The sequence below is a fragment of the Ornithorhynchus anatinus genome, chromosome 7, assembly GCF_004115215.2.
Source record: "Ornithorhynchus anatinus isolate Pmale09 chromosome 7, mOrnAna1.pri.v4, whole genome shotgun sequence".
In the NCBI taxonomy this organism is placed as follows: domain Eukaryota; kingdom Metazoa; phylum Chordata; class Mammalia; order Monotremata; family Ornithorhynchidae; genus Ornithorhynchus; species Ornithorhynchus anatinus.
This window is the reverse complement of record NC_041734.1, coordinates 80360074-80427291: the sequence shown is the minus strand read 5'-3', so window position 1 is coordinate 80427291 and position 67218 is coordinate 80360074. Positions and strand designations below refer to the sequence as shown.

Sequence of the window (67218 nt, the reverse complement as noted above, 5' to 3'; positions counted from 1 at the left end):
AAGTGACTCGCCCCAAGTCACCCAGCTGCCAAGCAGCGGAGGTGGGATTAATAACGTCGGTATCTGTCAAGCGCTCACTACGTGCCGAGCACCGTTCTAAGCGCTGGGGTAGACGCGGGGGAATCAGGTCGTCCCACGTGGGGCTCACGGTCTTCATCCCCATTTTACAGATGAGGTAGCCGAGGCACCGAGAAGTGAAGCGACTCGCCCAAAGTCACCCAGCTGCCGAGTGGCCGAGCCGGGATTCGAACCCAGGACCTCCGACTCCCAAGCCCGGCCTCTTTCCCCTGAGCCACGCCCCTTCTCTAGCGCTTACTACGTGCCAGGCACTGCATTAAGCACCGGGGTGGATAGAAGGTGATCGGGTCGGACACCGTCCCTGTCCCCCGTGGGGCTCACGGTCTCCATCCCCATTTTCCAGATGAGGAAACCGAGGCCCAGAGAAGCGAAGGGACTCGCCGAAGGCCCCGCGGCAGACGAGCGGCTGAGCGGGGATTAGAACCCAGGTCCTCCCGCCTCCCCGGCCCAGCCTCTAGCCACTGGACCACGCCGCTTCCCCGCGATGAACCCGTGAACTCTTCCCCGCCACCGTCTGTATGGGATCCAGGGATCGGTCTTCCCGCCCCGGAGGCCGGACGGGAAATTCGATGAAACCCAAGTGGTTTTCCAACGGCCACGGGCCCCTCCCCGGGAAACGCGGCCCGACGTCCAAAAATGCCCCGATGACTCGACGACGGCGCCGGAGCCTCACGAACCGGCCCCCGAGCGACCACCGTCCCACCCTCTCTTCCCGGAGAAATGCTGCAAAATAACAATAATTAATAATAATTCCTAGAGAAGCCGCGGGGCTCAGCGGCAAGAGGCCGGGCTTGGGAGTCAGAGGTCTCAGCGCTTAGTACAGGGTCTACACTGCACAGAAGTCAAGCGCTTAGTACGGCGCTCTGCACATAGTAAGCGCTCCATAAATACTATTGAATGAAAGGTCTTGGGTTCTGATCCCGCCTCCGCCGCCTAGCAGCTGTGTGACCTTGGGCCGGTCACTTCACCGCTCTGGGCCTCAGTGACCTCATCCGGAAATAATAATGATAATGGCGGTATTTGTGAAGCGCTTACTATGTGCAAAGCACTGTTCTAAGCGCTGGAGGAGATACAAGGTGATCGGACTGTCCCACGTGGGGCTCGCGGTCTTCATCCCCATTTGACAGATGAGGGCACTGAGGCCCAGAGAAGGGAATTGACTTGCCCACGGTCACCCAGCTGACAAGTGGCGGAGCCGGGATTCGCACCCACGACCTCTGACTCCCAAGCCCGGCCTCTTGCCACTGAGCCACACAGAGAAGTGAAGCGACTCGCCCAAAGTCACCCAGCTGACAAGCGGCGGAGCCGGGATTAGAACCCACGACCTCCGACTCCCCGGCCCGCGCTCTTTCCGCTGAGCCCCGCTGGAGAAGGGAGATGAAGACTGGGAGCCCCACGGGAGACAACCTGATGACTCTGTATCTACGCCCCGCGCTTAGAACAGCGCTTGGCACATAGTAAGCGCTTAACAGATGCTTTTTTTCTGTTACATTTTTTCATAATAGCGTTATTACGCGCTTCACGAATACCATTTAAAAAAAGGAGAGAGAGTGGGAACGATCAAACCGCGCTGAGGCATTAGATCACTCGACCGTTTTATTGGGCGTCTACTGGGTGCGGAGGATCGGGAATGAGATCACCTCATCCCCGCCCTCAGGGAGGTGAGGGCCTGGGAGCGCTTAGTACAGTGTTCTGCACGGGGTAAGCGCTCCATAAATACGACCGACTGCGAGGAGACCATTCACTCGTTCATTCAATCGTATTTACGGAGCGCTTACCGTGTGCGGATTGCCGTCCTGTCCTTTCCCAAGCGCTCAGCGCAGCGCTCCGCGCACGGGGACGGAAGAAATGCAGGGCAACCGGAGTCCCGGGCAACTGGGAGAACTGGGGGCATTTCTCAAGCGCTCACCGCGTGCCGAGCACTGCCCTAAGCGCTGGGGTCGACACCGGACCACCAGGTCCCGCCGTCTAAACGACGAGGGGGCCGGGGATCGAAGCCCCCTCCGGTCCCTCGGCCGGAAAATGGGGATTCAGACGGTGGGTCCCACGGATCGTCCATTCCCAGCGCTTAGTACAGCGCGCTGCACATAGTGAGCGCTCAATAAATACTGTTGGTTCATTCGGTAGTACTTATTGAGCGCTCACTATGTGCAGCGCGCCGTACTCAGCGCTTGGAATGACCAAGTCGGCTGTTGAATGAATGTACGTGGGGCAGGGACTGGGTCGCACCTGACTGGCTTGCAGTGGGGCTCAGCGGGTAGAGCTCGGGCCTGGGAGGCGGAAGGACCTGGGTTCTAATCCCGCCCCTGCCGCCGCTCCGCTGGGCGACCTGGGCCGAGCCTCTTCGCTCCTCCGGGCCTCGGTTCCCTCCTCCGTAAAACGGGGACGAAGAGCGTGAGCCCCGTGCGGGGCAGGGACCGTGTCCGACCCGATGACCTCGTATCTCCCCCAGCGCTCAGAACGGTGCTCAGCACATCGGAAGCGCTTAGCAAGTACCGTGATAACGATCCCCCCTTTTAGGCGGTGAGCCCGGGGTTGGGCCGGGATGGTGTCCGAAGAAAGTTCTAGCCCAGATCTCTTCAGTCGGTCAGTTCAGCGGTATCTATTGAGCACTTATTTTAATAATAATTGTGGTGTTTGTTAAGTTCTTACTCTGTACTGAGCGCCAAATCACATTGGACCCAGTCCCTGTCCCACGGAGGGGCCCCAGTCTTCATCCCCGTTTGACAGAGGAGAGAACTGAGGCCCAGAAGTCAAGCGACTTGTCCAAGGTCCGCAGCAGACAATACTAATAATAGTGACGGCATCTGTTCATTCATTCAATAGTGTTTACTGAGCGCTTCCTATGTGCAGAGCACCGTACTGAGCGCTTGGAATGGACAAATCGGTAACAGATAAAGACAGTCCCCGCCCTTTGACGGGCGCACGGTCTCATCTGTTAAGCGCTTACTATGTGCAAAACACCGTTCTAAGCGCCGGGGGGGACGCAAGGCGATCAGGTGGTCCCCCGTGGGGCTCCCGGTCTTCATCCCCATTTGACAGAGGAGGGAACTGAGGCCCAGAGAAGTCAAGCGGCTCGCCCAAGGCCACGCAGCGGACAAGCGGCGGAGCCGGGGTTAGAACCCGCGTCCTCCGCCGCCCAAGCCCGGCCTCTCGCCGCTGGGCCGCGCCGCTTCTCACGCGGCGGCTGGGATCCGCCCCGGCGCTCAGTACAGAGCCTGGCCCACGGTAAGCCCTTGACGAACGCCGTCGTCATCACCATTATTATTATTACTAATATTAGCCCGGCAAACCGGCCGCGGGCCGGGAGTCCAGCCGGGGCCCACAATCCCCGGGCCTCGCGGAAGGCGCCCGGAGCCGCCCGGTCGAGGGGCGGGAGGAGGCGGGCGAGGCGCGGGCCCAGCCTTCCTATTAATAACCTCGACCGGGACGTTCATTAGCTCCATCCCTCAGCTTGTCGGCCGTGTGACTGTGGGCGAGTCACTTCGCTTCTCTGGGCCTCAGTTCCCTCATCTGGAAAATGGGGATGAAGACCGGGAGCCTCACGGGGGACGACCCGACGACCCCGGGTCTCCCCCGGCGCTCGGAACGGTGCTCGGCACATAGGAAGCGCTTAACAGATACCAACATTATTATCCCTCTACGCTCCGGAAGGGCAGGGAAGCCGGGGGTCTGCCCTATTGCCCTCCTGTAATAATAATAATATTAATAATGGCGTTGGTTAAGCGCTTACTCTGTGCCGAGCACCGTTCTAAGCGCCGGGGGGAGATACGGGGTCATCGGGTCGTCCCGCGTGGGGCTCACGGGCTTCATCCCCATTTGACAGGTGCGGTCACTGAGGCTCAGGGAAGTGAAGTGACTCGCCCACCGTCCCACAGCTGACAAGCGGCAGAGCCGGGATTAGAACCCATGACCTCTGACTCCCAAGCCCGGGCTCTCGCCGCTGAGCCGCGCTGCTTCTTCTTAATCAGAAGCGGCGGGGCCTCGGGAACAGAGCCCGGGCCTAGCGGTCTGGAGGGGCTGGGTTCGAATCCCAACACCCGCCACTCGTCTGCTGACTGTTCATCCGTTCCTTCGTGGCTTAGCGGCAAGAGGCCGGGCCCGGGGGCCCGAGGTCATGGGTTCTAATCCCGGCTCCACCACGGGTCGGCAGGGTGACTTGGGGCGAGTCACCTCAGGTCTCACCGCCTCAGTTCCCTCATCTGGAAAACGGGGCTGAAGCCCGTGAGCCCCACGCGGGACAACCCGATGACCTCGTATCTCCCCCAGCGCTTAGAACAGTGCTTGGCACATACTAAGCACTTAACGACTATCATCATCATCATCATCATCATCATTATCATTATCATCATTCTTCGTTCATTCAATCGCATCAAGTGAACTGAAGCAGCGGGGCTCAGCGGCAAGAGGCCGGGCGTGGGAGTCCGAGGTCGTGGGTTCTCATCCCGGCACCACCACATCAGCTGGGTGACCTTGGGCAGGTCACTTCCCTTCCCTGGGCCTCAGTGACCTCATCTGTCAAACGGGGATGAAGACCGGGACCCCCGCGTGGCACAACCTCCTTACCCTGCATCTACCTCAACGCTTAGAACAGTGCTCGGCACATAGTAAGCGCTTAACCGTGGCTCAGTGGAAAGGGCACGGGCTTTGGAGTCAGGGCTCATGAGTTCGAATCCCAGCTCTGCCGCTTGTCGGCTGTGCGGCCGTGGGCGAGTCGCTTCACTTCTCGGTGCCTCAGTTCCCTCATCTGTAAAATGGGGACGAAGACCGTGAGCCCCACGTGGGACGACCCGATTCTCCTACGTCTACCCCGGCGCTCAGAACAGTGCTCGGCACACAGTAAGCGCTTAACAGATACCGACATTATTCTTCTTCTTCTTCTTCTTAACCAGTTATCATCATTATTCACTCCCATTTTACAGGGAGGCACCGAGAAGAGAAGTGACTCCCCCGAGGTCGCTCAGCCGACGAGGAGCAGAACCGGGATGAGAACCCATCCCTCCGTCCCGTCGTATTTCTTGAGCGCTCACCGTGGGCGGGGAGCGCTCGGGGGAGGTCAGTCGAACAAGAAGCGGGCCCGCTCCCCGCCGGCAGCCAGCTCACAGACACCAACGGGAATAAAACGACGACAGACGGGGACGCGGGCGCCGCGGGGCCGGGAGAGGGGATGAATGGCAGAGCTCCTCAGCTTCCCGCCCAGACCCCGTCCTCTCCCCGATTCTCCCGCCCATCCCTCCGGCCTCCCGGGCCCGCGTCCTCCTCGACGCCGCTCTCTCGCTCACCGCGCGCATCCGCCGCGTCCCCCAAACCCGCCGGCCTCACCTTCACGACGTCGCCGGGATCCCCTCTCCTCTCCATCCGGGCCGCTCCCTCGTCGGTACAGTCCCTCACCCTCTCCCCTCTGGATTATTGCATCAGCCTCCTCTCCGCTCTCCCATCCTCCCGCCTCTCCCCGCTCCGGTCTATATTTCGCTCCGCCGCCCGGATCATCTCTCCGCGGAAAGGCCTTGGGCCCGTCGCTCCCCTCCCCGAAGACCCCCGGCGGTGGCCCGTCCACCTCCGGGTCGGACAGAGACCGGTCACCTTTGGCGTCCGAGCCGTCCGTCCCCCGGCCCCCTCCGACCTCCCCTCCCTCCCGTCCTCCTCCGTCGCGGCCCGCACGCCCCGCTCCTCCTCCCCGGGCCTCCTCCTCGCCCGTCCCGCCGTCGACCCCCGGCCCGCGTCCTCCCGCTGACCCGGAACGCCCTCCTCACGTCCATCACGCTCACTCTCTTCCCCCTTTCTGAGCGCTCACCTCCTCCGGGAGGCCTTCCCGGACCGAGCCCTCCCTTTCCCTCCGCTGCCCTTCCCCACCCCGTCGCCCCGATTCCCTCCCTCTGCTCCGCTTTCTCATCTATCTATAATTCCATTTCTTTCTACTGACGCCCGTAGCAGCGTGGCTCAGCGGGAAGAGCCTGGGCCTCGGAGTCAGAGGTCATGGGTTCGACTCCCCGCTCCGCCGCTCGTCAGCTGGGTGACCGTGGGCGAGTCGCTTCGCTTCTCCGGGCCTCAGTTCCCTCATCTGGAAAATGGGGATTTGACTGTGAGCCTCCCGTGGGACGACCCGACGACCCCGTATCTCCCCCCCAGCGCTTAGAACGGCGCGCGGCACATAGTGAGCGCTTAACAAATACCAATATTATTATATTATTATTGCGTTCCCCCCCCCTCCCCACACCGTGAGCCCGCTGTGGGCACGGATTGTCTCTCTTCACTGCTCCAAGCGCTCAGTCCAGCGCTCCGCACCCGGTAAGCGCTCGATCGATACGATCGAATGAAGGAATGGATAAAGGGAGCAAGTCACTTCACTTCTCTGGGCCTCAGTTCCCTCATCCGTAAGATGGGGATTAACCGTGAGCCTCACGTGGGACGACCTCATTCCCCCGTGTCTCCCCCAGCGCTTAGAACAGTGCTCTGCACGTAGTAAGCGCTTAACAAATACCAACAGAGTAGTAATAGTAAGTCAGGGAGTGGGAGAAGAGGACGCGAGGTGAAGGAAAGGCGATTCCTAAATGAGGCCAGGAGATCCCCCCGGCCCGGCTTCCCACGCAGCGGGGGGGATGGTTCCGGACCCACACGCTTCATCGTGGGGGTAGGGAGGGCTGCGGCGTGGCCTGGTGGTTAGACCCCGGGCCCGGGAGTCAGAAGACCTGGGTTCTACTCCCGGCTCTGTCACTTCTCCGCTGGGTGACCTAAAAATAATACTGAAGGGATTTGCGAAGCGCTTACTACGTGCCAAGCGCTGGGGTAGATACAGGGTCGTCAGGCGGTCCCCCGAGGGGCTCCCGGGCTTCATCCCCATTTGACAGATGAGGGAACGGAGGCCCGGAGAGGTGAAGCGGCTCGCCCGAGGTCACACAGCAGACGAGTGGCGGAGGCGGGATTAGAACCCGCGTCCTCTCACTCCCGAGCCCGGGCTCTTTTTCTACGCTGCTTCTCGCCTGGGGAGCTGGGGCAAGTCGCTTCCCCAGGCGGCTACAGCCCGGGCGTCGCGAGGTCATGAGTTCTAATCCTGCCACTAGTCAGCTGTGTGACCTTGGGCAAGTCACTTCACCTCTCTGTGCCTCAGTTGCCTCATCTGTCAAATGGGGATTAAAACTGCGAGCCCCACGTGGGACGACCTGATCCCCTTGTATCGCCCAGCGCTTAGAACAGTGCTTGGCACGTAGTAAGCGCTTCACAAATACCACAGTTTTTTCATTTATTTATTCTCTGGGCCTCGGTTCCCTCTTCTGGGAAAATGGGCAACGAGACGGTGGGCCCCGTGCGGGACGGGGACGGCGTCCGCCCCGATCTGCTTGGATCCACCCCGGCGCTACACACGGTGCCTGGCACGTAGTAAGCGCTTAACCACAATAAATACCACAATTTATTATTATGATTATTCCCTTTTCTGAGCCTCAGTTTCCCCATCTGTCAAATGGGGATTCAATCCCTGTTCTCCCTCCTCTTCAGACCGCGAGCCCTTAGGACCCGATCCTGGGAGCTAGAGGGACCCGGGTCCTCGTCCCGGCTCGGCCACCGGCCCGCTGGGTGAGACCTTGGGCGAGTCCCTTCGCTTCTGCGGGCCTCAGTCGCCTCATCTGTAAACTGGGGAAGAAGACGGTGAGCCCCACGTGGGACACGGACCGTGGCCAACCTGACTAGCTCATATCTACCCCGGCGCTTAGGACAGCGCCTGGCACGTAGTAAGCACTTGAACGCCATAAAAATAAAAACCCCAAAAGCAACCCCTCGCCCGGCACAACGTTCCCCCCAAAGTTGCAGCCTCCTGAGACGCCGCCAAGCGATGGGCACGCTGCCAATTCCTTGAGGACAAGGACGGTGCCCACGACCTCTCCGGGACTCGCCCAAGCGCGCCGTACCGCGCTCTAAGCCGTACTCTGCGCTTCCCGACAAGCGGCGCGGCTCGGTGGCAAGAGGCCGGGCCTTGGGCGTCAGAGGTCGTGGGTTCTAATCCCGGCTCCGCCGCTGATCAGCCGTGTGACTTTGGGCCAGTCACTTCACTTCTCTGGGCCTCAGTGACCTCATGTGTCAAACGGGAATAACGACCGGGAGCCCCACGGGGGACAACCTGATCACCTTGGATCTCCCCCAGCGCTTGGCACATAGTAAGCGCTTAACAAATACCAGCATTATTATCACCACGTGCTGTATCGCAATTACTAAATCGTCTGTTCTCTCCCAAGCGTTCGGTCCAGCGCTCCGCACAGAGTAGCCCGGAAGCTCCTCGAGGACAGGGATCCCCGCTGCTGTGGCCACTGTCCTCGCCCAAGCGCTCAGTACACTGCTCCGCACACACACCGGGCTCCTCCGCCGCCGACCTCGGCCCCCCGGGCCTCCACCTCGTCGCCGACCCCCGGCCCGCGTCCCGCCTCCGGCCGGGAAGGCCCTCCCTCCTCCAATCCCACGGACGATCCCTCTCCCCCGCCTTGGAAGCCCTGCGGAAGGCCCGCCTCCTCCCGGGGGGGGGGGGGCCTTCCCGGATTAAGCCCCCCTTTTCCTCAGCTCCCGCTCCCTTCCGCGTCCCCCGCCCCCCACCACTGAGGTCTATATGTACCGATCTATAATTCTATTTATTTCCATCGATGCCCGTTTACTCGTTTCGATGTCTGCCTCCCCCCCTTCTAGACTGTCTGGGCCGGGATGGTCTCTCTCTATTGTAATAATAATAATAATAACGTCGGTATTTGTTAAGCGCTTACTCTGTGCCGAGCACCGTTCTAAGCGCCGGGGTAGACACAGGGGAATCGGGTGGTCCCACGTGGGGCTCCCAGTCTTCATCCCCATTTGACAGATGAGGGAACTGAGGCACCGAGAAGTTAAGTGACTGGCCCAAAGTCACCCAGCTGATGAGTGGCCGAGCCGGGATTCGAACCCATGACCTCTGACCCCAAAGCCCGCGCTCTTTCCACTGAGCCACGCTGCATTGTCCTTTCCAAACGTTTTGTAATAATGATGTCGGTATTCGTTAAGCGCTGACTCTGTGCAGGGCACCGATCTAAGCGCTGCGGGAGATACAGGGTCAACAGGTTGCCCCACGTGGGGTTCACGGTCTTAATCCCCATTTTCCAGACGAGGTCACCGCGGCATAGAGGAAGTGAAATGACTCGCCCACAGTCACACAGCCGCCAAGTGGCGGAGACAGGATTCGAACCCGCGACCTGTGACTCCCAAGCCCGGGCTCTTTCCACTGAGCTATGCTGTTTAGTACAGTATTCTGCACACGGCAGGCTGGAAGATCCTCGGGAGCAGAGATCACGTCTACTACATCCATCGTCTTCTCCCAGGCGCCCGGCGGAGTAAGGTCCTCGAACGTTATCGGCGGATCGAAACCGTCTGTCCGCGGATCGATAATGATAATAATAATGATTGTGGCGCTTAATAATAACGATAAGCACGTCGGGGTCTGTGAAGCGTTTACTAGGTGCCGTTCTGAGCGCCGGGGCAGAGGCAAGGTCGTCGGGTCGTCCCACTGAGGGCTCCCAGTCTTCATCCCCGTTTTACAGACGAGGGCACCGAGAAGTAGAGCGACTTACCCAAGGTCACACTGCTGACAAGCGGCAGAGCGGGGATTCGAACCCGTGACCTCTGACTCCCAAGCCCGGGCTCTTTCCACTGAGCCACGCTACCATGGTTCAGGTACTCGTTAAGGGCTTCCTACGGGGCAGATTCGAGTCAGGACGGACCCAGTCCCTTGTCCTCACGGGGCTCAGGCTCTTTAAACCCCCATTTCATTCAATCGTATTTATCGAGCGCTTACTGTGTGCAGGGCGCCGTACTAAGCGCTTGGAATGGACGATTCGGCAACAGGGAGAGACTTTCCCTGCCCGGTGACGGGCCCACCGTCGACCGATGAGGGAACCGAGGCCCAGAGAAGCGCAGTGGTTCGCCCCAGGTCACACAGCAGGCCGGTGGGGGCGGCGGGATCGGAACCCATCGGCCTCCTGACTCCCAGGCCCGGGCTCTAGCTCCTCGCCGTCCTCAATTTCGCTCCCGGGCTCGGCCCCTCAGCGGGGCTCGGTGGAAAGGGCCCGGGCTTGGGAGTCAGAGGTCACGGGTTCGAATCCCGGCTCCGCCCCTTGTCGGCTGGGTGACCGTGGGCGAGTCGCTTCACTTCTCTGTCCCTCGGTGACCTCATCTGTCAAATGGGGATGAAGACCGTGAGCCTCCCGCGGGACGACCCGACGACCCCGGATCTCCCCCGGCGCCTGGAACGGTGCTCGGCACGTAGTAAGCGCTTAACAAATAGCAAAGTTGGTATTTGTTAAGCGCTTACTACGTGCCGAGCACCGTTCCAAGCGCCGGGGGAGATACAGGGCATCCACCCTAGCGCTTAGTATGGAGCCCGGGGTAGAGCCTCCCTTTAGACCCTAAGCTTGTAGAGGCAGGGAATGTGTCTGTTACACTGTCCTCTCCCAGGCACTTAGCACGGTGCCTCAGTTCCCTCATCTGGAAAATGGGGATGAAGACTGGGAGCCCCACGTGGGCCAACCTGATTCCCCCGTGTCCACCCCGGCGCTCAGAACGGTGCTCTGCACGTCGTAAGCGCTTAACAGATACCAACGGTGTTATCAAGCGCTTGGTCCAGTGCTCTGCACATAGTAAGCGCTCACTAAATACGACGGAATGGCACCGAAGCTCGGAGGTCCGCCCGGCGACCTCTTCGACCTCGGGGCCGCCGAAACCGCTCAACCTCTACGGGGTCGCCCGGTTCCGGCGCGGCCCGACACACGAGATTTCTAAAAATGCCCAAGATGGGGGGAACGGTCGCCTTCCCCTCGGGGGCGGGGGGGCACCCAACGGCCCCGGGCCCGACAGCCTCCCCCACGAAACCGACGCGCTCACCCCCAACCCCAACCCGCCTCCCCCTCACCCAGGGAAGGCCCGGCCGGTCACCCCGGTCGCCCCGCTCTCGCCTCCGATCATCGACGGTGTTTACCGAGCGCCCGCCGGGGGCCCGAGCGCCCGGGAGGGGACGGCTCAACCGAGTCGGCGGACGCCCCGTTCCCCGGCCCTCTGCCCGCGTGCCCCCAACCCCGCCGAGGCCCACGGCCCCCAGACCCCCCCCCACGGGCCCCCTATAGCCCCCACAGGCCCCAGCCTTCGACGACACCGAAGCCTTCTTCACGGGGGAGGGAGGCGGGAGGACCTCTCGCCATCTGCTTAGGGGAGATTGATGAAATTACGTCGGGGGGAGCGGGCGGAGGGGACGGAGGCGGGGGGAGATGGGGGGGACGTGGAGGAGGTAGAGACGGGGGGGTGGGGGAGGCGGAGAGGGGTGGGTGGGAGGGACAGAGGGGAGGACGGAGACGGGGACAGGTGATGGGGAGATGGGGGGAGACGGGGAAAGAAATAGGGGAGAAGACACAGAGGGAGGGACGGGGGGGGGGGACAGGAGATGGGGAGATGGGGGAGAAAGGGAAAGAAATAGGGAAGAAGACACAGAGGGAGGGACGGGGGGGACAGAAGGGGGGACGGGGGGATGGGGGAGACGGAGAGGGGTCGGGGGAAGGGAAGGGGGAGAAGAGAAGGAGGGTAAGAGAAAGGGGGGAAGAGACAGAGGGAGGGACAGAGGGGGGGACAGAAGGGGGGACGGAGGGGGGATGGGGGAGACGGAGAGGGGTCGGGGGAAGGGAAGGGGGAGAAGAGGAGGAGGGAAAGAGAAAGGGGGAAAGAGATGGGGGGGACGGGGGAGAAAGGGAAAGAAATAGGGAAGAAGACACAGAGGGAGGGACGGGGGGGGACAGAAAGGGGGACGGAGGGATGGGGGAGACGGAGAGGGGTCGGGGGAAGGGAAGGGGGAGAAGAGGAGGAGGAAAAGAGAAAGGGGGAAAGAGATGGGGGGGACGGAGGGGGGGATGGAGGAGGGGGACAGAAGGGGGGAAGGAGAGGGGATGGGAGAGACGGAGAGGGGTCGGGGGAAGGGAAAGGGGAGAAGAGGAGGAGGGAAAGAGAAAGGGGGAAAGAGACAGAGGGAGGGACGGGGGGGGGGACAGAGGGGGATGGGAGAGACAGAGAGAGATGGGGGAAGATAGGGGAAAGAGAAGGGGGGACAGACGGGGGACAGGGATGGGGACAGAGATGAGGAGGTGGGAGATGGGAGAGACAGAGTAGGAGTCGGGGGGGAGGAGGAGGAGGAAAGAGGGGGGGGGGAGAGAAAGAGGACAGACAGAGGGAGGGACAGAGATGGGGACAGGGGACGAGAGATGGGAGAGACAGAGAGAGGTGGGGGAGAGATAGGGGAAAGAGAAGGGGGGGACAGGGATGGGGACAGGGATGGGGACAGGGATGGGGAGGTGGGAGATGGGAGAGACAGAGTAGGAGTCGGGGGGGAGAGGAGGAGGAAAGAGAAGGGGGGGGGAGAGAAAGAGGACAGACAGAGGGAGGGACAGAGATGGGGACAGGGGACGAGAGATGGGAGAGACAGAGAGAGGTGGGAGAGACGGGAGGAAAAGGGGGGCAAGAGAAGGGGGGCAGAGAAGGAGGTCGGAGGCGGGGGACAGAGACGGGGACAGAGATGGGGACGGGGGATGAGAGGTGGGAGAGACAGAGGGAGGTGGGGGAGAGAGGGGGGCAGAGAAGGGGGGCAGGGAAGGAGGTCAGAGGCGGGGGGAGGGACAGAGAAGGGGGGACGGGGACACAGGGAGGGACAGAGGTGGGGACGGAGGGGGCGAGGAGGAGGAAAGAGAAGGGGGACAGGGGAGGACAGAGACGGCCGGGGGGGGGGGGGCGGAGGGGGGGAGGATGTGGGAGATGGGACGAGACAGGGAGGGGTGGGGGGAGAGGAGGAGGAGGAGGAGGAGGAGGAGGACAGAGAAGGGGGACGGAGAAGGGGGACGGAGAAGGGGGACGGAGAAGGAGGTCAGAGGCGGGGGACGGAGGCGCAGGGAGGGACAGAGGTCGGGGAGACGGGGGAGACAGAGAGGGGTCAGTGGGGGGAAGAGCAGGGGGACGGAGAAGGGGGGAAGGGGACAGAGATGGGGAGACGGGGGGGGGCCAGAGAGGGGTCAGAGGGGGGAGAAGAGAAGAGAAGAGGGGGGGACCCCGGGGGGCCCCGACATCCCCCCTCCCCCGCTTAACCCTTCCCGCTCCGGCGCCCCGCCCGGGCCGGGAGGAGAAGGGGGAGGGGCTGGCGGGGGGGCCGCGGGGCGCGGCGACGGCCGCATCCCCCCCCCTCCCCGCCCCCCCGGGCGTCCACTACAGTCCCCTCCGGTCCCCTCCGGTCCCGGCACTCACCGGCGGGGCCGAGCGGCCGCAGACACCCCCGACGCCTCCGGAGCCGGGCGATGCGGCCGGGACGGACCGAAGGAGGGAAGGACGGACGGAGGGAAGGACGGACGGAGGGAGGGAGGGAGGGCGGGGGCGCGCGCGCGGGCACGCGCTCCGGGGAGCGGGCGCGCGGCTGGGGGCGCGGGGGCGCGCGCGCGGCACCTCTGCAGTGGCGGCCGCGAGACCGGGGAGGCCCCGCCCCCTCCTCCTCTCCCTCCCCCCCTCCTCCCCGCCCCCCTCCCCTCCCTCCTTAGCCCCTCCCCTCCTCTCCCTCCTCCCTTCCCCTCCTCTCCTCCCCTCTTCCCCCCGCCCCCTCCCTCCTCTCCCTCTCCCCCTCCTCCCTTCCCCCTCCTTCCCCTCAGCCCCCCTCTCCCTCCTCCCCCCGCCCCCCTCCCCTCCCCCTCCTTCCCTTTCCCCTCCTCCTCCTCCTCCTCCTCCTCCTCCCCCTCCTGAGCCCCCCCCCGTCTGCCCCCTCCCCCTCCTCCTCTCCCTCCTCCCTCTTCTGCCTCTCCCCTCCTCCCCTCAGCCCCTCCTCCTTCCCCTCCTCCTCCCCCTGCCCTCCCCCTCCCCCCCTCCTCCTCCTCCCCCTCCTCCTCTCCCTCCTCCTTTCCCTCCTCCCCTTTCCCTCCACCTCCTTCCCTTTCCCCTGCTCCTCCGCCTCGTCCTCTCCCTCCTCCCCTCCCCCTCCTCCCCTTTCCCCTGCTCCTCCCCCTCAGCCCCTCCCTCGGGCCCCGCCCCCGCCCCCTCCTCCACGACGCCTTCCGAGATTCAGCCCTCCCCTCCCCCCCACCTTCCTTCCTTCCTTCCTTCCTTCCTTCCTTCCTTCCTTCCTTCCTTCCTTCCTTCCTTCCTTCCTTCCTTCCTTCCTTCCTTCCTTCCTTCCTTCCTTCCCTCATCTTTATGGAGCGCTGACTCTGTGCGGAGCCCTGGGCTAAGCGCTCGGCACGGCCGGCGGGGCGACGGAGAGGGCTCCCGGGCTACGAGGTGGCCGGGCCACCGACAGAAAAACCAAACGACGAGGCGGGCATCACCGCCATCAAAGTAGATCGCTGGGATCGTAGATGTGATAACGATGTTGGGATCCGTTAAGCGCCTACCATGTGCCGAGCACCGTTCTGAGCGCCGGGGGAGACACAGGGAAATCGGGTCGTCCCACGTGGGGCTCACAGACTTAATCCCCCGTTTGACAGAGGAGGTCACTGAGGCCCAGAGAAGCGAAGTGACCGGCCCACGGTCACACAGCCGACGAGGGGCGGAGCAGGGATTGGAACCCGTGACCTCTGACTCCAAAGCCCGGGCTCTTTCCATCGTTAGCGGAATAAATCGAGCGATCGGTCGACCGCACACATAGAGACGAGCGCCGCGGGGAGGGAGAGGGCGAGCGACGCCTCCGCTTCCCCCTCCGGCCCGCTGCCCCGCGGAGAAGCCCTCGGCCCAAGCCCTTATCCTCTCCCGAGCGCTCTGCGCAGTGCCGCGCGCGCCGTGAGAGCCCGGGGAAGGCCGCGAAACGATGGAAAAGAGGGAGGCCCCTCTCCCGGGCGAGGGAAAAAGCGGGGTCACGGGTCACGCGGCGGGAAGGCCACGGGCCTTCTCGTTCTGGAAATCGTTTAAAACCATCACAGACGCATCGCAGACCCATCGACCGGTCGATCGATCCGTCCATCCGCCGATCCGTCCATCGAGTCTATTCCTCGAGGGCCTACTGGGCTCGGACCTCGAGGGAGCCCGGCGAGGAAGCACGTAAAGAATAAATAAATGTTGGTATTCGTTAAGCGCTTACTATGTGCCGAGCGCCGTTCTGAGCGCCGGGGGAGATGCGAGGTGGTCCCCCGTAGGGCTCGCCGTCTTCGTCGCCGTTTGACAGACGAGGGGACCGAGGCCCGGAGAAGTGAGGCGACTGGCCCCAAGTCCCACAGCTGACGAGCGGCGGAGCCGGGATTAGAACCCACGACCCCTGACTCCCGAAGCCCGGCCTCTTTCCACGAAGCCGTTCATTCATTCGATCGTATTTATGGAGGGCTTACTAGGTGCAGAGCACTGGACTAAGCGCTTGGAATGGACAATTCGACAACAGATGGAGACCGCCCCCGCCCGACGACGGGCTCGCGGTCTAATCGGGCGAGACGCACGGTCGAAAACGAGACAACTTAATCGCGATGAATAGAATCGAGGGGATGGACACCTCGGTAACAAAATAAATAGGGTGATAATCTATCCAAATGAGCACGGTGCTGAGGGGAGGGGAAGGGGGAGGAGCAGAGGGAAAGGGGGCTTAGCTGAGGGAAGGGGAAAGGGGGGCAGAGAGGGAGCAGAGGGAAAAGGGGAAGCTCAGTCTGGGAAGGCCTCTCGGAGGAGGTGAGCTGTAAGTAGGGCTTGGAAGAGGGGAAGAGAGTGAGTCTGGCGGAGGCGAGGAGGGAGGGCCTTCCGGGACGGCGGGAGGACGTGGGTTGGGGGTCGACGGCGGGACGGGCGAGACCGAGGGACGGCGAGGAGGCGGGCGGCGGAGGAGCGGAGCGGGCGGGGGGGCAGGAGAAAGAGAGAAGGGAGGAGAGGTAGGAGGGGGCGAGGGGATGGACAGCCTCGAAGCCCAGAGGGAGAAGTTTTTGTATCGTGCGGAGGTCGATGGGCAACCACCGGAGGGTTTTAAGGAGGGGAGTGACGGGCCCAGAGCGTTTCTGCGGGAAGATGAGCCGGGCGGCGGAATGAAGAATGGACCGGAGCCGGGAGAGGCGGGAGGAAGGGAGATCGGAGGGAAGGCCGACACGATGATCCAGCCGGGGTATTACGAGAGCCCGTAGCGGTAAGGTAGCCGTCCGGGTGGAGAGGAGAGGGCGGATCTCGGCGATATCATAAAGGTGAGACCGGCGGGCGTCGGTGACGGATCGGATGTGTGGGGCGAACGAGAGAGCCGAGTCAAGGATGACACCGAGGTCGCGGGCCCGAGAGACGGGAAGGACGGCCGCGCCGTCCACGGTGGCGGGGAAGTCGGGAAGAGGACAGGGGTCGGGAGGGAGGATGAGGAGCTCGGTTTTGGACGTGTCGAGTTTTAGGTGGCGGGCAGACATCCGGGTGGAGGCGTCCCGGAGGCGGGAGGAGATACGAGCCCGAAGGGAGGGGGAGAGGCCAGGAGCGGAGATGGAGATCTGCGTGTCATCTGCATAGAGGTGATAGTCGAAGCCGTGCGAGCGGATGAGTTCGCCGAGGGAGCGAGTGTAGATGGAGAACGGAAGAGGGCCGAGAACCGACCCTCGAGGAACCCCCACGGTTAGGGGATGGGAGGGGGAGGAGGAGCCCGCGAAGGAGACCGAGAACGACCGGCCGGAGAGATGAGAGGAGAACCGGGAGAGGACCGGGTCCGTGAAGCCGAGGTGAGATGAGGTGTGGAGGAGGAGGGGACGGTGGACAGGGTCAGAGGCCGCCGAGAGGTCGAGGAGGATCGGGATAGAGTAGGAGCCGTTGGATCCGGCAAGAAGGAGGTCGCGGGTGACCTTCGAGAGAGCGGTCTCGGTAGAGCCGGGGGGACGGAAGCCGGATCGGAGGGGGTCCGGGAGAGAATCGGAGTTGAGGAATTCGAGGCAGCGAGTGTAGACGACTCGGTCTAGGAGCTTGGAGAGGAAGGGCAGGAGGGAGATGGGGCGATAACTGGAAGGGGAAGTGAGGTCGAGAGAGGGGTTTTTTAGGATGGTTTTTTTAGGATGAAGCCACGCTGGCGAGAAGGAGCTCATCGGTGAGCCCGGCACTTAGAACAGTACTTGGCTCATAGTAGGCGCTTAATAAATCCCATCATCATCATCATCATCATCACGGAGAGGCCGGTTCTGTGGAGTGAAGGGGACGGAAGTCAGATGGGAGGGCGTCCAGGAGAGGGTTGGAGGAGAGGAACTTGAGACAGCCGGTATAGACGAATCGCTCCAGGAGTCTGAAGGAGAACGGTGGGCCTCCAAGAAGCCTTCCCTGACTGCGCCCTCCTCTCCTCTTCTCCCGCTCCCTTCCGGGTCGCCCCGACTGGCTCCCTCTCTTCATCCCCCCCCCTTTCCCGGCCCCGCACCGCTTACGTCCACATCCCTCATTTATTTCTTTTTACATCGACATCCATCTCAACCCCCTCTAGACCCGTCAGCTCGACGTGGGCAGGGAATGTGTCCGTTCCTCGTTCTATCGCCCTCTCCCAAGCGCTCGGTCCAGTGTTCCGCACACAGTCGGCGCTCGATATATACGACCGAAGGACTATCCAAAACCCTCCGGAACTTGCTGCTTGCCCCTGGGCCGGACGCTCACCCGTGGGCAGAGTTTGTGTCTGTTTCTTGTTGTGCTGTCCTCTCCCAAGCGCCTAGCCCAGTGCTCCGCACATAGTAGGTGCTCGGTAGCTAGATATGAACGAATATCCGGGCCCCGCTGCCGGTCCCGGAGTCCCAGCTTTCCTGTGAGAAGGGAGTTCGGCCGAGTGACGGAGTGCTTCCCGTTACTTGTTTTGAGATTTCCCCGGGAATCCGGGGGAGAGGATGTGGGTTCACAAAGGCTCTTCCTTTCCGGGCATAGTTCTGGGCAGGGCTCGAGGGGCAGGAAGGGGCGGGAGGAGCGGTGCGGCCTAGCGGGTAGAGCCCGGGGCCCGCGACTCAGGAGGACCTGGGTTCTCGGCCCGGTTCCGCCCCCGGTCTTCTGTGTGACCTTGAGCCAGTCGCTTCCCTTCCCGGTGCCTCAGTTCCCTCCTCTGTCAAATGGAGATGAAGACCGTGAGCCCCACGCGGGACAACCTGATGACCTGTATCTCCCCCACAGCGTGGCTCAGTGGAAAGAGCATGGGCTTTGGAGTCAGAGATCATGGGTTCGAATCCCAGCTCTGCCACTTGTCAGCTGTGTGACTGTGGGCGAGTCACTTCACTTCTCGGTGCCTCAGTTACCTCATCTGTAAAATGGGGATGAAGACCGTGAGCCCCACGTGGGACAACCTGATTCCCCTGTGTCTACCCCAGCGCTTAGAACGGTGCTCTGCACATAGTAAGCGCTTAACAAATACCAACATTATTATTAGAACGGTGCTTGGCACAGAGTAGGCGCTTAACAGGTATCTTCATTATTATTATTACTGCACTTCTCGGGGCCTCAGTTCCCTCATCTGTAAAATGGGGATGAAGACCTTGAGCCCCACGTGAGACAACCTGATCACCTTGTATCTCCCCCCAGCGCTTAGAACAGCGCTCGGCACATAGGAAGCGCTTAGCAAATGCCCTCGTTGTTATTATTATTATTACTTGGCTTCTCGGGGCCTCGGTTCTCTCCTCCGTAAAACGGAGATGAGGAGTAGGAGTCCCTCTGTGGGACGAGGGACTGTGTCCAACTGGTTGATCTTGCATCTCCCCCAGCGCTTAGTACAGTCCCTGCCACATAGTAAGTGCTTTACAAATACCACAAAAAGAAGGAGAAATCCCAAGGCCGCTCTGCCCTCAAAGGAAAGGAAGGGCCCCAAACCCCATCCGATTCCTTTCACTCACTCAATCGTCTTTATTGAGCGCTTACTGTGTGCCGAGCACTGTGCTAAGCGCCTGGAAAGTATAATTCGGCAACGGATAGGGACAATCCCTGCCCCACAGCGGGCTCACGGTGTAGAAGCGGGGAGACAGCAAAACAAAATAAAAACGAGTAGACAGGCACCGACAGCACCGATATAAATGAATAGAATTAGAGATACGGACACATCATTAATAACATAAATAAAATAATGAATATGTCCAAATAGACACAAGTGCTGCGGGGAGGGGAGGCGGGTAGAGCAGAGGGAGAGAGTCGGGGCGCTTGGCATAACCCGCTCGTGCCTCAAATAACAAACCTGGGCCGCGGCGCGGCCGAGTGGGTAGAGCCCGGGCCCGGGAGTCAGAAGGTCATGGGTTCTAATCCCGGCTCCGCCGCCCGTCTGCTGGGCGACCTCGGGCCAGTCGCTTCACTTCTCTGGACCTCGGGTCCCTCATCTGGAAAAGGGGGATGGGAGACCGTGAGCCCCACGGGGGACGGGGACTGCGTCCAACCCGGTTGGCTTGGGGATCCACCCCGGCGCTTAGTACGGTGCCTGGCACAGAGGAAGCGCTTAACAGATCCCATCGTCATTATTATATCATTAGTAGGAGCAAACCCGCAACCACCGCCCCTGCCCTCGTCTCCATCAGCGGCCTCCAGTCATCCTATTGAAATCTCCGGGAAGCAGCTGCATCCTCCCTAGCAACAGTCGCTAGGGCACGGATCGTTTAAAAGGGAGCAAATTGTCTCCATATTTTCTCACCAAACTTCCCGGGGAGATTGTTCTAAAGAATAGAGCGTCCCCGCCCCTCCTTATTTTCACGGTCTAGTCGGCAAGCTCGCCTCTGCTAGCTGGTCTCTAGACGGAAAACCCGTGGTGGGCGGGGAACGTGTCCGTTCCTTGTCCCGTCGTCCTCTTCCAAACGCTTATTCCAGTGCTCTGCCCGCATTAGGCCCTCAATAAAATCCAGTGGAATGATTCTTTTTCTGGAGTTAGGAGCTCAGGTTCGGGCTCTAGATCCTGCCCCTGCTTGACCCGCGATATTTTCCCAGCTAGGCCGTAAGGTAGAGAAGCGGCGTGGCGCAGCGGCTCGAATCGGGGCCTGGAAGTCAGAAGGCCGTGGGTTCTAATCCCTGCTCCGTCACTTGTCTGCTGGGTGACCTTGGGCAAGTCCCCCCCTTCTGGACTGTGAGCCCGTTGTTGGGCAGGGGTCGTCTCTATTTGTTGCCGAAGTGTACTTTCCAATTGTAACTGTAAGGTGCTCTGCACACAGTGAGCGCTCAGTAAGTACGATTGAATGAATCAATGCGTAAACCACAAATATTATTGAAGGATTCATTTTTCTAATCTACTCCTGACCCCTTAATAATAACAATGTTGGTATTTGTTAAGCGCTTACTATGTGCCAAGCACCGTTCTAAGCAGTGGGGTAGATACAAGGTCATCAGGGTGTCCCACCTGAGGCTCACGGTCATAATCCCCCTTTTCCAGATGAGACAACTGAGGCACAGAGAAGTGAAGTGACTTGCCCAAAGTCACACAGCTAAGTGGCGGAGCCGGAATTAGAACCCGAGCCCGGCCTCTTGCCACTGAGCCCCGCTGCTTCTCATTGCCCTCAAGGGGGTTACGGTCTAATAAAACCAATAATATTTGGGGTGTGTTAAGCGCTATGTGCCAAGCACCGTAGGAAGCACCGGGGTGGATACAAGCAAATTGGATTGAACAGAGTCCCTGCCCCACATTAGGCTCAGAGTCTCAATCCTCATTTTCCAGAGGAGGGAACTGAGGCCCGGAGAAGTGAAGCGAATCCCCCAAGGTCACACAGCAGACAAGGGGCAGAGCCGGGATCAGAACCCACGACCTCTGACTCCCAAGCCCGGCCTCTCTCCATTAATAATAAAAATGATGATATTTTTTAAGCGCTTCCCATGTGCCAAGCACCGTTCTGAGTACCAGGGCAGACACAAGGTCATCAGGTTGTCCCACGTGGGACTCACAGTCTTCATCCCCATTTTCCAGAGAAGGGAACTGAGGCACAGAGAAGTGAAGCGACTCGCCCAAGTCGCGTGGCGGACAAGCGGCCGAGCCCGGATCAGAACCCATGACCTCTGGCCCCCAAGCCCGGCCTCCTGCCACCGAGCCACGCTGCTTCTATTCAGGTTGGACACCGTCCCTGTCCCCCGTGGGGCTCCCGGTCTTCACCCCCATTTTCCAGATGAGGTCACCGAGGCCCAGAGAAGTGAAGCGACTCGCCCGCGGTCACACGGCCGCCAAGCGGCGGAGCCGGGATTAGAGCCCCAGCTCTTGCCGCTGAACCAAGCTGTAGTAGACAGGATCCCTGCCCTCAAGGACCTTCCAGTCTTCCGGGTGCAGAGCAGCGTACTGAGCGCCTGGGGGAGGACAGCGGAGTCACTACGCTGCTACCAGCTGCCCTCGAAGCGCTTGCGGTTTTGCAGGGGAAACGGACGCTAAAGAATTTTCAGAGAGAAGAGGAAGAAAAACAGGATATACAGATGAGTAAGTGTTTAAAAAGGGTCTCTATGTATAGACATCTCCTGGGTGGGTGTGAATGCCTAAATTTTGAGGTTGCAGTGGGGAGGGTTTGATGTGGGAGAGAAGAAAACCGCCGAAAGCCGGGATTGGGAAGGGCTTCGATGACGGGGACTGGTGTTTATTCCTTTGTTGGCTTTTGTTTATTATATCTGTTAAAGCACTCTACTAAACGGAACGAGTGGAAAGGGTACAGACTTAATAATAATAATAATAATAATTATGCTATTTGTTAAGCGCTCACTATGTTCCCAGCACCGTTCCCAGACCCGGGTTCTGATCCCGGCCCCGCCACTCGTCGGCGGGGTGACCTTGGGCCGGTCGCATCCCTTCTCTGGGCCTCGGTTCCCTCGTCTGTGAAATGGGGATCGAGGCTGTGGGCCCCCGTGTGCGAGAGGGACTGGGTCCAATCCGATCACCTGGCATCTACCCCGGCGCTTAGAACAGCGCCTGGCACGTAGTAAGCGTTTCAAAATCACCGTTAAATAAGCGGCCACGAGGCCGGAAGTGTTTCGGGTTTTTCTGTGAATGACAGTCGGGCGGTGACCAAATCGGGGGTCAATATCTTTGACCTCCAAAGCGGTCGATGAAGAGATGCTTTAGAAAGCTCCGGGTTTCCGTTTCCAAGTCGGCTTTCTACGGAACGATTAGTTTTGTCTGTCTTCAATGAGATGGAAAATCCATATTTTCAGGGCTTCTTTCTTCAGCTCTTTCATTCAGTCGCAGTTATCGAGCACTCGGCGTTTAGTCCAGCGCTCTTCCGCGCCGCTCGGACTTGCTCCTTCCCTCATCCTCTCTCCCTTCCCCACGGCACGTGTGGATAGATCTGTAACGCATTTCTTTCTTTCTTCATTTATCTATTCGTTCATTTATATTAACGTCCTTCTTCCCCTCTAAACCGTGAGCTCGTTGTGGGCGGGGAACGAGTCCGACGTTCTATTCTCCTCTCCCAATCGGCTTAGTTCAGTGCTTTGCACACAGTAAGTGCTCATTAAGTATGATTATCTTATTATCAATAAGTATCTGTTGCCGAATCGTCCATTCCAAGCGCTTAGTACAGGGCTCTGCACATAGTAAGCGCTCAATAAGTATGATTATCTTATTATCGATGAGTATCTGTTGCCGAATCATCCATTCCAAGCGCTTTTTAGAGTGTTCTGCACGTGGTAAGCGCTCGATAAATACTATTGAATGAATGAATGATTATTATTAGTAATAATACTGTGCTCAGCGGACAGCACGGACCGAGTGATTCAAGTCACCCTCCAAGCACTTGTCCTTCCAGCCTCGGGCTCGCCAGTTCGGCGCCCGGAGGAGATGACGGGAGCCAACGGCCAGGTGGCGTCGGGCAGACCGGGAGGCGTCGGCGGCCGAGAGCAGTTGGGGAGGAAGCACGAGGTCCCGGTGCCGTGCGGGACCGGCCACAGGGCTCCGTCCGGACGCGGAAAACCGAGGCCTCCCGAGCCCGCGGGCCTCAGGTACCGGACCGGGAGGAGGCCCCGGGCCCTCCCCGGGACCGCTCTGACCTCCGTGACGCGTTCCGGACGGCCCCGGAGCTCGCCTGGAGGAGAAGCCGTGCGGCCCGGAGGATAGGCTCGGGGACGTGTCTGCTTATTGACCTTGTATCCTCCCCAGCGCTTAGGACGGTGCTTTGCACACAGTAAGTGCTTAACAAATGCCAACATTATTATTAGTAGTATTGGTGTGGGAGATGAGGGAAAGGGAGGGGTTAGGGAAGGCCTCTGGGAGGAGGTGGGCCCGCGATAAGGCTTTGAAGGCGGGGAGAGTCACCGTCTGTCGGACACGAAGAAGGAGAGCGTCCCGGGCCAGAGGCGGCACCCCCCCCCCCCCCCCCTTCTAGACCGTGAGCCCGTCGTTGGGCAGGGGTCGTCTCTATCTGTTGCCCAGTTGTACCTTCCAAGCGCTCAGTACAGTGCTCTGCACACAGGAAGCGCTCGATTAATACGATTGAACTGAATGAATAAATGAATGAATGAGATTGATGAGGACGAGGTTCGGGCCCTGAGACCCTTAGACTAGAAAAGGGCCGAGGGGCTGCCCGGAGTGGATTGAGGGGAGCTGGGGTGGGCGAAGGCTGCTGTTGGTCACCGGAAGGTTCCGAGGGGGCCCCCCCGGTTACCGAGGAGGCCAACGGTGACCTCATAGAACCCCCGGCTACCGTCTAGGTCCGCTTGGTGGGCCCGGTTGAGCCGGGCAGGCCGGTGCCGGGGCTGGACCGTGCCCCCGTCCCCCGCCCGGGTACACCCTGCCCGTCGGACGCAGGGGGTCGGGGCCGGGGGCCAGCGGGAGGCATCGGCTTGGCCTCCCGGCAGGCGGCCTACCGAGGTCCGGCTTGGTTTTGCCCCTGGAGACACGTCCTCCTCCTCCTCGCTCCCTTTCCTCCTCCTCCTCCACCTCCTCATCCTTCCCCCATTCCGTCCTCCTTCCTCCCGGCGGTCCCCCTCCCGGGCCCCCACGTCCGCCCGGAGGCCGCCCCCCTGAGGGTCTCCTTTCAGGCCGGGCCCCCGACCTCCGGACCATGGTCCTGCCGTCGAGAAGGAGGAGGAGCTCCGAGTGGGCGGCGGGTCCCCCCCACAGCGGGGGCGGCCGGCCGCCCGGCGGGACCCCCGCGGCCCGGAGAGGGGGAGGCTCGGCGCCCGGCCTGCCCTCGGTGGCCAGGACCCTGGCCGAGCCGGGGGGCGACGCCGCCCAGGTGTCCCTGAGGACGCTGCTGACCGCCATCCAGACCATGGAGGGGAGGCTGGAGGGCAAGATCGAGACCCTGGCCTTCAGGCCGCCGCCCCCCGGGAGAGGGGCCTCCCCCGACACCCCGCACGAGGGGCCCCGGGTGAGTGGTGGCCAGGCTGGCCGAGGCCGCGGGAGGGCCCCTCACCCCCCGGACCCCCGTTCTGGCCAAGGACCCCGGGGCCCGCTTCCTTCCGACCTGGGCAGGGAGCGCGTCCTCTAAATCTACGGTAAGGGACTCCCCCGGGCGCTCAGCCCAGTGCTCCGCCCCCAGTCAGTGCTCGATAAATCCCACCGACGGATGGAGCGACGTGACCCATAGAGCAAGGAGGGCTTTGGCTTTCAAGTAAGGGAGGCCGGATGGTGCTTCGGCCAAGAGGGGGAGGGCCGAACGAAGAAAGAAAGAGAGCGAGGGAGAGGGAGAGGAAGGGAGAGAAAGAGGGAGAGCTGGGGTAGATACAAGCTGATCAGGTTGGACACAGAAGTCCCTGACCCACGGGCCCAGAGCCAGGCGTCCTGAAGGAAGAGAGAGACAGAGACAGGCGGAGAGATGGAGAAAAAGAGAGAGACAGTGAGTGTCCACACTGGGGAGGATACAAGGTAATCAGGTTGGACACAAAGTCCCTGACCCACAGGCCCAGGCCCAGCCTCCCTGAAGGGAGACAGAGAGACAGAGAGAGACAGAGAGAGTCAGAGAAAGAGACGAGAAAGATAGCGTACCCGCACAAGGGGGGATACAAGGTAATCAGGTTGGACACACAGTCCCTGACCCACTGGCCCAGAGCCAGGTGCCCTGAAGGAAGAGAGAGACAGAGACGGAGAGACGGAGAGAGGGAGAAAAAGAGAGACAGTGAGTACCCACATTGGGGAGGATACAAGGCAATCAGGTTGGGCACAAAGTCCCCGACCCACAGGCCCAGGCCCAGCCTCCCTGAACGAAGAGACAGAGACAGAGAGACAGAGAGGGAGAAAAAGAGACAGCGAGTGCCCACATTGGGGGGGATACAAGGTAATCAGGTTGGACACAAAGTCCCTGACCCACAGGCCCAGGCCCAGCCTCCCTGAAGGAAGACAGAGACAGAGAGAAAGAGACAAGAGAGAGAGCATACCCACACAAGGGGGTTTACAAGATAATCAGGTTAGACACACAGTCCCTGACCCACCGGCCCAGAGCCAGGTGCCCTGAAGGAAGAAAGACACAGAGAGAGAGAGAGCGAGGGAGAAAAAGAGAGAGACAGTGAGTGCCCACACCGGGGAAGATAAAAGGCAATCGGGTTGGACACAAAGTCCCTGACTCACAGGCCCCGGCCCAGGCTCCCCGAAGAGAGACAGAGACAGAGACAGAGACAGAGAGAGGGAGCAAAAGAGAGAGACAGCGAGTGCCCACACTGGGGGGGATACAAGGTAATCAGGTTGGACACAAACTCCCTGACCCACAGGCCCCGGCCCAGCCTCCCTGAAGGAAGAGAGAGACAGAGAGAGAAGGAGAGATTGTGTGCCCACACGAGGCGGGGATACAAGGTAATCAGGTTGGACACAAAGTCCCTGACCCACAGGCCCAGGCCCAGCCTCCCTGAAGGAAGACAGAGAGACAGAGACAGAGAAAGAGACAAGAGAGATAGCGTACCCACACAAGGGGGTTTACAAGGTAATCAGGTTAGACACACAGTCTCTGACCCACCGGCCCAGAGCCAGGTGCCCTGAAGGAAGAGAGAAAGACAGAGAGAGAGAGAGCGAGGGAGAAAAAGAGAGAGACAGTGAGTGCCCACACCGGGGAAGATAAAAGGCAATCGGGTTGGACACAAAGTCCCTGACTCACAGGCCCCGGCCCAGGCTCCCCGAAGAGAGACAGAGACAGAGAGAGGGAGAAAAAGAGAGAGACAGCGAGTGCCCACATTTGGGGGGGATACAAGGTAATCAGGTTGGACACAAAGTCCCTGACCCACAGGCCCCGGCCCAGCCTCCCTGAAGGAAGACAGAGACAGAGAGAGGGAGAAAAAGAGAGACAGCGAGTGCCCACATTGGGGGGGGAATACAAGGTAATCAGGTTGGACACAAAGTCCCTGACCCACTGGCCCACAGCCAGGCACCCTGAAGGAAGAGAGAGACAGACACAGAGAGAGAAAGGCAGAGACAGAGAGACAGAGAGAAAGACAGAGACAGAGAGAGACAGAGAGACAGAGAGCACAAGCACCCTCACGGGGGTGGATACAAAGTAATCAGGTTGGATGCTGTCCCTGTCCCATGTGGCGCTCCCAATTTTAATTCCCATTTTCTGGATGAGGGAACTAAAACCCAGAGAAGTAAAGGGACTTGCCCAAGGTCACCCGGCAGACAAGTGGCGGAGTGTCTCCTGCGTTTCCCCGCTCTGTCGGAGGGAGGGAGGGCAGGTCCGGGCCCGGGGTGAAGCCCGGGAGCTCCTCGTGGGCAGGGAATGTGTCTGTTGATCGTTCTAGTGTCCTCTCCCAAGCGCTGAGCGCAGTGCTTTGCGTACAGTAAGCGCTCAATAAATGGGATTGAATGAATGAATGAATGAACGAAGCCACCTCGGAGGACGAAGGTGGAGGGTCCCAGGTGGCAAATGTGACCTCCCTGGCTTCCCCCGGGCGCCGGTCGGGGCCCGAAACGCTTCTTCCCGGGAAAGGCCTCACGCTTAGGGCAGCAGCGCGGCTCGGGGGCGAGAGGCCGGGCTGGGGAGTCAGAGGGCGTGGGTTCTAGTCCCGGCTCCGCCACCCGTCCGCCGTGTGACCTCGGGCGAGCCGCTTCGCTTCCCTGGGCCTCAGTGACCTCATCTGGAAAATGGGGATTAGGACTGTGAGTGAGCCCCACGTGGGACCACCTCATGACCTCGTGCCAACCCCGGGTCTTAGAACGGTGCTCGGCACAGAGTGAGCGCTTAACCGATGCCGTCGTTCTAATCGTCGCTTCGCGGCTTCCGGGAAGGACGGGAGCGAAGGCGGCCGGGCCCGGGGGCCTTCGTCTCCCGCGGCCCGCCGGCCCACCCCCAGGCTCCCACCCCGTCCCCGGCCTCGTCCGACGCCCGGCGGGCCGCGTTTCAGGCGGGCTCGTTGCAGCGGCGGCTGACGGAGGCCGAGGAGGACAACGGCAAGGTGACGGCCATGCTGGAGAGCGTGCTGGCATCGCACGGCAAGATGCAGGGGGCCCTGGAACGGGTGCGCGCCGAGCTGGGAGGACGAGACCTGGAGATCGCCGGCCTGCGCCGAGAGAGGTGCCCCCCGTCCCCCGCCCCCCAGCCGCCTTCCTTCCCGGAACTCCGAAACTCCGGCCGGCCGGGGCCGCCTCGGGCGGGTTCCTGTCCCTCGGGCCCGGCCCGGCCAGGAGGGGTCACCCCGGGCGGGCCCCGGCCTCCCGGAGGGCCGCGGGAGCGGCCCGGGCTCCGGGGGAGCGGTGAGGGGCGGCGGAGGTCCGGGCCCGCGACGCCCCCGAGGCCTTCCCCGTCCCTCCCCGGTCGCCCACCCCCGCCCCCCTCTCGCCCAGGGCTCAGAGCCTGCAGAAGGTCCAGAAGCTGGAGGCGGAAGTGGAGCAGTGGCAGGCCCGGCTGGCCGTAGCCGAAGCCCAGCACGCCAAAGAGGTCAGGGCCCGGGCGGGCGGCCGGGGGGCCGGGCCGGGGACCCGCGCCGAGCGGCGTCCGGGACGCCGGGCGGCGGGGCGGAAGGATCCTGACGGGCGCGGGACGTGGCGCTGTCACCCGGCACGAGGTCACCCCCGTCTGACCTCCCCACCCCGATGCCACGCTGCTCACCCGGGGCCAGAGGTGGAGAATAACAACGTTGGTATTTGTTAAGCGCTCACTATGTGCCGAGCACCGTTCTAAGCGCTGGGGGAGATACGGGGTCATCGGGTTGGCCCACGCGGGGCTCACAGTCTTCATCCCCATTTGACAGATGAGGGAACTGAGGCCCAGAGAAGTGAAGTGGCTCACCCGAAGTCACCCGGCCGACAGTTGCGAAGCCGGGATTAGAACCCATGACTTCTGACCCCTAAGCCTGGGCTCCTTCCACTGAGCCACAGGAGAAGCAGCACGGCCTAAGGGGTAGAGCCCGGGCCCGGGAGTCAGAAGGACGTGGGTTCTCATCCCGGCCCTGCGACTCGCCTGCTGCGTGACCTTGGGCCAGTCACTTCACTTCTCCGGGCCTCAGTTCCCTCATCTGTAAAAAATGGGCATGAAGACTGGGAGCCCCAAGTGGGACAAGGGACTGTATCGAACCCGATGAGCACGTAACCACCCCAGTGCTCAGAACAGCGCTTAGAAGCATCATAGCGTAGTGGTTAGAGCAGAGCCCTGGGAGTCAGAAGGTTGGGGGTTCCAATCCCAGCCCTGCCACTTGTCTGCGATGTGACCTTGGGCAAGTCACTTCGCTTCGCTGAGCCTGAGTTCCCTCATCTATAAAATGGGGAAAGAGACCGTGAGCCCCACGGGGGACAGGGACTGTGTCCAGCCCGATTTACTTGTCTCCACCCCAGTAATTAGAACAGTGCCTTCCACATAAAAAGCGCTTAACAGACTACCACAATTATTCTTATTAATAATAATAACAGTGCCTAGCACATAGAAGAGCTTAACAAGTACCATTATAGTTATTATTATTAATGTCATTATCCCGGCTCCACCAGTTGCCGCTGTGTAACTCTGGGCAAGTCACTTCACTTCTCTGGGCCTCGGTTCCCTCATCTGCAAAATGGGGATTGACTTGTTTTTTTATGATACTTGTTAAGCTCCTACTAAGTGCCAGGCACTGTACTAAGCACTGCGGTAGATATCAGCCTGACCCTAACCCTATCTTCTATCCACCCCAGCGTCTAGTAAAGTGCTCGGCACGCAGTGAACGCTTTACAAAGCACCATATAAGAAAACAGAGAGAGGGAGGGGGTCGGAGGCTCTCTCGGGGCGGCGTTCTAGAGGGCTGCTTCTTCACGCCCCCTGAACCGAGCTCACTGGGGGGGGGGACAGGGAGGGGGTAGAGAGGCAGGGTGGGTCAGTGGAGAGAGCCCGGGCTTGGGAGTCAGAGGTCGTGAGTTCTAATCCCGGCTCTGCCGCTTGTCGGCTGTGTGACTTTGGGCCGGTCGCTTCGCTTCTCTGGGCCTCAGTTCCCTCATCTGGAAAATGGGGATCAAGACTATGAGCCCCAAGCGGGGCAACCTAATAACCTTGCATCTATCCCAGCACTTACAACAGTGCTTGGCACATAGTAAGCGCTTAACGGATACCAAAATTATTAATAATAATAATAATAATGTTGGTATTTGTTAAGCGCTTACTATGTGCCGAGCACTGTTCTAAGCGCTGGGGTAGACATAGGGGAATCAGGTTGTCCCACGTGGGGCTCACAGTCTTAATCCCCATTTTACAGATGAGGGAACTGAGGCACGGAGAAGTTAAGTGACTTGCCCACAGTCACACAGCCGACAAGTGGCAGAGCTGGGATTCGAACTCATGAGCCCTGACTCCAAAGCCCGTGCTCTTTCCACTGAGCCACGCTGCTTCTCCAGATATTAAATTATTATCTGCTGTGTGACTTTGGGCCAGTCGCTTCACTTCTCTGGGCCTCAGTTCCCTCATCTGGAAAATGGGGATGCAGACTGTGAGCCCCTCGGGGGACGACCTGATCACCTTGTATCCTCCCCAGCGCCTAGAACAGTGCTCGGCACATAGTAAGCGCTTAACAGACGCCGTCGTCATCATCAGCACGCATCTCCCTCCAGACTGACGGTGCTCGGCCCGGGGGTCCACACGGGCTAACCGTTCTTGGCTTGGGGGGAGGGGTTCATTCATTCATTCACTCGTTCAATCATACTTACTGAGCGCTTACTGTGTGCAGAGCCCTGCACTAAGCGCTTGGGAGAGGACGACACAACAAAAAACACATACCTCGAGACTGTGAACTTGTGGGCAGGGATTGTCTCTCTTTATTGCTGTATTGTACTTTCTAAGCGCTTAGTACAGTGCTCTGCACACAGTAAGCGCTCAACAAAGATGATTGAATGAACGAACATTCCCTGCTCGCAATGAGCTGACGGTCTGGGTAGGAGACTTAGGGTTAATAATAATAATAACAATAATAATTGTACTTGTTAAATCGTTACCTATGCGGCAAGCACTGTTCTAAGCGCTGGGGTAGGCGCAAGTTAATCGGGTCGGACACAGTCCCCGTCCCACGTGGGGCTCCCGCTCTTAAGCCCCATCTTACAGATGAGGGAACTGAGGCCCAGAGAGGTTAAAAGAGAAGAATTACAGACCCATCCGGACCTAAGCGGTGCGGGGCTGAGAGAGGGGGATGAAGAAAGGGAGCGAGTCGGGGCGACGCGGAAGGGAGCGGGAGAAGAGGAGAGGAGGGCGCAGTCGGGGAAGGCCCCCGGGAGGAGGGGGGCCTGCGATGAGGCTTCGAAAGGGGGGAGGGTCGTCGTCTGTGGGATTTGAGGAGGGAGGGCGTCCCGGGACAGAGGCGGGACGCGGGCCAGGGGTCGGCGGCGAGAGGGGGGGCCGGGCTGACGGTCGGAGGGCGGCCCCCCTCAGGTGGAGCCGCTCCGCCAGTTCCTGGAAGCGAGCGGGTCGGACAACAGGAAGCTGGCCCTGAGCCTGGAGCAGGCCCTCCAGACCAACGCCGGCCTGCAGAGCAGGCTGGACCGCCTCCAGGACAAGCTGGACCGCAGCCAGGCCGACCTGCGCCGCCTCGAAGCCCACCGGTACGAGGACTTGCCCGGCGCGGGTGGAGGGTCATGTTCGCCTGGGGTGAATAATAATAATAATGGTGGTATTTGTTAAGCGCTGACTATGTGCAGAGCACCGTTCTAAGCGCTGGGGGAGATACAGGGTAATAATGTTGGTATTTGTTAAGCGCTGACTACGTGCAGTGCACCGTTCTAAGCGCTGGGGGAGATACAAGGATCATCAGGTTGTCCCACATGAGGCTCGCGGTCTTAATCCCCATTTTGCAGATGAGGTCACTGAGGCAGAGAGAAGTTGAGTGACTCGCCCACAGTCACACAGCTGACAAGTGGCAGAGCCGGGATTCAAACCCATGACCTCTGACTCCCAAGCCCGGGCTCTTTCCACTGAGCCACGCTGATCGGGTTGTCCCACGTGAGGCTCACAGTTAATCCCCATTTGACAGATGGGGTCACTGAGGCCCAGAGAAGTGAAGTGACTTGCCCACAGTCACACGGCTGACAAGGGGCAGACCCAGGATGGCTCCTTCCCCGTGCCTTCAAACGTGCCCACGTCTCCCCCATCCAAAAAAAACCCGCCCTCGACCCCACTTCCCCCTCCAGCTATCGCCCTATCTCCCTACTACCCTTCCTTTCCAAATCCTAGAACGAGTCGTCTACGATCGATGCTTAGAATTCCTTAACTCCCATTCTCTCCCGGACGCCCTCCGATCCGGCTTCCGTCCCCTCCGCTCTACCGAGACCGCTCTCTCTAAGGTCACCCGTGACCTCCTTCTTGCCAGATCCGACGGCTCCTACTCCATTCTGATCCTCCTCGACCTCTCCGCTGCCTTTGACACCGTCGACCGTCCCCTGCTCCTCCATACCTCATCTCACCTCGGCTTCACGGACTCCGTCCTCTCCCGGTTCTCCTCTCGCCTCTCCGGCCGGTCCTTCTCGGTCTCCTTCGCCGGCGCCTCCTCCCCCTCCCATCCTTTAACTGGTTCCTCGAGGGTCGGTTCTCGGCCCTCTTCCGTTCTCCATCTACACTCGCTCCCTGGGCGAACTCATCCGCTCTCACGGCTTCGACTGCCATCTCTACGCGGACGACACGCGGATCTCCGTCTCCGCCCCCGTCCTCTCCCCCTCCCTTCGGGCTCGCGTCACCTCCCGCCTCCGGGACGTCTCCGCCCGGACGTCGGCCCGCCGCCTGAAACTCGACGCGAGCGAGACCGAGCTCCTCGTCTTCCCTCCCGAGCCCGGTCCTCTCCCGGACTTCCCTATCGCCGTGGACGGCGCGACCGTCCTTCCCGTCTCTCGGGCCCGCGATCTCGGTGTCGTCCTCGACTCGTCTCTCTCGTTCGCCCCACGCGTCCCGTCCGTCGCCGAGACCCGCCGGTCTCACCTCTACGATATAAAAGCGCCCTCTCCTCTCCACCCGGACGGCCACCTCACCGCTACGGGCTCTCGTCATATCCCGGCTAGACTACCGTGTCGGCCTCCTCTCCGACCTCCCTTCCTCCTCTCTCGCCCCGCTCCGGTCTATCCTTCGCTCCGCCGCCCGGCTCATCTTCCCGCAGAGACGCCCTGGGCCCGTCACTCCCCTTCTTAAACGACTCCGGCGGTCGCCCGTCGACCTCCGCTCCGAACAGAAACTCCTCACTCTGGGCTTCGAGGCCGTCCGTCACCTCGCCCCTTCCTACCTCTCCTCCCTTCCCTCTTCCCACCGGCCGCCCCGCACGCCGCGCTCCTCCGCCGCCCGCCTCCTCGCCGTCCCCCGGTCTCGCCCGTCCGGCCGTCGACCCCCGGGCCGCGTCCTCCCGCGGTCCCGGAAGGCCCTCCCTCCTCGCCTCCGCCGGACCGATTCTCTTCCCCTCTTCGAAACCCTACTGAAAACTCACGTCCTCCGAGAGGCCTTCCCGGACCGAGCTCCCCTTCTCCCTCTACTCCCTCTACCGCCCCCCCTTCGCCTCTCCGCGGCTTAATCCTCTTTTCCCCCCATCTCCCTCCGCTCCTCCCCCTCTCCCTTCCCATCCCCTCGGCACCGTACTCGTCCGCTCGACCGTATATATTTCCGTTACCCTATTTATTTTGTTAATGAAACGTACATCGCCTCGATTCTATTCGGTCTCCATCGGTTTTTACGAGACGTCCTTCCCCCCGTCTCTATCTATCGCCATCGTTCTCGTCCGTCCGTCTCCCCCGATCGGACCGTGAGCCCGTCGGACGGCGGGGACCGTCTCTGTCTGTCGCCGACTCGTTCGTTCCGAGCGCTGGGTCCGGTGCTCTGCACATAGTAAGCGCTCAATAAATACTATTGGATGAATGAATGAATGAATGAAAAGGATTCAAACCCATGACCTCTGACTCCCAAGCCCGGGCTCTTGCCACTGAGCCCCGCTGCTTCAATAATAATGTTGGTATCTGTTAAGCGCTGACTAGCTGCAGAGCACTGTTCTAAGCGCTGGGGGAGATACAGGGTCATCAGGTTATCCCTCGTGGGGCTCACAGTTAATCCCCATTTTACAGATGGGGGAACTGAGGCACAAAGAAGTGAAGGGACTCGCCCACAGTCACCCAGCTGACAAGTGGCAGACCCAAGATTCGAACCCATGACCCCTGACTCCCAAGCCGGGCTCTTTCCACTGAGCCGCGCTGCCTCTCTACCCCAACCTGGGTCGGGTCGAGTGCCGGTCCCGCCACCGGATCGAGGCACCGCGTCCGAGTCGGTGTCGCCGGGTAGAGGACGCCGCGCCGGACGCCACCACCGCCGGCTGCGTAAGGGAGGCCACGCGAAGCGCCTACTGTGCGCCGAGCCCCGTCCCGGGTGGCCGCCGTCCGCTGAGCACCGTCCTGGGCCCCTACTGGGGGCCGAGCGCCGTCCCGGACGTCTGCTGGGGGGGTCGAGCCCCGTCCCGAGCGCCCGCTGTGTGCTGAGCGTCGTCCGGGGAGCCTGCTATGCTGTCCTGGCCGCCGCTGTGGGTCGAGCGCGATCTCAGGTGCCGGCTATCGGCCGAGCATCACCCCCGGGCCCTTCCTCCAGCACGAGCGGATTCGGCGTAGGAAGCTACGGTCATTCCTTCCTTCATCCAATCGCACTTACTGAGCGCTTACTGTGGGCAGAGCACCCTACTGAGCGCTTGGAAGGGACGATCGGGCAACAGATAGAGACCGTCCCGGCCCGACGACGGGCTCACGGCCTACGAGGGGGAGACGGGCGACGAAACAAAACAAGGAGTCAGGCATCGTTACCATCAAAATAAACAGATCCATAGATGAATGCACTTCGTTAATAAAATAAATAGAGCGATAAATATGTACAATTATAGACAAGTGCCGGGGGGAGGGGAAGGGGGAAGAACGGAGGGAGGGAGTCGGGGTGACGGGGAGGGGAGGAGGGGCGGAGGGAAAGGGAGGGCTCGGTCCGGGAAGGCCCCCCCGGAGGAGGCGAGCGCTCGGTAGGGCTTTGAAGGGGGGAAGAGAGGGAGTTCGGGGGAAGTGAGGAGGGAGGGCGTTCCGGGCCAGAGGTAGGACGAGGGCCGGGGGCCGACGGGGGGACGGGCGAGAAGGAAGCCCAGGGAGGAGGCGAGCGGGGGCAGAGGAGCGGAGCGAGCGGGCTGGGACGCAGAAGGAGAGGAGGGAGGGGAGGCCGGAGGAGGCGAGGGGATGGACGGCTTCAAGGCCGACGGTGAGGAGGGGTTTCCGTCGGCCGCGGAGGGGGCCGGGCGGCCCCCGGAGGGTCTCGGGGAGCCGGGAGGGCGAACCCCGATGGGGAGATGGGGTGTCGTGGGGAAGGAGGGCGGGGGCGGAGGGGGGCACGTGGGCCCGGGCCGGGCTCCGAGCTAAGGGGTCTCGTTGCCCTCTCCGTGCCCGCAGGCAGCAGCTGGCCGAGGAAGCCAAGAGGGAAGCCGGCCTGCAGGCGGAGCGACTCGACGCCTTGAAAAAGCAGTTCCAGGCGGAGAGGGAAGGGGCCAGGAAGGCCTCCCTCCGAGAAACGGCCGAGGTCAGCCCGGGACCGGGGCGGGGGGGGCTCCCGCGCACACCTAGAACAATAATAATAATAATAATAAATTATGGCATGTGATAATAACGATAATGACGGTATTTGGTAAGCGCTTACTCTGTGCCGAGCACGTTCTAAGCGCCGGGGGAGATCCGAGGTCATCGGGTTGGCCCACGTGGGGCTCGCCGTCTCCATCCCCCTTCTCCAGATGAGGGAACCGAGGCCCAGAGAAGTGAAGTGACTTACCCAAGGTCACCCGGCTGAGAAGCGGCAGAGCCGGGATTAGAACCCGCGACCCCTGACTCCCAAGCCCGGCCTCTTTCCGCTGAGGGCTACTTGTTAAGCGCTTACTATGTGCCGGGCCCTGTTCTAAGCACTGAGGTAGATACAAGCTCGAGCAGGTCGGACGCCGTCCCCGTACCTCTTGGGGCTCGCCGTCTCGATCCCCATTTTACAGAGGAGGGAACTGAGGCCCAGAGAAGGGAAGTGACCTGTCCAACGCCACGCAGCAGGCAAGGGACCGGTAGGGATTGGAACCCAGTTCCTTGTGACTCCCGGGCCCGGGCTCTACCCACTAGGCCGCGCCGCTTCAAGCAGCCGCCCACCCCCCCGGCCCCGACTACCGTCGTTTGGAGGGCGGGCGCCCTCGAGCACTCTGCGAGCGCTGTGCGACCACCCACCGAGCGGGGGAGGTTTCTGTCGGCGCGGCTCACTCGATCGTATTTATCGAGCGCTCACCGTGCGCACCGGAGTAAGCATTCGGGAGAGGACGCCGGAACAATAAACGGACACGTTGCCTGCCCACGACGAGCCGACGGTCCAGAGGGGGAGACGGGCGTGAACAGAAATAAATAAATAAATAGGGGATGCGGACGTGAGGGGTGCGGGGCCGGGAGCGGGGGATGAAGAAAGGGAGCGGGGGAGGAGGAAAGGAGGGCGCAGGCGGGGAAGGATGGATTTCCTTCAAAATCCTTCGAAGCGGGGGAGAGGGATCGTCCGTGGGAATTGAGGAGGGAGGGCGTCCCGGGCCGGGGGTCGGCGGCGAGACGGCTGCGATTGAGATGGGCCTGCGGAGCGGGGAGCTGCCGTCTTATAGAGAAGCAGCGTGGCGCAGTGGAAAGAGCACGGGCTTTGGAGTCGGGGCTCATGAGTTCGAATCCCAGCTCTGCCACTTGTCGGCTGTGGGACTGTGGGCGAGTCACTTCACTTCTCCGTGCCTCAGTTCCCTCATCTGTAAAATGGGGATTAAGCCTGTGAGCCCCACGTGGGACGACCCGATTCCCCTATGTCTACCCCAGCGCTTAGAACGGTGCTCGGCACATAGGAAGCGCTTAACAAATACCAACATTATTATTATTATTATTATTCACCCATCAGCTCCCGGGGCCCGTCGTCGCTCTCGGTCCGAAGCCTCGTTCTCCCCCGGGGCCGAGCTCCGCCTGGGTCAGAGGGGACGCCGACCCATCGGGGACCGACCTTTACTGAGCACCCACCGGGGAGAGTTGGGGCCCGGGGAGACACACAAAGGCCCCAGGGGGAAAGCCGCGCTCCCCTTCGGTCGGTCCTATTTATTGAGCGCTTACTGCGTGCGGAGCGGTGGACTACGCCCCCGACGGACGACCACGCGACGATACATAGACACCTTCGCCGCCCACGGGGAGCTGACGGACTAGAGGGGGAGACGGACGGGAATAGAAATAAAGACACGGCAGATGCGGCCGTAAGCGGTGCGGGGCCGGGAGCGGGGGAACGAAGAAAGGGGTAAGTCAGGGCCCGGCGGAAAGAGCCCGGACCTGGGAATCGGACGACCTGGGTTCTCATTCCCGGCTCCACCACTGGAGTGGTGACCTCAGTGGAAAATCCCCCGGGCTTCAGTTCTCTGATCTGTAAAATGGGGATTCAAAATCCATCCTCTGATAATAATAATAATAATGATGTTGGTATTTGTTACGCGCTTACTACGTGCAGAGCGCCGTTCTAAGCGCTGGGGGAGATCCGGGGTCATCGGGTTGTTCCACGCGAGGCTCGCGGTTAATCCCCGTTGTACAGATGAGGTAACTGAGGGTCTAGACCGTGAGCCCGTCGTTGGGTAGGGGTGGTCTCTAGCCGCTGCCCAGCTGGACTTTCCAAGCGCTTAGCCCGGTGCTCCGCACACAGTAAGCGCTCGACAACTACGACTGAATGAACTGATACGACTGAATGAGTGAATCCTCCCTCCCCCTTCGACCGTGAGTCCCAGGCGGGACGGGGATCGCGTCCGACCCGACGATCCGGTATCTACCCCAGAGCTCGGCGCCGTGTCCGCCGTCTCGCCGCCGACCCCCGGCCCACGTCTCGCCTCTGTCCCGGAAGGCCCTCCCCCCTCCAATCCCGCAGACGATCACTCTCCCTCCCTTCGAGGCCTTAGTGAAGGCCCACCTCCTCCCAGACGCCTCCCCCGCCTGCGCCCTCCTCTCCTCCTCCCCCGGCTCCCTTCCGCACCTAGTGAGCGCTTACGGATCCCCGTCGTCGTCATCCGGGGGGGAGGGCCGAGCCATCCCCGTGCCCCCGGCCCCCGCCCACCCCCGTCTCTCCCCTCCCCGCCGGGCCGGCAGCTGAAGAGAGCCCTGGACGAGGCCGGCTCCAGGTCGGCGGACGTGGCCCGGGCCAACGGGGAGCTGCGGCGCAGGGTGTCCGAGCTGGAGGCCGCCCTGGCCGGACACAAGGAGAAGCTGAAGAGCCAGAAGAGCCAGCTCAAACGCCACCAGGCCTCCGGAGCCGACCGCGCCCAGAACCTCCAGAGGATGAAGGTCCGAGGGGACCCCCAGCCTCCATCCCCCCACCGGCCTCCCCCGTCCCCGGGCGGACCGGACCCCCTCCCGTCCGCCCCCCGGCCCCCCCCGCCGGCCCCGCTGACCCTTCCCCACCCCGCCGTTTCAGCAAATCGAGACGGAGCTGAGGCGGATGGAGCTGGCTAAGGAGCGGTATCAGAAGAACTACGAGCAGGTGGGGCCCCCGGCCCCGGGCGTCAGAAGGACCTGGGTTCTGATCCCGCCTCTGCCCCGGGGCCCTTGGGAAAGTCACTCCACCTCTCTGGGCCTCCGTTCCCTCTGCTGGAAAACGGGGAGGGAGACCGCAGGCCCCACGGGGGGCGGGGACGGCGTCCAGACCCGATTAGCCTGTGTAATGATGATGAGCGGCGTGGCTCAGTGGAAGGAGGCCGGGCTTGGGAGTCAGAGGTCACGGGTTCGAATCCCGGCTCCGCCACTTGGCGGCCGGGTGACCGTGGGCGAGTCGCTTCGCTTCTCTGGGCCTCAGTGACCTCATCTGGAAAACGGGGATGAAGACCGTGAGCCTCACGCGGGACGACCCGATGACCCCGTATCTCCCCCAGTGTTTAGAACGGTGCCCGGCCCGTAGTAAGCGCTTATCAAATACCAACATGATTATTATTATTATTATATAATACATTGGTATTTGTTAAGCGCTTACTACGTGCCGAGCACCGTTCCCAGCGCCGGGGGAGATACAGGGCATCCGCCCTGGCGCTTAGTACGGAGCCTGGGGTAGAGCCTCCCTTCAGACCCTAAGCTTGCAGAGGCAGGGAACGTGTCTGTTATACTGTCCTCTCCCGGGCACTTAGCACAGGGTTCGGCCCTCAGTAAGTGCTCCATAAAAACCACCGACTGACCGGTTCAAGTAAGTCCCGGCTCCGCCGCTTGTCCGCTGTGCGACCTCGGGCAGGTGGCTTCATTTCTCCGAGCCTCAATTCCCTCACCTAATAATGCTAACGTTGGCATTTGTTAAGCTCTTACTCCGTGCCGAGCGCCGTTCTAAGCGCCGGGGGAGACACGGGGTCATCGGGTTGTCCCCCGGGGGGCTCCCAGACTTCATCCCCATTTGACAGATGAGGGAACCGAGGCCCAGAGAAGCGAAGTGACTCGCCCAGGGTCACCCGGCCGACAAGTGGCGGGAGCCGGGATTAGAACCCACGACCTGCGACTCCCCAGCCCGGCCTCTAGCCGCCGAGCCCGGCCGCGGCGGAGGCTCCGCGCCCCCGCCCCCGGGGGTCCGTCTCCGTGGCCGCCCCCCCCCCGGCCCCAGCGGCTCCCCCGACCCGCAGGCGCTCAGCATCCAGACGTTCGTGACCGAGATGGCGCAGCTGCAGCGGGAGATGCAGGCGCTGGCGAGGAACCAGCACGCCGCCGCCGCTCGCCACCGCCAGCGGGAGACCCACCTGGAGGCCGAGAGGAAACTGAGGCGGGAGCTGGAATCCCGCTGCCAGGTGAGGGGCCGGCGGGAGGCCCGGCCGGGGCCCGCGAGGGCCTCGGGGCGCCCCGGCGCTGGGTGCGGCGCTCCGACACGACGGGAGGGAACCAACGGAGACGGGGGACGAAGCGTCTCCCGTTGGCCGCCCGCAGGGCCTGGAGGACATGGTCCGAACTCTGAAGAGATGCAAGGAGGCCACGGAACACAAGCTGAGGGAAGCCCGCGCCGAGTCGGAGGAGGTGGGCCCGGGGCCGGGGGAGGGAAGCGGGGGCCGCTCCGTCCTCGGACGTCCGCCCGCCCGCCCGCGGCCACCGTCGTCCGTTCCCCGCCGGGCCCCCCCGCCGGGCGGGACCGCCCCCGCGGCCCGGCCTAGCGGCCCGCGTCCGTTCCGTCGCCGGGCCGTCCTCTCCCAGGCGCTCGGTCCGGCGCTCCGCACGCCGTAAGCGCTCGACAGGTCCCCACCGACCGAGCGACGGAGAGCAGAGGACGGCAGAGGGATCCGGGGACTCCCCCGCGGAGGAGACGGGCCCGGGGCCGAGGGCGGGTCCCGCCGCGAGAAGTAGCCGGGTAGAGGCCGGGCCTGGGGGTCGGAAGGTCGTGGGTTCTGATCCCGCCTCCGCCGCTTCTCCGCTGGGTGACCTTGGGCACTCTGGGCCCCGGTTCCCCCATCTGGAAAACGGGGGACGGGGACGGCGTCCGACCCGATCACCCCGCATCCGGCCCGGAGCTTAGAACGGGGCCCGGCACAGAGCGAGCGCTTAGCCGACACCGAACTAACGGTGACGACGATCGCGCCGGCCCCGAAGGACTCGCGGGGACCCCGGTCTGGGAGCGGGGGGGCTTTGAGGGGGACTCGGGGACACCGAGAAGGCCCGCCCGCCCCCGCCCGCCCCCGCCCGCAGATATCGGCCAGTCTGGAAGAAGCCCAGCGCTGGTTCCGCTCCAAGTTCGACGGCCTTCGGCTGGAGCTGACGAGAAACCGTCTGCAGCCCCTCCCCAGGGAGCAGGTGAGCGACGGCCGGGGGCGGCGGGGCGGCCCCCTCCCCCGGCCGCCCCCGGGAGACCCGTCCCGGCAGCGGCCGGCCGTCCGTCCGTCCCGGCAGGAAGCGGACGAGCGGCGGGCCGGACAGTCGGCCTTGCGGCGCTGGGAGATGAAGCGGCAGCAGCAGCAGCAGCAGCAGCAGCAGCAGCAGCAGCAGCAGCAGCAGCAGCAGAGGCGGCCCCGGACCGACAGGGAGTGACCTCGGCCCGGCCGGGGCGGCCCCGGTCCGGGCTCCGGCGGGGGCGACGGGTCGCCGGCCTCCTCTTCCTCCCCCGGGCCCGAGAGGCCGCTTCCCGGGGCAGCCGGGGCCGGGAGCGCCCCGCGCCCCCTCCCCGCCCCTGAATAAACGGCGTGCCGGCCCCCGAGGGGCTGCGAGGAACGGTCTGGCGAGTGGACTCGACGCGGCGGGCAGGGGAAGCGGGGGGGGGCGCGCCCCGGAAACGGGCAGCGGCCGCGCTGGGCGGCGGCGACGGCTCCGTCCGGCGAGCGGCGGGGAGGCCCGGAGACGGGGAGGCCGGAGGGAGCCGGAGCAGGGTAGAGACGCCGCCCCTCGCCCCGCGGGCCGGACGCCGTCCGGGGGCGTCGGGGACGCCCGTCGTGCGGGGGCCGCGCTCTCCGGACACCGAGCGGCTTCCCGGTGTCCCCGAGAGGGAGTCCGAGCGGCAGGGCGGCGACTCGCCGCCTCGGACGGTCGGGGCGAAGCCGGGCGGCGCCAACCTGCCTCGGGGAGAGGGCGCGGAGGGCCGCATTCCTGCACTGCCAGTCCTCGATGCCACCGGTCCTCGGGCGCCCAAGCCGTGAGGAGTCCTGGGTCGGACGGCCGCCGCCCCCCCCCCCCCCCCCCGCCCCCCAACCCGGCGGCGCCTCGGCCGACCGTCTGAACGACGGAGGGGACGGGAACCGGCCGGGCCGCTCGCCCGACACCCGCGTCGTCGGGGTTTTTTTTTTATGGCCTTTGTTAAGCGCCTACTCGGTACCAGGCACCGTACCGGGCGCCGGGGTAGAAGATACGAGAAAATCGGGTCGGACCCGGTCCCCGTCCCACAGGGGGCTCACGGGCTTCATCCCCATTTTCCAGTTGAGGGAACTGAGGCCCAGAGAAGGGAAGTGACTCGCTCGAGGTCACTCAACAGATAAGCGGCAGAGCCGGGACTAGGACCCAGATCCCTCTGACTCCCAGGCCCGGGGTCTACCCGCTAGGCCACGCCGCTCCTCCCGAGATCTTTTCTGGTCACCCTGGGACGAAGCAAGGCGCTCTGGGAGGAGCTCCGGCCTCGGGGGAAATTCGGCCTTTCTGACTTGTAAAAACTGCATTTCTCACATCGCTCTCTTTAAGCGTCTGAGCTTCGGCCGCTTGGACGTTAAGCTCCCGCAGAGACACGCTTCCGTAGAGAATGACAAATGGCGGTATTTATTAGGTGCCCGCTTCGTGCCGAGCACCGTACCGAGCGCTCGAGCGGACAACGGGACGATCGGGTCGGACACGGTCCGTGTCTCAAACGGGGCTCGGTCTAAGGGAGAGGGAGTGAAGGTGGCGAGGCCCCGTTTTCCAGGTGAAGGAACCGAGGCCCGGGGCCGTGAAGCGACCCGCCCGCTCAGCGGACGCGTGGCGGAGCCGGGATCGGAACCCGGGTCCTTCCTTCCGAGGCCCGGTCCCGCTCCTGCCGCTGCTCACTCCCAGATCGGGGTCCTTGGTACCACCCGGGTCGGGGGGAGGGAGGCTCACCGGTCACGAGGCCGCCGCGTCTCCGCCTCCCGCCGAGAGGAGGCCGGAATCCCCTTGGGGAAATGACGCCGCCTCGAGGCCCGACCGGGGTCAAACCGAGCGGCCGCTGATGACGAGATGACGAAACGGGCGCGGATGCGGCCCCCGCGCGCCTTCCGATTCCCCCGATTCCCCCCGCCGGGTCCGGACGACCCGACCTCTTCCCGGAAGGGGTTCGGCGCCGGGCGGCCCCGAGGGCGGCTGGCACGGGGCGACGGCGGCCGCGAGCGCGGGCGGGGTCCGGCCGGGCCGCCGCCCCGGCGGCTCCGGCTCTCCCGGGGGGAGCGGGGGTCTCCCCGCCCGCCCGGGGGTCGAGGGCGTCGTCGCGGCCCGCGGCCATCCTCGGGGAGGAAGAGCGCCGCCGGACCCGTCGTCGGCCAAACCGTTTACCGCCCCCCCCCCCCCCGCCCCCCCGCCTCCTGTCCGGAAAGACCGGGCCGACCCGCCTGCCGCCCGAGGCCCGACCGGGGAACCGGTCCGGAGGTCCCCGGGTAGAGCCGGGCCCCGGGGTCGGGGCCCTCGGCGAACCGCGTCACACGGAGCCCCAGGTGTAGAGGAGCCGGCGGGCCAGGCCCAGGTTCCCGCTGTTCTGGTAGATGAGGGCGAGGTTGTAGGCCACGTCTCGGCGCAGGTCCACCTGGTCGGGATCCATGCCCTGCCGGGACGGGGACACCCGGGGCGGCGTCAGGGCGGGGCGGCCTCGGGCCGCGGGGCGGGTCTGAGCGGCAGAGACGTGCGGGGGGGCGCGGGAGGGGAATGCGGCCCGTCCCCGGGAGCCGCTTCCCAGGGAGCGAGGGCGGGGAGGACTCGGGGGAGCCAACGGGCGGAGGCCGCGGCTCCGGGGCGGGGACGGCCGGGGGGCGGGGAAACGGGCGGGTCGGCGAGCCGGTCCCGGCCCCCGGCACCGGGGGAGGCCCTACCCGGACGACGACGGGCGGCAGGTCCAGCGCCTTGCGGTAGTAATGGACGGCGGCGTGCTGCAGGCCCAGCTGGTGGAGGGCGCGGCCCAGGTTGTAGAAGGCCTCCTGGCAAGGCCCGCGCAGGTTCAGGTAGCGGTGGAGGAAGGAGAAGCCCTGCGGGGGGGCGCGGACGGCGTCGGACCCCGCCGGCCGCCGCCCGTCCCCCGGAGAAGGGGGCGCGAGACAGCCTCCCTCCGCCCGCCGCGGGGCCGGGTCCCGCCGGATCATCTTCCGGCGTGCCCGGTGCCGGCGAGACCCCCCGCTCGGCCCCTCCCGACCCCGAGCGGCGGACCCCTCCGACGGCCGCTCCCGAGCTCTCCCGGAGGCCGGAACGGCGGCGGCCGGGGAGAGACCGGCGGCCGGGACCGCGCGGCCCCCGGGTCGGGGGGGGGGGGGGGCGGGGCGGAAGGGGAGGGGGCCGGTCACCTGCACGATGAGCGCGTGCCTCTTCAGCACGTACTTCTGGGAGGCCATGTGCACGAAGGTCAGGCCGATGCACAGGCTGTAGAGCGGGTCGCTAGGGTGCGCCCGGAAGGCCTGCACGTACTGGCCTGGGGGAAGAAGACGGCCCCCGGGGTCACGCCGGGGGCCGGGGGGGCGACCCCCCGGGCCGACGGCGCCCCTCCCCGCCCGGCGGCCACGGCCCGGGGGGAAGGGGCTACGCCGGTGCCTTTGTCCCCGAAGGGCCGAGCCACGGATGGGAGAACCCGCCCCTTCCCTCCGGGGACGGGTGGGGGTGGGCCCGGGGCGCTCTCGGCTTCCGGAATCGACCACCGCGCCCCCGTCCCCGACGGTCAGTGGCCATCGTCCGCCCAGGGGCCGCCCGGGGCGGGGGCGGGCCCGGGCGGGGCGGGCCGGCCCATCTAACGGGCCGGGCCCCGTGGGGCCCCGAGCCCCGGCGGGCGCCGGGCGACGCGGCCCACGCCCCCGAACCCGTGGCCCGATCCCGGGCCCGTGGGAAAGAGCGGCCCCGTCCCCCGCCCCGGTTTCGCCCCCCGGCGACTCCTCCCTACGCTTCTCGAGAAGCGGCGTGGCCCGGTGGCGAGGGCCCGGGCTCGGGAGTCAGAGGACCTGGGTTCCGATCCCGCCTCCGCCACCGGTCTGCCGCGTGACCCGGGGCGAGTCGCTTCACCTCTCCGGCCGTAAAACGGGAATGAAGACTGTGACCCCCCCCCGTGGGACGACGCGATGACCTCGTATCTCCCCCCGGCGCTTAGACCGGTGCCTGGCGCGCAGTGAGCGCTGAAGAAGTACGGCGATTACCGTTATTCTTTCGATCGCGTTCACTGAGCGCTCACCGTGGGCAGAGCACCGGGCTAAGCTCTCGATATTAGCGTGGGCCGCCGCCGGGGCCGGGGGGGGGCGGGGGGCTCGGGCCTCGGGAGGGAGGGAGGGAGGGCCGGGACTGACCGAGCGCGTGCTTGAAGCTGCCGGACACGAAGGCGTTGTGGCCGTTGAGGACGCAGAGGGCGTGGTTGTCGGGGTGTTTGAGCATCAGGCGGAGGCAGAAGCGGTGATGCCGCACGTCCTGCGAGTGCATCGTCACCTGGTTGAAGACGTTCCACAGCTGCGGCCTGTTCACGTTCTCCATCACCATGATCCTGCCCGCGGGGCCGCGGGTGGGCGAGGGGGAGACACCCGCAGAGGGTCAGGAACGAACCACGGGCCCCCCCCGCCCCCCGGCCCGCCCCCACCCCGGGGCCGACGCTAATAATGATGATGATATCGGTAGCCGTTAGGCGCCTCCTACGCGCCGAGCACCGTGCCGAGCGCTGGGGGGGGGGGATACTAGGTCATCGGGCGGTCCCACGCGGGGCTCACAAGTCTTCATCCCCCTCTGCAACCGAGGCCCGGAGAAGTGAAGTGACCCGGCCAGGGTCGCACGGCAGGCGTCGCACGTCCCCTGACTCCCAAGCCCCCGCTCCCGCCACCAGGATCGCCCCCTCGTGCGGCCCGGTGGCCGGAGCCCAGGCCGGGTTGCCGGAAGGAGCCGGGCTCTAATGATGCCGGGGCGACCTCGGGCGAGTCGCTTCGCTTCCTTGGCCTCCGTTCCCTCATCTGTTCAATGGGGGTCGTCTCCGGGGGGACCCGACGAGCCTGGTGAGATCTACCCCGGCGCTTAGTACCGCCCCTGGCACCGTAAGCACTTAACCGATATCACAAAAAACACGGGCGGGGGGGAGGCAAGGGGAAAGTGGGGGGAGAAAGGGACAGAGGGAGAGGGAGATGTGGGGGTGGGGGGGGGAGAGAGATAGAGAGAAAGAGGGGAAAAGGGAAGGGAGAAGGAACGAAAGAGAGGGAGAGAGAGGGAGGAAGAGAGAAAGGGGGAATGGGGAAGGGAGGGCGGAGAAAGAGGGAGAGAGAAAGAGAGGGAGGAAGAGAGAGACAGAGAGAGGGGAAGGGCGAGGGGGAGAAAGAGAGGGAGGAAGAGAGACAGAGACGGAGAAAGGGGGAAGGGGGAAGGGAGAGGGGGAGAAAGAAGGAGGAAAAAGAGAGAGGGAGGAGGAGCCGGGGGGGGGGGGAAGGGGGAACAGAAAGGCAAGAGAGGGAGGAAGAGAGAGTTGGGGGAAGAGGGAAGGGAGGGGGAAAGAGGGAGGAAGAGAGAGACAGAAAGGGGGGAAGAGGGAAGAAAGAGGGAGGAGGGAGGGGAGGGGGAAAGGAGAGAGGCAGAGAGGGAGGCAGAGACAGAGAAAAAGTGGGGGGGGGGAGGGGAAGGGGGAAGGGAGAGGGGGAGAGAGAGAGAGAGGGAGGAAGAGAGAGACAGAGAGAAAGTGGGGGGGGGAGGGGAAGGGGGAAGGGAGAGGAGGAGAAAGAAAGAGAGGGAGGAAGAGAGAGATATAGAGCGAGAAAGAGGGGGAAAGGAGGAAGGGGGAAGAGAGGGGGGAGAAAAGGGGGAGAAAGAGAGGAAGAGAGAGAGAAGGGGGGGAAGGGAGAAGGGGAGAAAGGGGGAGAGGGGGAGAGAGGGAGAGAGGAATAAAGAGCCGGAACAGAGGGAGGGAGGTCCTGGCTGTGAACTGACCTGTGGCACACCCCCACCCCCGCCTCCCCCGGAGCCCCCGAAGAGCGAGAACGGGAGGGGCGAGAAGCAGGCCGGCGACCACCCTGTCGCGGCCCCGGGCCCCGGCCCCGCACCTGATGTAGTTGTAGGCCTTGCGGAAGTTGTTGTCCAGGATGGCGGCGGACAGGCCCAGGTGCTCCAGCTCTCGGCGCTTCTGCCGGTCGTCGTAGAAGGAGTAGTACTCCAGGGACGAGTCCACCAGCAGCTCGGCCTCCTGGTAGCGGGCCAGCTCGCACAGGGCGTCCACCGCCTTCAGCACCACGTTCCACCAGTCCTCCTTCGTCAGGACGCCGCTCAGCACCGCCAGGACGGCTACGGTCACGACGGCGGCCCGGGGCGGTCGGGGCGACGCGGGACGCCTCGCCCCTCCGCCCCCTCCCCGCCGGAAGCCCCCCGCGAACCCCCGGGGGGATTTGCTGAGCGTCTCCCGGGTGCGGGGGCCCGGACCGAGCGCCTCCAACCGCTTCTAGGGCTCTCGGGGCCGGAGCCGACCGAGGCGGGGGGGAGGCTCGAGGCGGGGGGCGCGGCGGAGCCCCCCAAATCAACCCACACCCGGAAGATCCCCGCGAGGACGCCCCGCTGGGAAGACGCCGCCGTCTTCCGCCCGCGCGGCTGGCAAGGCGGGGCGGCCCGGCGGCTGGCGCCCGGGCCCGGCAGTCGGGAGGACCTGGGTTCTCATCCCGGCTCCGCCGCGGGTCCCCTGGGTGACCTCGGGCGAGTCGCTTCGCTTCTCGGGGCCTCGGTTCCCTCCTCTGGAAAATGGGGATTAAGGGCGCGAGCCCCGGGGGGGCCGGGGGCCGGCTCCGATCCGATTAACTTGTATCCACCCCGGAGCCCAGGACGGCGCCTGGCGCGGACGAAGCGCTCGACGGGTACCGGTGCGATCGTTACCAACGATGATGAGGATAATAAAAATGACAAACACGTCCTCGCTAAGGAAACCGGGCCGAGCGGGCCTCGGGGGGGGGGGGAGGGTCGGGGCCCGTCGACCCCGCTCACCTTTGGCGTCGCAGTTGGCCGTCTCCTGGTCGTCGTTACCCGAGATCTTGTCCCGCGACACCTTGATGAGGTAGAGGTGCCTCTCCCCCGACTTGGAGCTGGAGATCAGGCAGACCTGGGCTCTGTTCATGGCGACCTGAAAACGGCAGGCCGAACCCGCGCGTCGGCCGCCGTCCGAGGCGGGGGGGGGGGGGGGGGGCCGGCGGCCGGAGAGGGGAGGGACGGGAGGGGCGGGGAGGCCGCGGCCTCCGCTCTGTTCCCTGTGGGCTCCCGCCACGGGGCGCGGTCGGCCCACGGCGCTTATCGAGCGCTCGCCGCGTGCGGAGCGCTGGACTAAGCGCTCGGCAGAGGACAACCGGACGGGCCCGCTCCCCGCCCACGCCGGGCTTACGGGGAGACGTCGGTCGAGATAAATCGACGCCGGAGGCGCGCGTAAGCGCCGCGGACGGCGGGGGCGGCCCCCCGGAATCTCGCACCCCCTCCCGGCCCCCCGGTACCTTTAAAAGCATGGCCAGCATGGTCAGCAGGGTGTCCACGTAGCCGCTCATCTTGCCTTGGGAGTAGAGCAGGGTGGACCGGTGCAGCAACAGCTTCAGCTCCTGAAAACGGAGCCCGCGGCCCGCCCCTCTGTCTGGCCGGCCGTCCGTCCGTCCCACCGGCCCGGGGCCCGGCCCGGGAGCCCCACGCGCCCCTCCCTCCCGACAACCTTCCGGACGGCGAGCCCGTCGTGGGGTGGGGATGGTCCCGGGCCACTCGAAAGAGTACGGCGTAACCCTACGTACGTGTTTACCGTTCTATTTATTTTATTAACGACGGATCTCTGATTCCGTTGATTTAGACCGACCCTACCGACGGCCCGTCTACCCGTTTCGTTTTGCTGTCCGTCACCCCGGTTCTCGCCGGGGAGCCCGTCGTTGGGCGGGGATGGTCTCTATCCGTTGCCCAACTGTCATTCATTCATTCAATCGTATTGATCGAGCGCTTACTGCGCGCAGAGCACTGTACTAAGCGCCTGGAACGGACGATCGGGCAACAGGTAGAGACCGTCCCCGCCCCCTGACGGACTCACGGTCTAATCGGGAAACACGTTCACGCCCGAACGGGGACCCGAACCCCAGACCCTCAGATTAAAAGTCTGACGCTCTACCGACTGAGCTATCCGGGCAACTGTCCTTGCCAAGCGCTTGGGACAGGGCTCTGCGCCCGGTAAGCGCCCGATCGCTACGACCGAATGGATCAATGTGCCTGCGTCTCCGTGTGTCTTCGGACCGTCCTCTCCCAAGCGCTTGGGACAGCGCTCTGCGCCCGGTAAGCGCCCGGTCGCTACGACCGGATGCATGAATGTGCCTGCGTCTCCGTGTGTCTTCGGACCGTCCTCTCCCAAGCGCTTGGGACAGCGCTCTGCGCCCGGAAAGCGCTCGATCGATACGACTGAAGGTACGAATTCAATCAACTGTACTTAATGAGTGCTTAATGCGATGCTGAGCACTGGGCTAAGCACTCGAACGAATGAACGAATGAATGTGTTCTGGAAGGTTGCTCTTATACATTTACTCTGTTAATCATCGGTATCCCTTAAGCACCTACTACGTGCCAAGCACCGTATCGAGCGCCGGAGCGGATACGCGGTCAGCGGGTCGGACCCGGGCCTTGTTCCCCACGAAGACTCCCAGTCCTCATCCCCATTTTCCAGATGAGGGAACCGAGGCCCAGAGAGGAGAAGCGACGGGCCCCGGGTCCCACACGGCAGACGAGCGACGGGAGCCCGGGTCCTCCTGGCCGCCGGGCCCGGGCTCTTCCCGCTAGGCCGCGCCGCTTCTCCGGTACCGCGCGCGGCGGGAGGGGACCGTGCGACGCCAAACCCCGGCCCGCCCGACTCCCAAAAGCTTTCCGCAGGAGGCGGCGGGCGGCGGCGGGCCCCGGCGGGGCGCGGGTACCCACCTGCTGGGCGGCGTTGGCGTCCTGGGCCAGGGTGTCCGGGTCGTACATGGGCTCCAGGGCCTCCAGCGCCTTGTCGGGGCGTCCGAGCTGCTGCTGGAGCGTGGACAGGGCGATGCGGGCGTCCAGGTGAAGCGGGGCCAGGCCCACCACCTTGGCGTAGCTCTGGGCGGCGCTCTCCATGTGCCCCAGGGCCTTCAGGCACTCTGGGCCGACGACACGGCCCCGCCGTCAGCCACCGGGCCGGGCGGAGGCCGTCCCTGCCCTCGGCGGGCCTCCGGGAGGCAGCCCGGGGGGGAGGGGGGGGCCGAGCGGCCCGCTCCTCCCGCCGGAGCCCGGCATGAGGACCGACGGTGGGATCTCTTACGCCCTCACTCCGTGCCGGGCGCCGGACTGAGCGTCGGGGCGGATCGGGCCCGACGCGGTCCCCGTCCCACGTGGGGCTCCCGGGCTTCGGCCCCCTTCCCCGGACGAGGGAACCGAGGGACGGAGAAGCCGAGCGACCGGCCCGAGGTCGGGCGGCGGCCCGGACCGTGAGCCCGTCAAACGGCAGGGACCGTCTCTATCTGTTGCCGACCTGTCCGTTCCAAGCGCTTAGTACAGTGCTCTGCACATAGTAAGCGCTCAATAAATACTACTGAATGAACGAATGAACCCGGGTCCTGCTGACCCCCGGGCCCGGGCTCCTCCGGCCGGGCCGCGCTGAGACTATTTAAACGGCAGGCGACCCCGCATCTTCGGGAGAAGCGGCGGGGAGAAGCCCAGGCCGGAGTCGGGGGACCTGGGTTCTGATCCCGGCTCCGTCACGTGCCCGCTCTGGGGCCTGGGCCGAGTCACTTCACCCGACCGGGCCTCCGCTTCCTCACCGGGATGAGACGGGGATCAAGACCGTGAGCCCCCCGGGGGGCATCCCGGGGTCACCGGGGCTCGTCCGCCCGGCGCCGGGCCCGCCCGAGCGGCTCAGTGGCAAGAGCCCGGGCTTGGGAGTCAGAGGTGGTGGGTTCTAATCCCGCCTCCGCCACGTCAGCTGGGTGACTCTGGGCAGGTCGGCGTGGCTCGGTGGAAAGGGCACGGCCTCGGGAGTCAGAGGTCATGGGTTCCAATCCCGGCTCTGCCACTTGTCAGCTGTGTGACCTTGGGCAAGTCACTGACCCTCTCTGTGCCTCAGTTCCCTCACCTGGAGAACGGGGATGAAGTCTGCGAGCCCCACGCGGGACGGCCTGATGGCCTCGCATCTACCCCGGCGCTCGGAACAGTGCTCGGCCCGTAGGAGGCGCTTAACAGATACCAACGTTATTATTACTTCTCCGGGCTTCACTTCCCTCATCTGTAAAACTGCGACTGGGGGCCCCACGTGGGGCAACCTGATAACCTCGTATCTCGCCCAGCGCTTAGACCGGTGCTCGGCACACGGCGAGCGCTTAACCAACGCCATCGTTGCTTATCAGCCCCCCGCCCCCCTCCGGACGCCCCCTCACCGGCGTGGCGCAGCCAGACGACGGCCAGGTTGTAGCGCTCGGAGCAGACCAGCGCGCTGAGGAGCGGCAGGGCCGAGCCGTACTCGCCCACGTCCAGGAAGGCCTCCGCCACGTCCAGGTACAGGTCTCCCATGTCCTCCGGGTTCTGCTCCACCAGGCCGGTCAGGAGCGGCTGCGTCCCCGGACCCCCGACGGGACACGGCGTCACCGACCCCGACGTCGCCCGCTCGCCGTCCGTTTGTCTCTCCCCGCCTAACGGTGCCCGTGACGCTCGGGGTAGACGCAGGGTGGCTCGGCGGCAAGGGGCCGGGCTTGGGAGTCAGGGGTCGTGGGTTCGGATCCCGGCTCCGCCCCTTGTCCGCTGTGTGACCTTGGGTGAGTCACTTCGCTTCTTTGGGCCTCAGTCGTCGGCGTCCCCCCCCCGGGTTAATGATAACGTCGGTATCTGTCAAGCGCTCACTACGTGCCGAGCACCGTTCTAAGCGCTGGGGGAGACACGGGGGAATCGGGTCGTCCCCCGTGGGGCTCACGGTCTTAATCCCCGTTTTACAGATGAGGTAACCGAGGCACAGAGAAGTGAAGTGACTCGCCCAGAGTCACACAGCTGACAAGTGGCGGAGCCGGGATTCGAAACCCGTGGCCTCTGACTCCGAAGCCCGCGCTCCTTCCACTGAGCCACGCTGCTTCTCTTCACGGGTTGAGACCGTGACCCCGTCACTGGGCAGAGATTGCCTCTATCTGTTGCAGCGCTGTCCATTCCAAGCGCTCAGTACAGTGCTCGGCACACAGTACGCGCACAATAAATACGCTTGAATGAATGACCCTATTTATTCCGTTACCGAGATCCCCTTGATTCTATTTATTGCTATTGTTTTTGTCCGTCCGTCTCCCCCGATCAGACCGTGCGCCCGTCGGTGGGCAGGGACTGTCTATCTGTTGCCGGATTGTCCACCCCAAGCGCTCAGTACAGTGCTCTGCACCCAGTAAGCGCACAACAAATACGATCCAGTGAATGAAGGAATGAAAATGGGGCCGAAGACCGGGAGCCCCACGCGGGACAACCTGATGACCTCGCATCTCCCCCGGCGCTTAGGACGGCGCTCGGCCGGTAGTAAGCGCTTAACGATACCGGCGTCGTTATCACGATGATACCCGTCAAGCGCCGGGGTGGACGGGGGCAGGGTGGCCTAGCGGGTAGGGCCGGGGCCCGGGAGTCAGAAGGCCCTGGGTTCTCGTCCCCCGCCCGCCAGGCGTCTGCCGGGGGACCCGGGGCGAGACTCACGTTGAGCGGCTCCAGGATGTGGAGGTGGACCAGGCAGACCATCAGCTTCACGGTGATGTCCATGGGGACCCCTTCCGGGACCGTGCACGTCACCTTCTCTGCGGGGACAGGGCACGGGGGGGGGGGGGGGCTCGCCGCCGCCTCCGGACCCCTCCCCCCGCCGTCCAGGCCCCCGCCCGCGGCGGGGCGGGCCTCCGGCACGGCGCCGGGGGACGGACGGACGACGCGATGCCCGGGGGCCCCCGCGCCCATCCGGCCCCCCGGCCCCCTTTACCTCCGCCGTCCTCCGGCGGGCCTTCCCCAGCCGCGCTCTTCTCCAGGACGATGCCGGAAAAATCGGTGATGACCTGAGGACGGAGCCGGACGGGAACGCTCCTGACGCGAGAACCGACGGAGGGACGGACCCGGGGGGGGGGGCCGCCCAGCGGAGGCAGACCCGGCCAGAAGGGCGGGGAGGCGCTGACCCCGTCCCGGGACCGGACCGGACGCCGGGGTAGACCCCGCTGGGGCTCGCGATCCTCATTCCCCCGGCCGAGGGGACCGAGGCCCAGAGAAGGGAGGGGACCGGCCCGGGGTCGCCCGGCGGACGGGCGGCGGAGCCGGGGGGAGAACGCGGGTCCTTCCGACTCCCGGGCCCGCGATCCGACGATCCCTCGGCCGAGAACCGAGCCGCCGGGATTCTCATCCGAGCCCAACGGCCTCTGCGGGAAGCCAAGGGGCGCCCGGCAGGCCGTGGGCTAAAGACGCCCTCTCACCTCAGGGCGGCAAAGCTCTGGCAACCTACTCCGCACTGTAAGCTGGTCGGGGGCAGCCAATGGCTATCGTTCTACTGGCCTCTCCCAAGCGCCCGGCACAGAGGAAGCGCCCGAGAGATACGACCGAACCAACGCTCCCCCGCAGCGCCCGCAGTTCTCTGCCCACGGGAAGCGCTCAATAAATTCCCCCGACGACGTAACGGAGGGGGTCGGGGAAAAGGGGGCGTCATCGGGGACGGCCTCTCGGAGGAGGTGCCGCCTCAAAAATGCTTTGAGGGCGGAGAGAGCGGTGGTCTGGCGGGGGCGGAGGGAGACGGAGGCCGGGGGAGGACGTGGGAAAGGGGTCGGCGGTGAGGCAGAGGAGACGGGGGCGCGGGGAGGAGGTCGGCCCGAGGGGAGCGGAGCGCGCGGGCCGGGCCGGAGGAGGAGAGCGGCCGGGGGAGGTAGGAGGGGGCCGGGGGATGGACGGCCTTAAAGCCGACCGCGAGGGGCTTCCGCGCGGCCCCCGAGGAGCGGCGTGGCCCGGCGGGTAGAGCCCGGGCCTCGGAGTCGTGGGCTCCCATCCCGGCTCCGCCGGTCCGCTGTGTGCCCCTGGGTGAGTCGCTTCACTTCCCCGGGCCTCAGTTTCCTCATCTGGACGAGGGGGGACCGAGACTGCGAGCCCCACGGGGGACAGGGACCGGGTCCAAACTGATTAACTTGGATCGACCGCAGCGTTTAGGAGAGGGAGGCCGCGCGGCGTGGCGGGTAGAGCCCGGGCGACAGAAGGTCGTGGGTTCTAACCCCGGCTCCGCCCGTCTGCTGCGGGACCTCGGGGGAGTCACTTCCCTTCTCTCTGCCTCAGTGGAAAACGGGGACGGAGACGGCGAGCCCCACGCGGGGCGGCGACCGCGCCCGACCCGACCGGCTCGGATCCGCCCCGGCGCTTATTAGTACGGTGAGCGCTCCACAGACACCACGGTGGTCACCACGGCAGGCGCTTAGCAGGCACCGTAACCGTCGGCGTTCCCGTTACCTCCAGTGCCTTGTCAAACTGCTTGTTGGCCGTGTAGAGCTCGGCCGCGATGTTGACGTCTTCCATGGAGACGAGGCCGCGGTGCTTGGAGAACGCCTCTTCGACGACGTTGATGGCCGAAGCGACGTCGTTGGCTTCGTAATAGCTCCTGAAACGAGGGAGGTCTGAGCCCCCCCCCGCTCCGCTCGGGCGCCCGGGCCCGCCCTCGGCCCCGCGCCGTCTTCGCCCCCATCCTTCCTCCACCTGAAGGTCCGCCCCCTCTAGACTGTCGGCTCGCTGCGGGCAGGGGACGTGTCCCTCCGTCGACCACCGCTCAGTCAGCGCCACTGACGGACGCTAATTCATCCCCATTCGACCGTACGTATGGAGGAAACCCACTGTGCGCAGAGCGCTGGACCGCGCGCTCCCGGGGAGGAGAAGACGACCTTGGGAGTCAGCCCCGGGACGCCCGTTCGCGGTTGAAACGCTCACTGAAAACCCGGGAGGAAGCACGGGAGGGTGAGATCTCTGGGCCGCTTCCTCCGTTCTCGGGATCTGGGTAACGCTCGCCTTCTATCAGAACGATCGCGGTATTTCATTCATTCGGTCTTTATGGAGCGCTTCCTGCGCGCGGGGCACCGCACCGAGCGCTTGTCGGCAACCGAGAGAGTCGATCCCCTCCCGACGACGGGCTCGCGGCCGCGCCGGGCGCCGTTCTAAGCGAGCAAACCCGCTTCAAAGAGGGAAGGGTGGAACCGGGAGTCAGGAGAGCCGGGTTCCGGCCCCCTCTCTGCCGCCGGGCTGCTGCGTGACCTCGGGCGAGTCCCTCGCCCTCCCTGGGCCCGCTCCCCCTCGCGCTCAGCTCCCGGCGGGGGCCGACCTTTGCGTTTCTCCCCGTGGCTCCGCGCCGGGCCCGGGGGGAGCGTTCCGCCGTCGCCGACGACCACCCGCGGGCTCGGCGGCCGCGGCCTGGGCCGGGCCGGGCCATCTGCCCCGGCAGACGGGGTGTGATGTTCGACCCCTAACGACAACGCTCTTCTTCCTCTCAGCGTGGCGGCGACATCGGCCGCTCGCGGCTCGCCCCGTGCCGCGCGCCGCGCTGGGGTGGGTCGGACGCGACACCGGATCGCCATCTCACAGCTGCGGCCCGGAGGGGCGGCGGGGCCGGCCCGAGGTCGCGGGCACGGCAGGCGAGCGGAGGGAGCGGGACGAGAACCCGGGTCCTCCGGGCTTGTAATCAGTTCCGTTCACGCCCGTCTCCCCCGCTAGACCGGAATCGCTCTCTCCGTGGGCGGGGAAGGCGTCTGTTTATTCATTCCATCGCATTTACTGAGCGCTCACCGGGGGCGGAACGCCGGACGAAGCGCTTATCGCTTTACTTGGAACGGGGCTTGGCAGAGAGTGAGCGCTTCACAAATGACGCCGCCATTACTGACGGTTGATCGTTCCGTCGTCCTCTCCTACGCGCTCAGACCGGTCCTCCGCGTAAAGTACGCGCTGGCTGAATACGACCGAGTGACCGTCGCCGTCCCGGCCTCTCCCCGCCCCTCCGGGACCGAGGTTCCGAGGAGAACGGTCGTGATGACCGCGGTATCTGTTGAGCGCTCCTTAGGTGCCGGGCCCCCTCCCCGCTAGGCCGAGACCCGGCGACCCCGGCCCCCCGCCCGGGACCCCGCAGCACTCACTTGGCCATGTCCCTGGCCAGCTGCATGAAGCGCTCGCCGTCCAGCGGGGACAGGAGGGCGAGGACCCGGCGGTAGCCGTCCATGGCCAGCTTGTGCTCGCCCATCTGCTCGTACAGGCTGGACCGCTCCCAGAGGAAGCGCACGTTGGCCGCGTCGTACTTCAGCGCTGCGGAGGGGCCGGGGGGGGGGGGGGGGGAAACCATCGTAACGACCGCCGTACCGGTTAAGCGCTCCCCACGTACCGGGCGCCGCGCTCGGCGCCGGGGCGGGTCGGACGCGGTCCCGGGCCCGCCTGGGGCTCACGGGCCCCGTCCCCCGTCGACTCCGTTCATTCCACTCGATCTCTCGAGCGCCGACCGCGGGCGGGGGACCGCGCCGAGCGCTTGGGAGAGCACGCCGCGGCGATGGACCCGTGACGACCCTCGCCCGCGCCGAGCTCACGGCGGGGCGCGGGGACGGACATCGACACGATACCGATTTTAGGGATCGGGTCGCCCAGGGGAGGGACGCGACTTGCCCGAGGTCCCACAGCAGGCGAGAAGCGGCGCGGCGTAGCAGGGCACCGGCCTGGGGGTCAGGAGGTCACGGGTCCCGATCCCGCTTCCGCCACCTGTCTGCCGTGGGACCCCGGGCAGGTCACTTCACCCCTCTGGGCCTCGGTGACCTCATCCGCCCAACGGGGATGGAGACCGCGAGCCCCACGGGGGACGGGGACTGGGTCCAGCTCGATCTGCTTGCGATGACGTCGGTTTTGTTGAGCGCTTACTCTGCGCGGAGCACCGCTCTAAGCGCCGGGGGAGATACGGGGTCATCGGGTCGTCCCGCGTGAGGCTCCCGGTCTTCATCCCCATTCGGCGGATGAGGGAACCGAGGCCCAGAGAAGTGAAGCGACTTGCCCGCGGTCACCCGGCCGACAGGGGGCGGAGCCGGGATCCGAACCCGTGACCTCCGACTCCCAAGGCCGGGCTCGTTCCGCTGAGCTGCTTCGGACCATCCCGGCGTTCAGGACGTTGCCCGGCACACGGTTAAGCGCTTAACAGGCACACCTGTTATTACCATTATTATTACGCGGCGGAGCGGGGATGAGCGTGCGGGCCCCGTGACGGGGGACGCGCGGGCCCTAGAGAAGCAGCGGGGCTCAGTGGAGAGAGCCCGGGCTCGGGGGTCAGAGGTCGTGGGTTCCGATCCCGGCTCCGCCACTTGCCAGCTGTGTGACTCTGGGCGAGTCACTTCACTTCTCCGTGCCTCAGTTCCCTCATCCGTAAAACGGGGGTTAAAACTGGGAGCCCCGCGTGGGACAAGCCGATCACCCCTGTATCCTCCAGCGCTTAGAACGGCGCTTTGCGCACAGCAAGCGCTTAACAAATCCCACAGCTTATTTATTCTGTCCCCTCCTCCCGGACCACCGTCCGTCTCTGTCTGTGTCTCCGCGGGACCAGGGCGGGCCCCGGCCGACCTTTGGTGTAGCAGAAGATGGCCTGCTTGACGTTGTCCTGCTCCAGGGACATCTCGGCCAGGCGGACCCACTCCTCCGTGTCGCTGGGGTTCAGGTGGGCGGCGATCAGCTCGAACTGCAGCGACTTCTCCACGTCCCCCTGGTCCTCGTAGATCATGGCCAGCGTGGAGAAGGGCTCGTGGGCCAGCGGAGCTGCGGGGGGACGCCGCGGGGGCCGCCCGCGCTCAGGCCGCCGCCGCCGCCGCCGCCGCCGGACGGCCCCCCTCCGGCCCGCCCGACCTTCTCCGGCCCGGTACCTTGTCTGATGATCTCCATGCACATGACGACGGCCTCGTCCCGCTCTCCACGCGCGAAGCGGATGTTGGCCTCGCCCATGAGGCCGCGAAGCGCCCGCGGGAGCTTGCTCCGGGGCCTCTTCTCCTGCGGGACCCAGAGGCCCACGTCGGTCCCGCTTGGCGGGAGACGCCCCCGAGGCCCGGCCCCGGCGGGACCTGTCCGGCCCGGAGGGCGGCCGAGCGCGGAACCCGGGGGAGGGGGACGGGAGGACGCGGAGGGGACCCCCTCGCCCGGCCCCCCGGAGACGGGTCGCCCCGCGAGGCCGTCGGCCCGTCCTGGGCGGCGAGCCCGCCTCTCCCGCTGTCCCGTCGGCCTCTCCCGACCGCTCGGTCCAGTGCCCGGCACGCGGTGAGCGCCCGATAAATACCACCGACTGCCCTACGGACCACATCCGTTGGCCTTCCCCGTCGGCGCGGAGGCTCTAGGGGGGCGGAGGACACGTCTCCGACCGCCGCCGCTCTCCCCTGGACGCTCGGTACGGCGCGCCGGTCCCGGAGGGCGCCCGGTGTGCCGCTCGGGAGTCACTCGGCACGATGCTCCTCGCCCGGGGCGGGGCCCGGCGGGGAGTCGGAAGGACCCGGGTTCTAATCCCGGCTCCGCCGCTTATCGGCCGGGTGACCTCGGCCACGCCGCTCTGCTTCTCTGGGCCTCAGTTCCCTCACGTGGAAAATGGGGGTGAAGACCGTGAACCCCACGTGGGACAGGGACCGGGTCCAACCCGATTTTCTTGGATAATGATGATGATGATGATGATGATGACGGTGGCATTCGTTAAGTGCCTACTAAGTGCCACGCACTGTTCTAAGAGCTGGGGGAGATACAAGGTCATCGGGTTGGCCAGGTGGGACTCCCAGTCTTCAGCCCCATTTGACAGATGAGGTCACTGAGGCCCGGAGAGGTGAAGCGACTCGCCCAGAGTCACACAGCCGACGGGCGCCGGAGCCGGGATGAGACCCCACGACCGCCCACTGAGGCCCGCTCCTTCGCTGATCTCCCCCGGCGCTCAGAACGGTGCCCGGCACTTAGTAAGCGCTTAACAAATACGATTAAAAATGGTTTTTGGACAACCTCTGGCCGAAGCCCCCCATTTCCGCGCAACCGACACAGACACCTTCCCTCGCCTCCTCGGACCGGGGGGTGAGGAACGCCCGGGTCCTCCCTTCCTCTTCTCCCGCTCCCTTCCGCGTCGCCCCGACTCTCTCCCTTTCTTCATCCCCCCCCCCCCCCGCACTCCCGTCCACAACCCTCATTCATTTCTTTCCCTCCCTGTCCGTCTCCTCCTCTGGACGGTCGGCTCGCTGCGGCCGGGGAACGTGCCCGCTTCTCATTCGACCGTCCCGGGCGCTCGGTAGGGCGCTCCGCCCGCAGCGGGCGCTCGATAAATACGACCGAACGAGCCGACGCCCCCCCCCCCCCCCCCGGTCCCGCCGGGGCGGAGGGAAGGAGGGAGGGAGACCCTCGGGCAGGGCAGAGGGCCAGGCGGACCCCACTCGCCTTCATCATCTTCTTGGTCTCCCGGTTCAGCACCATCTCCAGCACGAACACGTCTCCGGCCGTCGGCTGCCGGGCGGCCTCCTCCTCCTCCTCCTCCTCCTCCTCCTCCTCCTCCTCCTCTTCCTCCTCCTCCTCGTCCTCGTCCTCTTCCTCCCTGTCTTCGCTCTCGCCAATCATGGAGGCGAAGACGCGCTGCACAGACTTGCTGATGCCGTCGGCCGTCTCTCCTGCGCCGGGAGACACCGAGAGATCGGGGAGGGGGTCTCTGGCTGCGGGCCGGCCTCCGGCCTCCCCCGCCCCGCCCCCGCCCCTTCCTCCAAGCCCACCCCCTCCCCCGCAACACTCATTACGGAGCGCTTACCGGGTGCGGAGCACCGGACCGAGCGCCCGGGAGAGGGCGGGAGGACCATGTAACGGGTCCCTCGTCTCCCCCGGTCGGACCGCGCGCCCGTCGAAGGGCGGGGACCGTCGCTGTCGGTTACCGATCTGTCCGTTCCAAGCGCTCAGTCCGGTGCTCTGCACAGAGTAGGCGCTCAATAAATACTACCGAACGAACGGATGAACAGTGTAACAGGCCCCTCGTTATTAACGGCGGCTTTGAAGCGCTTAGGTGCCAGGCACCGTTCTAAGCGCTGGGAGAGATACGGGGTAAGCGGGTTGGACCCCGTCCGGGTCCCACGTGGGGCTCGGTGGCAAGAGCCCGGGCTTGGGAGTCGGAGGTCGTGGGTTCGAATCCCGGCTCTGCCGCTTGTCAGCTGCGTGAGCTCACTGGGCCTCAGTTTCCTCCTCCGTCAGATGGGGATGAAGGCTGGGAGCCCCAGGTGGGACAACCTGATTACTCTGTATCTCCGCCAGTGCTCACAACGGTGCGGGGCACGTAGTGAGCGCTTAGCAAATGCCACCATCGTCATCATTATTATTGTTCGCGGCTCGGGGGAAAGAGCCCGGGCTTGGGAGTCGGAGGTCGTGGGTTCGAATCCCGGCTCCGCCGCTTGTCAGCTGTGGGACTCTGGGCGAGTCACTTCACTTCTTTGGGCCCTGTCAGATGGGGATTAAGGCTGTGAGCCCCACGTGGGACAACCCCATTACCTTGTATCTCTCACCTTGCCTCTCCCCCCGGCACTCTGAACAGTGTTTTGCACACAGTCAGTGCTTAACAAACACCATTATCGTTATCATCATCATATTTGACAGAGGAGGGAACTGAGGCCCAGAGAGGCGCAGCGATTTGCCCAGGGTCACACGGCAGATAAGTGGCGGAGCCGGGATTAATAATAACGATGCTATTTGTTACACGCTTACTGTGTGCCAAGCACCGTCCTAAGCGCTAAGAACCCAGGTCCTTCGGCCTCCCAGGCCCGAACTCTGGCCACCAGGCCACAGTAAGACCGTGAGCCCCACCTGGGCCAGACTGATGAAAAAATGTTGGTATCTGTTTTAAGCGCTTACTACGTGCCCAGCGCCGTTCTAAGCGCCGGGGGAGATACAGGGTCATCGGGTCGTCCCCCGTGGGGCTCCCGGTCTTAATCCCCATTCTACAGATGAGGGAACTGAGGCCCGGAGAAGCGAAGTGACTCGCCCACAGTCCCCCGCCCCATCCCGGCCCCAGAGAGCCCCCCGCGCTGACCGGGGTCGAGACGAGTCGACAACCAGATGACCTCGTTTCTACCCCAGCGCTTAGAACGGTGCCCGGCACGGGTGTACGGCCCCTTGATTCTATTCCTCGTGATTACGTTGTCTTGTTTACGGCCGTCCGTTTCCCCTGATTAGACTGTGAACCCGTCAGTGGGCAGGGATTTTCTCTAACTCTTGCCGAATTGTCCATTCCAAGCGCTTAGTCCAGTGTTCCGCACACAGTAAGCGCTCAGTAAATACTACTGAATGAATGAATGACCGGTGGCGGAGCTGGGCTCCCCCAGCGCTTAGAACGGTGCTCGGCGCATACTAAGCGCTTATCAAATACCAACATTATCATCATTATTAGGCCGCGCTGCTCCTCGGTGCGGGCCCGTTCCCCGCCCGCGACGAGCGGACGGTCTAGAGGGGGAGACCGACGTTAATCTAGATCTAAAGAGAAGCAGCGTGGCTCGGTGGAAAGAGCGCGGGCTTTGGAGTCAGAGATCATGGGTTCGAATCCCGGCTCGGCCACCTGTCGGCTGTGTGACTTTGGGCGAGTCGCTTCACTTCTCGGTGCCCCGGTTCCCTCATCTGTAAAATGGGGATTAAGACCGTGCGCCCCACGTGGGACGACCCGATTCCCCTCTGTCTCCCCCGGCGCTTAGAACGGTGCTCGGCACATAGTAAGCGCTTAACAAATACCAACATTATTATTATTATTATTATTATTATTAAACACGCAGGTCCACACGCTCCACTCCGTCCGTCCGGGGCCCCGGAGGAGGTCGGGCGGCGGAAAGCCGAGGCGGCGGAGGTTGAAAGGCCCCGGACGGCGTCGGGGCGGAAGCGCCGGGCGGCCCCGGGGGTGTCCCCCCCCCCGTCCCCCGTCCCCCGGGACCCGAGGCCGGACGGGGCCCGGCTCCGTCCCCTCACCTTCCCCGCTCTCCGGGCCGCGGGGTTCGGCGGGCGCCTTTCCGGAGGATGAGGAGGAAGACGGGGTCTCCGGCTGGGCGGCGGCGGGGGTCCCCTCGGGAGCCGCTTTCCCTCTCTCCTGCGCGGCCTGGGGCAGACACGGGCGGACCGACCCCCGCCCATCGGGTCAGCCGGCCGTCAGCGGCCACCCAAGCTCCTACCGGGGCCGGGGGGGGGGGGACCGGGGTGGAGGGAAACCCTAACGATGACGACGGAAGGACCGTCGGCACGGTGAGGGATGGCGGCGGGAGACGGGCCCTTCCGGAGAAAGGGGATCCAGAGAACGGCCGTGAATCGGAAACGACTCGCTGATGATAACAATGACGTCGGTATCTGTCAAGCGCTTACTACGTGCAGGGCGCCGTTCTAAGCGCTGGGGGAGACCCGGGGGAATCGGGTCGTCCCCCGTGGGGCTCCCGGTCTTCATCCCCATTTTCCAGATGAGGGAACTGAGGCCCAGAGAAGGGAAGCGACTCGCCCACGGTCCCCCAGCTGACGAGCGGCGGAGCTGGGATTCGAACTCATGACCTCTGACTCCCAAGCCCGGGCTCTTTCCACCGAGTCGCGCCGCTTCTCCACGACACCTGACGACGACGATTAGGAATCCGGCGGGATAAATTCATTCAGTCGTATTTATCGAGCGCTTACTACGTGCGGAGCACTGTACTAAGCGCTGGGGATGAACAAGTCGGCAACAGAGAGAGACGGTCCCTGCCGTTCGACGGGCGCACGGTCTATCATCATTACGGTATCGGTTAAGCGCTCACCGGGCCCCGTCCTAAGAGCCGCGGTGGACGCAGGTAAATGGGGTCGGACGCACGCGGGGCTCACGGTCTCGATCGCCCCCCCCCCCCCCCATTTCACAGAGGAGGGAACCGAGGCCCAGAGAAGTGACGTGACTTGCCCGGGGACACACAGCAGACCCACGGGTGACCTGCCTGCCCCCCACCCCTCTCCCCGATCTAGGGTCGAGCGGCGCTTGGCAGGGTGCTCGGCAGAGAGTAGGCACTTCACGAAGACCGCGGCTAAACGATGGGGATTTGTCATTTCATCGGGAGACAGGTTTAGCGTCGACCGGGGGGGTGGGCGGAGAGGAGAGCCAGGGAAGGGGGCAGATTTGGGGAAGGGGGAGTAAAGGAGGAGGAGGAGGGGGTTGGGGGGAGGAGGAGGAGGAGGAAGAGCATGGCCCCGTGGCTGGAGCCCGGGCCTGGGAGGCAGAAGGTCCTGGGTTCTAATCTCCGCCGCCCGTCCGCTGCGTGACCCCGGGCAAGTCACTTCGCCTCTCTGGACCTCGGTTCCCTCGTCTGTCAAACGGGGACGGAGACGGCGAGCCCCACGGGGGACGGCGACCGCGTCCCACCCCGCTTCCTTGCATCCATCCCAGCGCTCAGTCTAGTGCCGGGCGCCTAGTAAGCGCTTAACAAATAGCACGGTTATCATCAGTTGGAGGAGGGGGCCGGCTGGGGCCGGGAGGTGGGGAGGAAACGCCAAGGGCCCGTGGGGGAGGAGGGTGACACGAGGCCTCACGGTCAAGGGGAGTCGAGGCCCGGGGGACGGGCGGCGCGAGCCCGGGCCTGGGGGTCAGAGGGCGTGGGTTCGAATCCCACCTCCGCCGCTTGCCGGCCGTGTGACGGTGGGCAAGCGGCTTCCCTCCTCTGGGCCTCCGCGACCTCGTCCGGAAAATGGGGAGGAAAACCGAGGGACCACCCGATCACCGTGCATCCCCCGGCGCTTGGAACGGTGCTCCGCACACAGTAAGCGCTTAACAGATACCGCCGTTATTATTCTTATCATCTGGGAGTTTGGGGGTGTGGTAGCCTGGGGGACCCGAGGGTCTGGGGGGGGGGAGGTCTGAGGGATTGGGCAGGGATGATCTCTATCGGTTGGCCAACTGTCCATTCCAAGCGCTCAGTCCAGTGCTCTGCACGCAGTAAGCGCTCGATAAAGACGAGGGAATGAATGAATGCGGGGGGGGGGGGGGGTCTTGGGGTACGGAGGCCTGGGGGATGGTGGGGGTTTGGGGGTCTGGGGGACCTGAGGGATGGGCAGGGATGGTCCCTATCAGTTGCCGAATTGTCCATTCTAAGCGCTCCGTCCAGTGCTCTGCACGTAGTAAGCGCTCAATAAATACGATTGAATTGTCCATTCTAAGCGCTCCGTCCAGGGCTCTGCACGTAGTAAGCGCCCGATAAATACGACTGCATGAATGAATTGTCCATTCTAAGCGCTCCGTCCAGGGCTCTGCACATAGTAAGCGCTCGATAAATAGGACTGAATGAATGAATTGTCCATTCTAGGCGCTCCGTCCTAGGGCTCTGCACATAGTAAGCGCTCGATAAATACGACTGAACGAATTGTCCATTCTAAGCGCTCAGTCCAGGGCTCTGCACATAGTAAGCGCTCAATAACGCAGCGTGGCGCAGTGGAAAGAGCACGGGCTTTGGAGTCAGGGCTCATGAGTTCGAATCCCAGCTCTGCCACTTGTCGGCTGTGGGACTGTGGGCGAGTCGCTTCACTTCTCTGGGCCTCAGTTGCCTCATCTGTCAAATGGGGATGAAGACCGTGAGCCCCACGTGGGACGACCCGATTCCCCTGTGTCTACCCCAGCGCTTAGAACAGTGCTCTGCACATAGTAAGCGCTTAACAAATACCAACATTATTATTAAATACGATTGAATGAATTGTCCATTCTAAGCGCTCAGTCCAGGGCTCTGCACATAGTAAGCGCTCAATAAATACGACTGAACTGTCCATTCTAGGCGCTCAGTCCAGGGCTCTGCACATAGTAAGCGCTCGATAAATACGACTGAATGAATTGCCCATTTTCTAAGCGCTCAGTCCAGGGCTCTGCACACAGTAAGCGCCCAATAAAGAGGATTGAATGAATTGTCCATTCTAGGCGCTCAGTCCAGTGCCCTGCACACAGTGAGCGCCCGATAAATACGACTGCATGAATGAACTGCCCATTTTCTAAGCGCTCAGTCCAGGGCTCTGCACACAGTAAGCGCCCAATAAATAGGATTGAATGAATTGTCCATTCTAGGCGCACAGTCCAGTGCCCCGCACACAGTAGGCGCTCAATAAATACGACTGAACGAATGAACTGTCCATGCTAAGCGCTCAGTCCAGGGCTCGGCACACAGTAAGCGCTCGATAAATCGAGGGAATGAATGAATATTCATTCATGCATTCGGCAGTACGAATTCAAATAGTATGAATTCAATGAATAAACGCAGGGGCGTTGGGGGGAGGGGGAGCCGGGGGTCCTGACTTTTCTGTGGGGCGTTTTTCGCTCCTCCCTGCGCCGCTCGAACTCTTCGAAGGAAATCTTGCCCTCCAGGTAGTCGATGAGCTCGGGGCTGAAGCCCGACATGGCGGCGGGCGGGCGGGAGGGAGGAAGGACGGCGGGCCTGGGTTGGGGCCTGGGTTCGAGCCTGAGTTCGGGCCTGAGTTTGGGCCTCGGCCTTGGCCAGTCCTGCTCTTTCCCGTCGTGCCCCGCGCCGCCCGACCCGAACCGAACCGTCCGCCCAGAACCCCCCGGAACTGGATCCGGAGCCGGAGCCTGAACCTCCCCGCCCCCCCCCGCCTCCCCGGAACTGGATCCGGAATCCCCCGGAACTGGATTCGTCCGGAGCCGGAGTCAATCGCCGCGGGGGGAGCGCGCATGCGCGAAGGCAGGCCGGGCGAGGCCGCCGGTCCTCCCGTCCGACGCGCCGCCGAGGCCCCCTGTGCGAACGTTCCGGGGCCACCCAAGTTCCGGGGCCCACAAAAGTTCCCCCCCCCCGTCCCCCCTTTTTTCTCTTTTTTTTAAATAATGGAGTTTCATTCATTCGAGCGTCTCGTTTTGTTCATTCATTCATTCAATAGGATTCATTGAGCGCTTACTCTGTGCAGAGCACCGGACTGTGTTTTGCTCTGTCGTCTGTCTACCCCGTTAGCTGGTGGTTGGGCCGGGATGGCCTCTCTCTGGTGCCCACAACTGGACCCTCCAACCACTTAGTATTCCTTCAATCGTATCTATTGAGCGCTTCCTATGTGCAGAGCACTGGACTGAGCGCTTGGAATGGACAAATGGGTAACAGAGACGGTCCCTGCCCTCTGACGGGCTCGCGGTCCGATCGGGGGAGAGACACACATAAAAACAATAAGGGGGGGGTTCTGCACACAGTAATCATCATCATGTTGGTACTTGTTTAAGCGCTCACTCTGTGCGGAGCACTGTTCTAAGCGCTGGGGGAGATCCGGGGTCATCAGGTGGCCCCGCGTGGGGCTCACATTTTTAAATCCCCGTTTGTACACATGAGGTCACTGAGGCCCAGAGAATAATAATAATGTTGGTATTTGTTAAGCGCTTACGAGGCGCAGAGCACTGTTCTAAGCGCTGGGGGAGATGCAGGGTCATCAGCTTGTCCCACGTGAGGCTCTCGGTCTTCATCCCCGTTTTCCAGATGAGGGAACTGAGGCACGGAGAAGTGAAGTGACTCGCCCACGGTCACCCGGCTGACGAGTGGCAGAGCCGGGAGTCGAACTGACGACCTCTGACTCCGAAGCCCAGGCTCTTTTCCCCTGAGCCACGCAGAGAAGTGAAGTGACTTGCCCACAGTCACGCAGCCGACGAGTGGCGGCAGAGCCGGGATCCAAACCCAGGACTGAAAAACACTGTAGTGTTTGTTAAACACTGTTTACTATGTGCCAGGCGGTGTACTAAGCACTGGGGCAGATAAACGTGCCCCTCACGGCACGTAGGTGCATAGCTGTAACTTATGATAATAAGAATAACGATGATGGCATTTGTTGAGCGCTTACTATATGCCAGGCTCTGTACTGAACGCTGATCAGGCTGGACACAGTCCCCGTCCCCCGTGGGGCTCACGGTCTCCCTCCCCATTTGACAGGTGAGGAAACCGAGGCCCAGAGAGGTGTAGTGACTGGCCCAAGGTCATACGGCAGACAAGTGCCATTGTTGGGCAGGGATGGTCTCTATAATAATAGTAATGTTGGTATTTGTTAAGCGCTCACTATGTGCAGAGCACCGTTCTAAGCGCCGGGGTAGACACGGGGGAATCAGGTCGCCCCACGTGGGGCTCACGGTCTTCGTCCCCATTTGACAGATGAGGGAACCGAGGCCCAGAGAAGTGAAGCGACTTGCCCAAGGTCACACAGCCGACAAGTGGCAGAGCCGGGATTCGAACTCATGACCTCTGACTCCAAAGCCCGTGCTCTTTCCACTGAGCCACGCTGCTCTATCTGTTGCCGAACTGTCCATTCCAAGCGCTTAGTCCAGTGCTCTGCAAATAGGAAGCGTTCAATAACTACGACTGAATGAACGAATGAATCTGTAATTTATGTTATATAATGACGACATTTAAGCGCTTACAAATCAGTTGTAGCGATTGAGCACTTACCGTGGTCAAGGCACTGCACTAAACACTTGGGAGAGTATACCAGAACAACAGACACATTCCTGCTCACAACAAGCTCACAGTCTCTGTGTCAGGCACTGTACTGAACGCTGAGGTGGATGCAAGTAAAAGGGGTTAGGTACAGCCCCCGGCCCCTGTGGGGTTCACGGTCTCCATCCCCATTTTCCAGATGAGGTACCTGAGGCCGGAGAAGTGAAGTAACTTGCCCAAGGCCACGCAGCAGGCAAGCGGAGGAGCCGGGATTAGAACCCAGGTCCTTCTGACTCCCAGGGCCCGGCTCTATCCACTAGGCCACGCTGCTTCCCCTAGCGAGCGAAGTGACTAACCCAAGATCACTCAGCAGTCTCTTCGTTGCCCAGCTGTCCATTCCAAGCGCTAAGTACAGTGCTCTGCACACAGTAAGCGCTCCATAAATACGACGGAATGAACCAGCAGCCGACGAGCAGCAGAGTCAGAATGAGAACCCAGGTCCCCGGAATCCCGGGCCGCGTGGGGCCCGAGTCACTGTTTCCCTCTTACTGCGTGCGGAGCACTGTACGGAACAATGGGTAGAAGAGCCCGGGCTGGGGAGTCAGAGGCCGTGGGTTCGAATCCCGGCTCTGCCACTTGTCGGCTGTGGGACTGTGGGCGAGTCACTTCGCTTCTCTGGGCCTCAATTCCCTCATCTGTCAAATGGGGATTAAGGCCGTGAGCCTCCCGTGGGACGACCCGATGACCCCGTATCTCCCCCGGCGCTTCCAACGGCGCTCTGCACATAGTAAGCGCTTAACAGATGCCAACATTATTATTACCATTATTATTATTGTGTCAAGTACTGTTTGAAGCGCCGGGGGAGATACGAGGAGGTCGTCT

General features: G+C 63.7%; 2 protein-coding genes and 2 non-coding genes across 9 annotated transcripts; 1 reads left to right on the top strand and 3 right to left on the bottom strand.

Moving 5' to 3' along the window:
• Positions 1–23627: 23627 nt before the first annotated feature.
• On the top strand, positions 23628–40538 carry CCDC150 (coiled-coil domain containing 150). Of its 3 annotated transcripts, none has more exons than XM_029069750.2 (11): positions 23628–24299; positions 27271–27425; positions 27695–27788; positions 30732–30901; positions 34739–34865; positions 37460–37654; positions 37785–37850; positions 38968–39129; positions 39266–39352; positions 40016–40120; positions 40190–40538. In XM_029069750.2, exons 1-11 carry the CDS (start codon positions 23991–23993, stop codon positions 40352–40354), a joined length of 1635 nt encoding a protein of 544 aa, XP_028925583.1. In that variant the 5' UTR covers positions 23628–23990; the 3' UTR covers positions 40355–40538. The 3 variants fall into 3 exon arrangements, with proteins under 3 accessions (XP_028925583.1, XP_028925584.1, XP_028925582.1); XM_029069751.2 differs by having other exon boundaries at positions 27256–27425; positions 40217–40538; XM_029069749.2 differs by having other exon boundaries at positions 27256–27425.
• A 1798-nt stretch (positions 40539–42336) lies between these two features.
• GTF3C3 (general transcription factor IIIC subunit 3) lies at positions 42337–64390 on the bottom strand. Of its 4 annotated transcripts, none has more exons than XM_029069745.2 (18): positions 64215–64387; positions 60905–61031; positions 58355–58581; positions 56821–56944; positions 56525–56716; positions 55069–55234; positions 53405–53552; positions 51909–51981; positions 51635–51732; positions 50353–50524; positions 48878–49080; positions 47434–47535; positions 46937–47072; positions 46012–46249; positions 44290–44480; positions 43306–43430; positions 42841–42993; positions 42337–42575 (listed from the first exon to the last, which is right to left on the bottom strand). In XM_029069745.2, the coding sequence occupies exons 1-18, from the start codon at positions 64314–64316 to the stop codon at positions 42453–42455; spliced, it is 2700 nt and encodes an 899-aa protein (XP_028925578.1). In that variant the 5' UTR covers positions 64317–64387; the 3' UTR covers positions 42337–42452. The 4 variants fall into 4 exon arrangements, with proteins under 4 accessions (XP_028925578.1, XP_028925579.1, XP_028925580.1 ...); XM_029069746.2 differs by having other exon boundaries at positions 47434–47489; positions 48878–48970; XM_029069747.2 differs by lacking the exons at positions 42337–42575; positions 42841–42993; positions 43306–43430; positions 44290–44480 and having other exon boundaries at positions 46162–46249; positions 48878–48970; positions 64215–64389.
• TRNAK-UUU lies at positions 48029–48101 on the bottom strand. Its single transcript has one exon. It is a non-coding gene; the product is annotated as a tRNA-Lys (tRNA).
• MIR1364 (microRNA mir-1364) lies at positions 54107–54189 on the bottom strand. The gene has a single exon (NR_034759.1). It is a non-coding gene; the product is annotated as a microRNA mir-1364 (primary transcript).
• Positions 64391–67218: the final 2828 nt, after the last annotated feature.

Coding starts and splice junctions, on each gene's coding strand:
- CCDC150 (XM_029069749.2), top strand. CDS start 23,991: ATGGTCCTGCCGTCGAGAAGGAGGAGGAGCTCCGAGTGGGCGGCGGGT. Junction 27,789..30,731: donor AAGCCCAGCACGCCAAAGAG/GTCAGGGCCCGG, acceptor GGCCCCCCTCAG/GTGGAGCCGCTCCGCCAGTT. Junction 39,130..39,265: donor AGCTGGAATCCCGCTGCCAG/GTGAGGGGCCGG, acceptor GGCCGCCCGCAG/GGCCTGGAGGACATGGTCCG.
- GTF3C3 (XM_029069745.2), bottom strand. CDS start 64,316: ATGTCGGGCTTCAGCCCCGAGCTCATCGACTACCTGGAGGGCAAGATT. Junction 55,235..56,524: donor CATCTTCTGCTACACCAAAG/GTCGGCCGGGGC, acceptor GCCCCTCCGCAG/CGCTGAAGTACGACGCGGCC. Junction 53,553..55,068: donor CTGGCCAGGGACATGGCCAA/GTGAGTGCTGCG, acceptor CCCTCGTTTCAG/GAGCTATTACGAAGCCAACG.